This window comes from Capra hircus, chromosome 2 (genome assembly GCF_001704415.2).
Source record: "Capra hircus breed San Clemente chromosome 2, ASM170441v1, whole genome shotgun sequence".
Lineage (NCBI taxonomy): Eukaryota > Metazoa > Chordata > Mammalia > Artiodactyla > Bovidae > Capra > Capra hircus.
This window is the reverse complement of record NC_030809.1, coordinates 85,286,348-85,358,436: the sequence shown is the minus strand read 5'-3', so window position 1 is coordinate 85,358,436 and position 72,089 is coordinate 85,286,348.

Below are 72,089 nucleotides of genomic sequence, written 5' to 3'. Positions count from 1 at the left end.
AAGCTTGAAGGTAAAAAAAAAAAAAAAATTTGTATTCAAGGGGCTAATTTTTCTCAGTACTTGCTAACCTTGGGCTGTCTGCTTAAAACTACAAGTTGTCCTTAGCTTGAAAAGAGCCTTTTAATATTTAAAATTATTGGTCTATAGTATCCATGTAATTTCTTCAGCTATGGGGCTTCATTTCCTTTGATGTGTATCAAGGTTCCAACTGATATTACTACTATTCCTGCTGTCTCTTAGCCCTGAGAAATGTTTCTATCTCTCTAAAACTGATAGCAATGTTTGGTCTCCACTCTGAGAGGGAATTTTATCCATTTGTATACTACTGAGGCTCAGATGGACATGGTACTCTTCTGAATAAGTTTGATCATTATTTTATCACTTTTAGCTTGTTTTTTGTGTTTTGTTTTTTTTTTTTTTTCCTCCAGGATTAAAGGTATCCACAACAACTGTCTCTAAAAATAAAATCACATTAAGTCTGGAGATACTAGTCTAGGCAGATTTAGGATCTCCTTTATAGTTAGATAGATCTTATATACACACAGAAGATAAAGTGGCAGAATACATTTTATTCTCTGTTGATCTAAGATTACTCAAATATGTTGCCAAGAAAACAAACAAAAATTAAGAAAACCTCCAGCTTAACTTGAAAAAGAGCACTATATGCAAAAATGTAGTAATTTGGTAATGTCACAAGTACTCACCTTCAACTGAGTTTTAAATGTGATAATAAAAAATCAATTGAATTTTAATAGATCCAAAATGATACTGATATATGACTAAAGCAGCTGCTCTGTTACCTTTATTTTTTCAAACATGAACTATTTTCAAATTTCCACTTCTTGAAGCTGCATTATGATGAAAACATTTATTTTTCTCCACCACTGATACCTAAAATTATCTTTTAAAATCATCTGTTCCTGACTGGTAGCTGAATGGTGTTAGAGTACAACGAAAACTTTTGTTTTACAGAGCTCTTGTACGTAGACATTTTCCAATATCTTTAACATTCATCTTGATGAAAGTGAAATACACCAAACACCTAAAAAGTCAATATACTATAAACCGAGATTAAAATGAATTTAAAACAGATTTTGAATAAAATATTAAAAAACAGAAACAGATTGATAAATAGATTTCTGAGGTTAGAGCCATAAAGTAAAGGCACTTTTATTCCACATGATCATCAGGTGAATTTTGGCAACTCTAATAATACCGTGTCCCAAGAATGAAGAATTGGTGGTAATTACTTTCATCAAATACAAAGAAACAAAGCCTTCAATCTCATAATCCAAATAAGACCCTGAAGAACTCAAAGATGCCTTGAAGTCAATCCTTTAGCTGACGAGAAATCAATGGATGAATAAGATTTCTGTGATAACTCTGGTGCCACTTCGTTTTGAATTGGAAAAGGACTGGAACATTTTGCACCATGTAATGAATGAAATGACTGTTGGCAGGGTCAGCAGTCAAGATTTAAATAATCAGTGTTTGGGGGACAAAATGAATTAGTCATTCTTCATAGCAAGTCAAGTAATAATAACATAATATGACTAACATTAAAGTTTATATACTACAACTTCTTTAATACTGGAGATAGAGGATAAAGAGGAAGGTATAAATAACAGATGCAATCAATTGTTTTATTTATACCTGTTATTTTTTGAAAATATATATATTGAAAAATATTAATACTTCATGTGTGTGTGTGCTAAGTTGTGTCAGTCATGTCTGGCTTTTTGCAACTCCATGGACTGTAGCCAGCCAGACTCCTCTGGCTGTCATATATATATATATGTGTGTATATATATATATATATATATATATATATATATATGACGAGTGGGTCATGGTGGAGAGGTCTGACAGAATGTGCAGAATGTGGTCCACTGGAGAAGGGAGTGGCAAACCACTTCGGTATTCTTGCCTTGACAACCACATGAACAGTATGAAAAGGCAAAATGATAGGATACTGAAAGAGGAACTCCCCAGGTCAGTAGGTGCCCAATATGCTACTGGAGATCAGTGGAGAAATAACTCCAGAAGGAAAGAAGGGATGGAGCCAAAGCAAAAACAATACCCAGCTGTGGATGTGACTGGTCATAGAAGCAAGGTCCGATGCTGTAAAAAGCAATATGCATAGGAACCTGGAATGTCAGGTCCATGAATCAAGGCAAATTGGAAGTGGTCAAACAGGAGATGGCAAGAGTGAACATCAACATTCTAGAAATCAGCAAACTAAAATGGACTGGAATGGGTGAATTTAACTCAGATGACCATTATATCTATTACTGCGGGCAGAAATCCCTCAGAAGAAATGGAGTAGCCATCATGGTCAACAAAAGAGTCCGAAATGCAGTACTTGGATGCAATATCAAAAACGACAGAATGATCTTTGTTTGTCTCCAAGGCAAACCATTCAATATCACGATAATCCAAATCTATGCCCCAACCAGTAATGCTGAAGAAGCTGAAGTTGAAGTCTCTATAAGATCTTTTAGAACTAACACCCAAAAAAGATGTCCTTTTCATTATAGGGGACTGGAACACAAAAGTAGGAAGTCAAGAAACACCTGGAGTAACAGGCAAATTTGGCCTTGGAATGCGGAATGAAGCAGGGCAAAGACTAATAGAGTTTTGCCAAGAAAATGCACTGGTCATAGCAAACACCCTCTTCCAACAACATAAGAGAAATACACATGGACATCACCAGATGGTCAACACCGAAATCAGATTGATTATATTCTTTGCAGCCAAAGATGGAGAAGCTCTATACAGTCAACAAAAACAAGACCAGGAGCTGTCTGTGGCTCAGATCATGAACTCCTTATTACCAAATTCAGACTGAAATTGAAGAAAGTAGGGAAAACCGCTAGACCATTCAGGTATCACCTAAATCAAATCCCTTATGATTATAGTGGAAGTGAGAAATATATTTAAGGGCCTAGATCTGATAGATAGAGTGTCTAATGAACTATGGAATGAGATTCGTGACATTGTACAGGAGACAGGGATAAAGACCAGCCCCATGGAAAAGAAATGCAAAAAAGCAAAATGGCTGTCTGGAGAGGACTTACAAATAGCTGTGAAGAGAAGAGGGGCGAAAAGCAAAGGAGAAAAGGAAAGATATAAGCATCTGAATGCAGAGTTCCAAAGAACAGAAAGAAGAGATAAGAAAGCCTTCTTTAGCTATCAATGAAAAGAAATAGAGGAAAACAACAGAATGGGAAAGACTAGAGATCTCTTCAAGAAAATTAGAGATACCAAGGGAACATTTCATGCAAAGGTGGGCTCGATAAAGGACAGAAAAGATCTGGACCTAACAGAAGCAGAAGATATTCAGAAGAGGTAGCAAGAATACACAGAAGAACTGTACCAAAAAAGATCTTCACAACCTGAATACTCATGATGGTGTGATCACTCACCTAGAGCCAGACATCCTGGAATGTGAAGTCAACTGGGCCTTAGGAAGCATCACTATGAACAAAGCTAGTGGAGGTGATGGAATTCCAGTAGAGCTATTTCAAACCCTGAAAGATGATGCTGTGAAAGTGCTGCACTCTATATGCCAGCAAATTTGGAAAACTCAGCAGTGGCCACAGGACTGGAAAAAGTCAGTTTTCATTACAATCCCAAAGAAAGGCAATGCCAAAGAATGCTCAAACTACCACACAATTGCACTCATCTCACATGCTTGTAAAGCAATGCTCAAAATTCTCCAAGCCAGGCTTCAGCAATACGTGAACCGTGAACTTCCTAATGTTCAAGCTGGTTTTAGAAAAGGCAGAGGAACCAGAGATCAAATTGCCAACATCCGCTGGATCATGGAAAAAGCAAGAGAGTTCCAGAGAAACATCTATTTCTGCTTTATTGACTATGCCAAAGCCTTTGACTGTGTGGATTACAATATATTAACTGTGGAAAATTCTAAAAGAGATGGGAATACCAGACCACCTGATCTGCCTCTTGAGAAACTTGTATGCAGGTCAGGAAGCAACAGTTAGAACTGGACATGGAACAACAGACTGGTTCCAAATAGGAAAAGGAGTACGTCAAGGCTGTATATTGTCAGCCTGCTTATTTAACTTATATGCAGAGTACATCATGAGAAACGCTGGACTGGAAGAAACTCAAGCTGGAATCAAGATTGCCGGGGGAAATATCAATAACCTCAGATATGCAGATGACACCACCCTTATGGCAGAAAGCGAAGAGGAACTAAAGAGCCTCTTGATGAAAGTGAAAGAGGAGAGTGAAAAAGTTGGCTTAAAGCTCCACATTCAGAAAACTGAGATCATGGCATCCGGTCCCATCACTTCATGGCAAATAGATGGGGAAACAGTGGAAACAGTTTCAAACTTTATTTTTTCGGGCTCCAAAATCACTGCAGATGGTGACTGCAGCCATGAAATTAAAAGACACTTACTCCTTGGAAGAAAAGTTATGACCAACCTAGATAGTCAAAAGTAGACATTACTTTGCCTACTAAGGTCCATCTAGTCAAGGCTATGGTTTTTCCAGTAGTCATGTATGGATGTGAGAGTTGGGCTGTGAAGAAGTCTGAGCGCCAAAGAATTGATGCTTTTGCACTGTGGTGTTGGAGAAGACTCTTGAGAGTCCCTTGGACTGCAAGGAGATCCAACCAGCCCATTCTGAAGATCAGCCCTGAGATTTCTTTGGAAGGAATGATGCTAAAGCTGAAACTCCAGTACTTTGGCCACCTCATGTGAAGAGTTGACTCATTGGAAAAGACTCTGATGCTGGGAGGGATTGCAGGCAGGAGGAGAAAGGGACGACAGAGGATGAGATGGCTGGATGGCGTCACTGTCTCGATGGACATGAGTATATATATATGGAGAATCCTGTGGACAGAGGACTCTGGCGGGCTGCCATCTATGGGGTCACACAGAGTCGGACACAACTGAAGCAACTTAGCATGCATGCATGCTTGCATACATACATAAAATTAAAATACTCTACAATCAAAAGCTTGTTTTAAGTTCTGTTTATCATTTGGCCTCAATCTTGTTATCAGTCTTAACCTATAGATTGGCCATTAAATTTTCACTTGTCAGCCACTCTTTGAAGAAAACAATATTCTTGAATATTGTTTATTACTCATTCTGAAAGTGAATATCTGCAGCGTGCTAATAAATATTTATCAACAAGATTTGGAAGAAAAGAAACAGCATTTGCCAATATTCATGGTGTAAATACTACCAACATTACTAAATTCAAACTACCAATAGTTTAACATATGTCTTGAAAACTACTTCAAAATGTAACAATCAGTCCTTGAGATAGCACAAGCTGTGCACCACTAGCTGGTCTTTCATATACACACACACCCAAATATATATGACTTTCCTGGTGGCTCAGACGGTAAAGCGTCTGCCTACAATGCAGGAGATCCAGGTTTAATTCCTGGGTCGGGAAGATCTCCTGGAGAAGGAGATGGCAATCCACTCCAGTATTCTTGCCTGGAGAATCCCACGGATGGAGAAGCCTGGCGGGCTACAGTCCATGGGGTCGCAAAGAGTCAGACATGACTGAGTGACTTACTTTGGGCTTCCCTGGTAGTTCAGATGGTAAAGCGTCTGCCTACAATGCAGGACACCCGGGTTCGATCCCTGCGTTGGGAAGATCCCCTGGAGAAGGAAATGGCAACCCACTCCAGTGTTCTTGCCTGGGGATTCTCATGGTTGGAGGAGCTTGGTGGGCTACAGTCCGTGGGTTTGCAAAGAGTTGGACACGACCGAGCAACTTCACTTTATATGTATATATATAAAACATCTTTAGTTATATAATGAAAAGTGAAAATGAAAGTCACTCAGTCATGCCTGATTCTTTGCAACCCAATGGACTGTAGCCTGCCATTCTCCTCTATTTGTGGAATTCTCCAGGCAAGAATACTGGAGTGGGTAGCCATTCCCTTCTCCAGGGGACCTTCCCAAACCAGGGACCGAACCCAGATTTCCCACATTGCAGGTAGATCCTTTAGTGTCTGAGCCACCAGGGAAGCTGGTTGATAAATATTTATTAGCACACTACAGACATTCACTTTCAGAATGAGGAGTAATGAAACAATATTTAAGATCTGTTTTCTTCAAAGTGTGGCTGACAAAGTGAAAAATTTTTTATTTTTTATATAAATTTATTTATTTTAATTGGAGGTTAATCACTTTACAATATTGTATTGGTTTTGCCATACATCAACGTGAATCTGTCACAGGTATACTTGTGTTCCCCATCCTGAACCCCCCTCCCTCCTCCCTCCCCGTACCATCCCTCTGGGTTGTCCCAGTGCACCAGCCCCAAGCATCCAGTATCATGCATCAAACCTGGACTGGCGATTCATTTCATATATGATATTATACATGCTTCAATGCCATTCTCCCAAATCATCCCACCCTCTCCCTCTCCCACAGAGTCCAAAAGACAGTTCTATACAACTGTGTCTCTTTTGCTGTCTCACATACAGGGTTATCGTTACCATCTTTCTAAATTCCATATATATGCATTAGTATACTGTATTGGTGTTTTTCTTTCTGGCTTACTTCACTCTGTATAATAGGATCCAGTTTCATTCACCTCATTAGAACTGATTCAAATGTATTCTTTTTAATGGGTGAGTAATGGTTCATTGTATATATGTACCACAGCTTTCTTATCCATTCATCTGCTGGTGGACATCTAGGTCGCTTCTATGTCCTGGCTATTATAAGCAGTGCTGCGATGAACATGGGGGTACACGTATCTCTTAAAATTTTTAAGAGTATCTTGCTAAGTCACTTCAGTCATGTCTGACTCTGTGCGACCCCATAGACGGCAGCCTACCAGGCTCCCTCGACCCTGGGATTCTCCAGGCAAGAACACTGGGGTGTGTTGCCATTTCCTTCTCCAATGCAGGAAAGTGAAAACTGAAAGTGGAGTTGCTCAGTTGTGTCCGACTCTTCGCAACCCCATGGACTGCAGCCCACCAGGCTCCTCTGCCCATGGGATTTTCCAGGCAAGAGTACTGGAGTGGGGTGCCATTGCCTTCTCCAAAGAGTATCTTAAAAATATATATATTTACTTTGATCTCTCCATCTGTAATACACACATTTGTATTCCTGACAGCCTTGGATTTTATCTTTTTTCCATCTATTTTTTTCCAAACCCCCACACCCACAATTGATGAGCTATGTCTTCTCCACTGTGAGGGCAAACCTCATCTGTGATTACATGACAATTCCAAAAACCACTGCAGATGACTATTCCATTATTGCGATTTGCATCTTTCTTTGACCCACAATTTTTTTTCTTAATTTAATTTACATTACCCAAGTAACATCACTATGATAATCCTTGCCCTAGTTTCTGCTTTCCAGAAATCCTAAACTAGACACACCATTGGTAAGTGTTGTGATGGAAAGATAATCATTCACTATAAAAATAATGTTAATAATTCTAAATCTCTGATGTCCTGTTATATTTTTAAAATTAAAGAAGTTTGAGATAAATAAGATGGATGTATTTTTAAACCATTTTTTAACATATCAACATTTTTACTTTCAATAAATGTTTTTCTTGAAGCTTTATTATTAATAATATGTGATTTATGTATCATAATATTAACCCTTTTAAAGTATACAATTCTATGGCATTTAGTTTATTCACAGAGTTGTGTAACTATCACTGCTCTCTAATTTTAGAGCATTTTCATCACCCCCAAAGGAAATCCCATACTTGTTAGCAATCACTCTCAGTTCCCTCCTCTTTCTAGGCCTGGAGAATGGCTAACCTTCTTTCTCAGCCTATGGGATTGCTTATTCTAGACTTTTCATATTGATGCCATCATATAGTACATCGCTTTTTGGACTGACTTATATGACTTAACATACTGTTTCTAAGGTTCATCCATGTTGTAGCATGGATGAAAGAATTTCATTCTTTTCATTGTCAAATAATGTTTCATATGAATATAGAAAATTTTTATCTGTTCATTAGTTGATAAACATTATGCTTTGCCTACTTGTTGGTTATTATGAATGCTTCAGCAAGTAATATTTGTATACAATTTTCTCTTGCAGTGATGTATAGTTAATTTCTCGTGTGTGTAACTAGGATTATAATTGTGTCAAATGGCTTACATTTAACATTTTGAGGTGTTACCATTCTGTTTTCTAAGTGCTGTACCATTTTACAATATGAACGACAAATGAGGATTCCAATTTCTCATCATCCTCATCAATATGTGTTGTTGTTTTCTATTTTACTCATTCTAGCAGGTATAAATCAGCCTTTAGTGAATTTCTTTCACAATTTCCAAATAATTTGTGATTCTGATTGTATTTTCTTGTGTTTGTTGGTCATATACATATCTTTTTGAGGGAAAGATCTAAAAAAATATACCCAGTTTTAGATTATTTGATTTTTTATCTTAGAGTTTTAGGAATATTTTGTATATTCTGTATGACATTTCTTTAAATGATTTATAAATATTTTTCCTCTATTTTGGATTCCCTTTATATTTTTTATTTGAAGCAAAGGTTTAAATTTTGATTTAATCAATGTATTTATGTTCTTAATATTTTATTTCATACGGGACTATAGTTGATTAACAATGTTATATTGGTTGTACATATTCAACAAAGTGATTCAGTTATACATTTATATGTATATATTCTTATTTTTTTACTAGAGTATATTTGCTTTATAATTTTGTGTTGGTTACTACTATACAATTAAATGAATTATATATATATATATATATATATGCAGCACACAGACACACACACACACATATATATATCCTCTCTTTTTAGACCTCCTTCTCACACCACCCCCATCCCACCCATCAAGGTCACTAAAAGGCACTAAGTTGAGTTCCTTGTCCTGTATAGCAGGTTCTCACTAGCTATCTATTTTACACATTAGTGTATATATGTCAACCACAATTTCCCAGTTAATCTCATTCCTTATTCCCCCCAATCTGTGTCTGCATGTCTGGTCTGTACATCTGTGTCTCTATACCTGCCTTACAAGAAAGTCATCTGTACCATTTTTCTAGACTCCACATATATACCTTAATATACAATATTTGTTTTTCTCTTTCTGACTTGCTTTATTCTTTATGACAGTCTCTAGGCCTATCTACTCTACAAATTACCCAATTTCATTCATTTTAAGTGGCTAATACACCATTGTGGATATGTACCATATCTTCTTTATCTGTTCATTTGTCAATGGACATTTAAGTTGCTTCCGTGTCCTGGCTATTGTAAATAAACCTAGAGTGAACATTGGGGTGCATATGTCTTTTTGAATTATGGTTTTCCAAGGATATATGCCCAGTAGTGGGATTTCTGGCAATTTTATTTTTAATTTTTTGAGGAACTTCCATACTGTTCTCCACAGTGACTGTATCAGTTTACATTCCCGTCAACAGTTCAAGAGGTTCTCTTTTCTTGACACACTCTCCAGCATTTACTGTTTGTAGAGTTTTTGATGATGGCCATTCTGACTAGTGTGAGGTGATACCTCTTTGTAGTTTTCACTTCCATTTCTCTAATAATTAGTGATATTGAACATCTTTTCATGAACCTCTTGGCCATCTGTATGTCTTCCTTGGAGAAATGGCTTTTTAGGTCTTCCAAACATTTGTTGATTGCCTTGTTTGTTTTTTGGATATTGAGCTACATGTACTATTTTATATTTTGGAGATTAATCCTTTGTCACTTGCTTCAATGATAAATATTTTCTCACATTTCAGAGCTGCTTTTTTGTGTTATTTATGGTTACCTTTTCTGTGCAAAAGCTTTTAATTTAAATTATGTCCCATTTGTTTATTTTTGGTTTTGTTTATGTTAGTCTGGGAGTTGGATTAAAAAAATTTTTGCAGTGATTTATGGCAAAGACTGTTCTCCCTATGTTTTGATCTAATAGTTTTAGAATGTCCAGTCTTACATTTAAGTCTAGGAACATATATATCAATAATTACCTTAAATGTAAATGGATTAAATGCTTCAAACAAAAGACACAGACTAGCTGAATAAATACAAAACAAAACCCAGAAGCAGAAGGCAAGAGAGAATTGGAAAGATATACTCAAATGAGTGCAGAGTTCCAGAGAATAGCAAGGAGAAATAAGAAGGCCTTCTTCAATAAATAGTGGAATGAAATAGAGGAAAACAACAAAATGGAAAAGACTAAAGATCTCTTCGGAAAATTGGAGATACCAAGGGAATATTTCATGCAAAGATGGGCACAATAGAGGACAGAAACAAGACCTAACAGAGGCTGAAGATATTCAGAAGAGGTGGAAGAATACACACAAGAACTATGCTAAAAAGTCTTAATGACCTGGATAATCATGATGGTGTGGTCACTCCCCTAGAGATGGACATTTTGGAGTGTGAGGTTAAACGGGCCTTAGGAAGCATTACTACCATCAAAGCTAGTGGAGGGGATGGAATTCCAGCTATTTAAAAACCTAAAAGATGGTATTGTTAAAGTATTGCACTTAATGTGCCAGCAAAGTTGGAAAACTGAACAGTAGCCACAAGACTGGAAAACATCAGTCTTCATTCAATCCCCAAAAATGATAATGCCAAAGAATGTTCAAACTATGGAACAATTGCTTTCATTTCATACACTAGCAAGGTAATGCTCAGAATCCTTCAAGCTAGGTTTCAGTGGTACATGAACCGAGAACTTCCTGATGTACAAGATTTGTTTAGAAAATACAGAGGAACCAGAGGTCAAATTGCCAACATCTGTTGGATCATAGAAAAAGCAAGGAAATTCCAGAAAAAACTTCTACTTCTGTTTCATTGGCTATGGTAAGGCCTTTGACTGTGTGGATCACAACACACTGTGGAAAAGTATTCAAGAGATGGGAATAACAGAAAACATTACCTGCCTCCTGAGAATTCTGTATACAGGTCAAGAAGCAACAGTTAGAACAGTTAAACATGGAATGACTGACTGGTTCAAAATTGGGAGGGGAGTATGACAAGATGATATATTGTCACTCTGCTTATTTAACTTATATGCAGAGTACATCATGCAAAATGCCATAATGTATGAATTACAAGCTGGAATCAAGATTGCCAGGAGAAATAATAACAACTTCAGATATGCAGATGATACCACTCTAATGGCAGAAAGTGAGGAGGAACTAAAGAGCCTCTTCATGAAGATGAAGGATGAGAATGAAAAAGCTGGCTTAAAACTCAACATTCAAAAAACTAAGATATGGCATTTAGTCTCATCATTTCATTGCAAATAGAAGGGGGGAAAGTGGAAGCAGTGACAGATTTTACTTTCATGGTCTCCAAAATAATTGCAGAGAGTGACTGCAGCCATGAAATTTAAAGATTTGTGCTCCTTGGAAGAAAAGCTATGACAAACTTAGACAGCATAATAAAAAGCAGATACATCACTTTGCTGACAAGTCCATATATCCAGAGCTATGGTTTTCCCTTGGAAGAAAAGTTATGACCAACCTAGATAGCATATTGAAAAGCTACATTAAGAGACATTACTTTGCCAACAAAAGTCCGTCTAGTCAAGGCTAGGGTTTTTCCAGTAGTCATGTGTGGATGCGAGAGTTGGACTGTGAAGAAAGCTGAGCACCGAAGAATTGATGTTTTGAACTGTGGTGTTGGAGAAGACTCTTGAGAGTCCCTTGGACTGCAAGGAGATTGAACCAGTCCATCCTAAAGGAGATCAGCCCTGGGTGTTCTTTTGAGGGAATGATGCTAAAGCTGAAACTCCAGTACTTTGGCCACCTCAGGTGAAGAGTTGACTCATTGGAAAAGACTCTGATGCTGGGAGGGATTGGGGGCAGGAGGAAAAATGGACAACAGAGGATGAGATGGCTGGATGGCATCACCAACTCGATGGATGTGAGTTTGAGTGAACTCCGGGAGTTGGCGATGGACAGAGAGGTCTGACGTGCTGTGATTCATGGAGTCGCAAAGAGTTGAACATGACTGAGTGACTGAACTGAACTGAACTGATGGTTTTTCCAGTAGTCCTGTATGGATGTGAGAATTGGACATTAAGTAGCTGAGTGCCAAAGAATCAGTGCTTTCAAACTGTGGTTCTGGAGAAGACTCCTGAGAGTCCCTTGGACTGCAAAGAGATCAAAGCAGTCAGTGATAAAGGAAATTAACCCTGAATATTCACTGGATGAACTAATGCTGAAGTTCCAATAATTAGTCCACCTGATGGGAAGAGCTGATTCATTGGAAAAGACTCTGATCTTACAGAGACTGAAGGCAAAAGGAGGAGGGTGTGGCAGAGAATGAGGTGGTTAGACAGCATGACTGACACAATGGACATGAATTTGAGCAAAGTGTGTGAGATAGTGAAGGACAGGGGAGGCTGACATGCTGTGGTCCTTGAGGTTGCAGAGTCAAACATGTTTAGCAACTGAACAACAGCAAATATATATGCTGTCTATAATAAAAGAGATCCATTTCAGACCTAGGGTCACATACATACTGAATACAAAGTGATGGAAAATATATTTCATGCAAATGGAAATCAAAAGAAAACTGGAGTAGCAATACTCACATCAGATATAGTAGACTTTAAAATAAAGACTGTTACAGGAGACAGGAAGTACACTAAATAATGATCGAAAGATCAATCCAAGAAGGCATAACAATTTTAAATATTTATGCACCTGACATAGGAGCACCTCAATACATAATACAAGACCTAATAGCTATTAAAGTGGTAATTGACAGTAATATAATAATAATGGACTTTAACACCCCACTTACACCAATGGACAGAACACCCACACAGAAAATTAATAAGAAAATTCAAGCTTTAAATGACTCAATAGACCAGATAGATTTAATGGATATTTATAGGACATTGCATACAAAAACAGCAGAATAAATTTTCTTCAAAAAAGCACATGAAACATTCTCCAGGATAAGATCACATCTTGATTCACAAATAAACTCCCAGTAAATTTAAGAAAATTGAAATTATATCAGGTATCTCTTCTGACCACAATACTTTGAGATCAGAAATTTAAAAATTCTAAAAAAGCACAAACACATGGAAACTAAACATTATGCTACTAAATAACCAAGAGATCACAGAAGAAATCAAAAAAGAAATGAAAACTACATAGAAACTAATGACAGCAAGATCACAAAGACTCAAATCCTATGGGATGCAGCAAAAGCAGTTTGATGAAGGAGATTTATAACAACACAATCCTACCTCAAGAAACAAGAAAAATCTCAAATAAACAACTTAATCTTGCACCTAAAATGACTAGAAAAAGAGGAACAAACAAAACCCAAAGTTAGGAGAAGGAAATACATCATAAAAATCAGAGCAGAAATAAATAAAATATAAATGAAGAAAACAATAGTAAAGATCAGTGAAACTAAAAGCTGGTTCTTTGAGAAGATAAACAAAATTCAGATTTATTAAGAAAAATACAGAGATGATTCAAATCAATGAAATTATAAATGAATAAGAAGAAATTACAACAGACACCACATAAATACAAAGTATTATAATAGACTAATACAAGCAATAAATGGACAATCTCGAAGAAATGGCCAAATGCTTGAAAATGTACAGCTTCCTAAGACTGAACCAGGAAGAAACAGAATATAAACAGACCAATCACAAGTAATGAAATTGAAAAACTGTGATGAAAAGTCTTCCAGCAAACCAAAGTCCAAAACCAGATAGCTTCACAAGCAAAATTTATCAAGCATTTAGAGAAGAGCTAACAACCTTCCTTGTCAAACTCTTCAAAAAAACTGCAGAGGAAGGAAAACTTCCAAGCTCATTCTATGAGGCCACCATCACCCTGATTCCAAAACCAGAAAAAGATATTACATGTATCTATTTTTTTTTCAAAGTCTTTCCCCAATTAGCTTGTTATAGCATATTGAGCAGAGTTCCCTGTGTTCTACAGTAGGTCCCTATTTTTTTCTTTGGTTACTTATGGTTTTGAAATCATCACTAAGAAACCATTAAATAATATAAAGTCATGACAATTTACTTATGATTTATTCTAAGAGTTTACAGTTTGGGCTATTACATTTATGTCAACAATGCATTTCAAATTATGTTTTTATATATTATTTGAGCTAATAGTTCAAATATTTTTCTTTTGAATGCAGATATACATTTGGGTACCATCTCTGTTTATTCAAAACACTATTCTTTAACCACTGAATAATCCATTCATCAAAATAAACTGACTAGATTTATTTCTGGTCTTATAGTTCTAGCATTGACCTATATGTATATTTTTTGACCCCATAGACTTTCTAAAATATAATTAAAATATAAAAAGTTGCACATATACAATATACAAAGTTGAATGCTTCACATATGCATACAGCCAGGAAACCTGCACAACATAGAACTGTTAATACTGGCAACATGTCATGCAGTCTTTAAATACTGACACTACCTTATAGAGCAGATCAGTTCAGTTCAGTTCAGTCACTCAGTTGGGTCTGACCCTTTGCGACCCCATGAACTGCAGCACCCCAGGCCTCCCTGTCCATCACCAACTGCCAGAGTCTACCCAAACCCGTGTCCATTTAGTCAGTGATGCCATCGAACGATCTCATCTTCTGTCATCCATTCTCCTCCCATCCTCAATCTTTCCCAGAATAAGAGTATTTTCAAATGAGTCAACTCTTTGCATGAGGTGGCCAAAGTATTGGAGTTTCAGCTTTAACATCAGTCCTGCAAATGAACACTCAGGACTGATCTCCTTTAGGATGGACTGGTTGGATCTCCTTGCAGTCCAAGGGACTCTCAAGAGTCTTCTCCAACACCACAGTTCAAAAGCATCAATTCTTTGGCGCTCAGCCTTCTTCACAGTCCAACTCTCACGTCCATACATGACTGCTGGAAAAACCATAGCCTTGACTAGATGGACCTTTGTTGACAAAGTAATGTCTTTGCTTTTTAACATGCTGCCAAGGTTGGTCATAACTTTCCTTCCAAGGAGTAAGTGTTTTTTAATTTCATGGCTGAAGTCACTATCTGCAGTAGTTTTGGAGCCCAGAAAAATAAAGTCAGCCACTGTTTCCCCATCTATTTGCCATGAAGTGATAGGACTGGATGCCATGATCTCAGTTTTCTGAATGTTGAGTTTATGCCAACTTTTTCACTCTCCTCTTTCGCTTTCATTAAGAGGTTCTTTAGTTCTTCTTCACTTTCTGCCATAAGGGTGGTGTCATCTGCATACCTGAGGTTATTGATACTTCTCCCGGCAATCTTGATTCCAGCATGTGCTTCCTCCAGCCCAGCTTTTCTCATGATGTACTCTGCATATACATTAAATAGCAAGGTGACAATATACAGCTTTGACGTACTCCTTTTCCTATTTGGAACCAGTCCAGTTCCTAGCCCAGTTCTAACTGTTGCTTCCTGATCTGCATACAGGTTTCTCAAGAAGAATGTCAGGTGGTCTGGTCTTCCTATCTCTTTCAGAATTTTCCACAGTTTATTGTGATCCACACAGTCAAAGGCTTTGGCATAGTCAAGAAAGCAAAAATAGATGTTTTTCTGGAACTCTTGCTTTTTCGATGATTCAGCAGATGTTGGCAATTTGATCTCTGGTTCCCCTGCCTTTTCTAAAACCAGCTTGAATATCTGGAAGTTCACGGTTCACATATTGCCACTGCCTGGCTTGGAGTATTTTGAGCATTACTTTACTAGCATGGGAGATGAGAGCAATTGTGTGGTAGTTTGAGCACTCTTTGGCTTTGCCTTTCTTTGGGATTGGAATGAAAACTGACCTTTTCTAGTCCTGTGGCCACTGCTGAATTTTCCAAATTTGCTGGCATATTGAGTGTAGCACTTTCACAGCATCATCTTTTAGGATTTGAAATAGCTCAACTGGAATTTTATCACTTCCACTAGCTTTGTTTGTATTGATGCTTCCTAAGGCCCACTTCACTTCACATTCCAGGATGTTTGACACTAGGTGAGTGATCACATCACCATGATTATCTGGGACATGAAGATCTTTTTGTATTCTTGCCACCTCTTCTTAATATCTTTTGCTTCTGTTAGGTCCATACCATTTCTGTCCTTTTTTGAGCCCATCTTTGCATGAAATGTTCCCTTGGTATCTCTAATTTTCTTAAAGATATCTCTTTCCCATTCTATGGTTTTCCTCTATTTTTTTGCATTGATCACTGAGGAAGGCTTTCTTATCTCTCCTTGCTATTCTTTGGAACTCTGCATTCAAATGGGTATATCTTTCTTTTTCTCCTTTGCTTTTTGCTTCTCTTCTTAAAAAAAATAAAAATAAAAATGGTATTCACACTCAGAAGTAAAGAATAGAGTGGTAGTTTCCAAGGGCTGCTAGGAGGGAGAAATAAGGAGTTGTTCAATGGATCTAAAGTTGACAGGAATCAAGACCATCTCCAAGAAAAAGAAATGCAAGAAAAAAAAGAAAAGCAGATCAGTAGAACTTATTTATCTTGCTTAACTGAAACTTTATATCCATTGAACAACTCCTTATTTCTCCCTCCTAGAAGCCCCTAGAAACTACCACCTACTTCCTACTTCTGAGTTTGAATACCATTTTTATTTTTTTTTAATTTTTTTCTGTAAGATCAGCATATTAACCTTACAAAATCTCTAAACTTTACTTTTAAATTTCCAAATTTTATTTTATATTGTTTATTTTTCTCTGCTTATTGTCACTGTTTGCTTTATTTGTTTGAGATATCTTCCTATCATCTTAGTACTTTAATCATTTTATCATTGTAAATTGTTCTTAAGATTACTTTTTTTTTAGGCCATGCTATGTGGCATTCAAGATATTACTTCCTTGACCATATCAAATCCAGGATCCCTGCATCAGGACCATGGAGTCTCAATCACTGAACTGCCAGTGACTAATAACCTTAATAATCTTATTATATATAATAATTATTCCTTTATAGCTCACTGAGGTCATCAGAGGTTTATTTATTTATTTATTTTTACATTATTTCATATTTAAGTTTATACTGTTGTTGTGCTGTGCTCAGTTGTGTTCAGCTGTTTTTGACCCCATGAACTGTAGCCATCCAGGCTTCTCTGTCCATGGGATTTCCCAAGCTAAAATACTAAAGTGTGGTGCCATTTTCCCTTCCAAGTGATCTTCCTGACCCAGAGATCAAACCTGTGTCTCCCATGTTGCCTGAACTGGCAGGCAGATTCTTTACCACTGAGCCAGCTGGAAAGGTTAACTCTGCAGCATTCACATCTCCAGAGGGTGCTTTACAAGTTGTATTCTGTGGAGAGGCTGCTCCTTGGAATCTATGCAATATTCTATCTACATGTCCTCATATGTTAGTCCTGCCAGCTATCTATATCCTTGATGAAGTAGCATACTTTCTTTGACCATTAGCTTTCTAGTAAATAATATCAGTTGTTTAGACTGGATTATCTCAAAAGCCTTAGGACTCTGCCATTTCTGATTTCTAGAAAGCTCTTTTAATGCTGTTTAGAAGTGGAAAACCTGTGGAGGACAGTTCCATATAGACACACCTCACTACCATGTCCTGAAATAGCATCAGTTTCAAAAAACTACCTAAAAATCAATGAGGTTAAACTGTACATTTTAAATAAAAATTTTTCAAGATCTATTTACATCACAGAGGGCATTAAGATACTTTTCAATTTCCCTGGACACCCTAAACTGCTTATTAATGGCCACAACTCAGATTTATGGATGACGTCTAATGTCCCTGTGTGATCAAAGACTATAAGTATTTCAGTGGCTATTCTGGTTGTCTGTTACATGGCAGAGGCCACACCCACAGTTTTGTATCACACGTTCAGGTGACACCACCAATTTTTAGTGCCTGCTGGATTACATTTCTTAATAACTTACATGGAAATCCTGTATGCCAGTTCTAGCTGTTTCATATTAATAAATGTTTTGGGGGCCATTTGCTTATATTATGCTAAGAAAGAAAGTTGGCTCCTTGTGATAATTCATGAGTTTTTCACATGTTAAAAATGACTTATCCAGATGTTTAAGCATCTTTCCTTTTTCTATTGAAAATTGGCAGGATACACACACACACCATTCTGTAAAATTCACAATTCCTCATCTTCTAGCTTGAAGATAGAAACTCTTGTTATTTGATTTATTGTCACTTTTTCTCTGTACAACTTATTAGCAGAGATTCATGCACACTTAATTGCTAAATAAATGCCCAATGCAATTTTTTTTTTTAATTTAAAGAATGGACCAGCCATTATATTATGGCAAAATGTCTCCTCATTGTTGGGATTACTAGCAGAAGTTGAATATAAAATGGCAAAACAGTATTGGGCATGTCTTCTGTTAATGGCATTCTCTAGTCTTCAAAGTAGTCTTATCAAGGATTGTGAAATATATTTTTAAATCTCAAAAAAATATTCACTCCAATGAAAAATAGTCTTATTAAACAGACCCAATATGTCTACCTAATTCTTAACCTCTTTATTTTCTATATATTTAAAAGAGGTGTTTAGTCATTTCTCCACTATCCAGATTTTGCTTACTTTTCAAAATGGATTCTGTATGTAACAAATACTCCTGACAGTTTAAATAGTGTACAAATGTTCATTTCATGTTTGCAAGCTTTGCCATTGGGAATTTTATACTGAATAAACCATGTGTGTGTGTATATATATATATATATATATATACACATACATAATCTATAGATGAAGATATATGTAATTGATACATATTCACACAGCTACAGAGGTCTTTTGCCTTTATATGGCCAATCCTAGCACCTTACAATGGTGGGCATGCAGTTAACACACATGGTTCCATGTTGTTTCAAATAGTCTAAAGGCAACAAAAACCAACTGATGGAGGCAGAAATAGGAGAATCCCACCCTGTTAAAAGATGAACGAGCTGAACTTGCCAGACGCGAACCCTGGCTGACACAAGCAAGGTGAAATCAAAGACTGGGCAATTTTTGACAACCCATGCTTCACAGCCCTGACCACTGTGGATGACCATGATTATCTCCAGACAAAATGACTGTGAGTAAAAGGCTTACATACACTTAAATTAAACACAGCAGGGTTTTAGCAATCTCTGTTTGCATTTTACTTTCCGTTAAGAAGGAAATTGCTTGGACTTGGAACATTTCATTTAATGGCATTTTTAGTTACCTTTTGTATTTCTAATGCCATGGTCTAAATTCACTCCAAATTACCCAGTAAGACATGGGAAACTTTTGTCTTTTTTTGTTTATTTATTTTTTTAATTGCAGTAGCTTCCTTACCAATTTTACTAAATTAAATGTGTTTCAAAGCATCTCAGTTCTTGAAACTTAATTATTCCAATCTCTGGGTGAAGTATAGTAAACAATGCAAACCCCATTTATGTAATTTATTTTGCAAAAGACAATAATGGAATGCAGTTGTGCTAATGATATATGTATTTCTGTATTTTTTCCTTTTCAACAACAACTTATCAAAACCATGTCATTTTGAAACAAAAGCTTTAAGGGCTTTTGGGGGTTTTGGTTTGTCCATACATTGCTTTTTGGAGAAGGAGAAAACTGCAAAATATTTGCCATTGGAATATTATGAAAGATTGTGTTCTGTTTCCTTCATTTTATTTTTCCATTAATGAGTATTATTGACAGTCACTCGTAATAAACTATGAATAAAGATCATGGCTTGTAATTGCAATGTGTAAATCAGAAGAAAAATATGTAGGTACTTCAGTAGCTGAAGCACCATTTTTTATGTCCCAGCAGAGAAAAAACTAAATTGTTAGGCCACATATGGTCTTGGAAACTTTGGTTTAAACTCAAGCATAATAAGAAAAGTTATCATTCTCCTTCTTGTTTAATATGAGTGTTTTGAAATCCCTGAGTCCATGATTATGTATTGTTTAATTCTGATATTCTTAATGCAATCAGTTAATTGTTCTAATTTGCTGAATTCCACCTGCTGCATTACTGAAAACCTAATTAATCAGTTTATGTTGTACTCTTAGGGGGTGAGTAACTAGACTATCCTCCCAAGATTGTATTGCTGGATGAGCCAGTGAGGGGTTGAAGGATACAGCCATTTGGATACTTGAGGTGCTGAGTCCCATTTAGCTCAAGCCCAAACAGAGCAAATATAAAAACTGCTTTTTCTGTGAAACAAATCCACAAACAAACAAACAAAAAAGTAAAAATAAAAATAAAGAGGTAATAAAAAACCTCAAGCAAGCCAAATAAGTACAGGTAAACATGCAGATGTATATGCTTTATATAAACATAGCAATGGCACCCCGCTCCAGTACTCTTCTTGCCTGGAAAATCCCATGGACGGAGGAGCCTGGTAGGCTGCAGTCCATGGGGTCGCTAAGAGTCAGACATGACTGAGCGACTTCACTTTCACTTTTCACTTTCATGCATTGAGGAAGGAAATGGCAACCCAGTCCAGTGTTCTTGCCTGGAGAATCCCAGGGACGGGGGAGCCTGGTGGGCTGCCGTCTATGGGGTTGCACAGAGTCGGACACAACTGAAGCGACTTAGCAGCAGCAGTAGCAGCATACATATGTTTCAGCCTGCATATAAACATATTTACATAAGAATAAATATTATACATACAGAAATATACGTAGCTAGACAGATAAGTAAGTCAAATGAGAGAATTTTGATTTGTTAAAAAAGAAGAGATCTTACTGCCTTATAGATTGAGTCTAAGTTGTGGTAGAAGCAAACCAAGAGTCCCCTTTCTGCAAGACAGTGCAGGGACCTGTTAGGTCACCATAGGGCAGAGTTGTGGTCCCAGGTTTCAAACCACCTAATGAGTTGATGAAAATGTGAGTGGGAGCTCTCTTCCTCCTGTCTCCATGCCCCTTACTGCTAACTTCCATCTGTCCTTAGTGACCCAGTCTCGTGGCTTGACTGCTTAGATTCCATGCTGAGGGAGCTGCAATCATGATCTGATTGTTAACTGCCTATTGGATAGCCTCATCCTAGAAGTATGAGATATCTCAAGTTCCTTACTGCTTCCTAACTACAGTTAACTTACTTTGACAATGGAAGATTGATAGTAGAATTATTTTAATATTGATTTGAATATACCCTTTATTTCCTGACATGCCCTAATTTTTAAACCTAATTTGTTGAGAGTTAATTATATATGCTATCCCCCTATCAATATTTTAATTGTTACCAAGGAAATGTAGATGCCCTCATACTACACTTAGCAAGCAGATTTTTTTTATTATTGATTTCACAAGGATGAAACACTTTGGTAAGAGAAGGCAGTGCCCCTTGTATCCCAAGCCTTTTGTTTCCTTAGAGATAAATGTGTCTACAATATCAATAGGGAAAAAAGAAATAATTTGTCTACTTCACAATTTCTTTACAATTTTCTTCTGTGATTATAAACAAGGTGACATTCACCATACTAGATACATATATTTTTTTCAAATGCTGATCTCTCCTGAAGTAGTCAAAGAAGGAGATCTAGGTGACAAGGACTTAAGACCTCTTCAGTGTATCATGCTGAGCAGTGGACACGGTGCCTCCAGGCTATTTACACCTTAGTGATATCTTCCTGATAATGATACTTAACTTGACACATTTACATACAGTGTCATCTTGTGAGATTTCACTTAAAATTTCACTCTTACCTAGTTTCATAAGTGAAATCACAATTGAACCATGGGATTGAAAAAAAAAAATTTATGTATTGGCTAAACAAAATACAAATTGTCAAATGTGAAGATTTACATATGATTGTGCACCCAAAAACATATGAAAAAAGCAGTATATTATATATGTGTGTATATATATATATATACACACCTACATACATGTATATTATACATATTTTTTCCCCAGGTGGCTCAGTGATAACGAATCTGCCTGCCAAGCAGGAGATGTAAGGTCAATCCCTGGGATGGGAAGATGCCCTGGAGAAGGAAATGGCAACCCACTCCAGTATTCTTGCCTTAGAAATCCCATAGACAGAGGAGCCTGGTGGGCTACAGTCCAGGGGGTCGCAAAGAGTTTGACACAATTGGCCAACTAACACTTTATATGCAGCATGTCTATGTACACACATATATAAAACACAAATGAAATTATACGTAGCATACTAAATTAAAGTTAGTTTCCCCATTACCTAGCACATGCTTATTTATGCAGAACTCAGAAGATCTGAATTTCAACTTATTCTCTCAGGTTTAAAGACATTTAAGCACATTAATAGGAACTGTGATTATTCAGCACACCAACACTCAGGTATCACCCAACTTCATTATTACCTGATTAATTAACCTGTTTAAAGTGTGAAAGTTGACACCTTGTCATTAGAATCCATGGGAATAACTAATGAGAAACTATGAAATAATTTGTTCCTCAATTAAAACACCTGAAAGAAAAGGTTTTAATCTCATTATTCTTGTTTCCCGTTATCACCTATACAAAGCCAAGAAGATTTTGCAAAACTTACTATTTAAAGAGAACAGGCTATGTAACATCTCAGTGAACATTTCACAGACATTTAATAAAATGTGGTGTTATTCAGCAGCAAAAGGTAAGCCAAGAAGGTTCTTGGGATAATGTATTCATTATAGAGCATCATTGTGAAAATGAGGTACATTTATCTCATACCTGGTGTTCAGGTTTAAATGAGGTTTCTAGATAAGAAGAGAGAGAAGTAAAGATAATCTAGTTCAACTTAGGCCTGTCTAAAGAGACTTCAGAAAAAATATCAAGAGAGGTAATTAGTATTAGAGAATTATTAAATTACAACTTTTCCATATATTAAAAAATACTTCCTTAAGCCCCAATTTCCTTCAGTGTGACTGAATTCATTCAGTTGCCACATTACACTACCATTCAGATAGGGGGAAAAGGTAGTGAAGATATTCATTTCAATTGCTTGCCCTTATCTACTTTCATAAAATCATGCGCATCATAAAATAATACTGAAGTATTAAAGGAACTTTCCTAGCTTAAATCTTTTTTTTAATATTTATAGATTTTTCCTCCTCCACACAAGTTGTTCATAAAGTTCACAAATGCCAATCAAAGAAATGTCTATTGTTTAACTTTAAAGTAGAGAAGCCAAAGTTTTTCTTGGAGGTGAAGTGAGCAATCTTTCTTGCACTGATTATTTTACATACATCTTTCCAGTTAGAAAGAGTTTCGTGCTCTGAACCATGGCAGAATATAGACTATAGAATCTATCCAATGTAAAGCTAGGCATAAATGAATACAGATGTTGATTAATTGGATATCCTTATTTAAATTCCTTTAAATATATTCTGGATCATATCTCCTGCTTCCTCGTATTAATCTTTAAGCTGAGGCCACCCACATTTAGTGAAGGAAATAGTAAAATTTTTTAAAGCCACATGCATGATTTTCCAAAATCAAGATTTTGTGAAGATAATGGCAAAGATTGAAATAACAAAATTTAATTAATCAACTTCAGAAAAAAGATTCATATCTGTTTAAGCTTTATAATTTTATTACATTGCAAAATGTCCTGGAAGAAAAAAAAATGCTGTGGATTGGTAACACACTCTAAATATCTCTCCTTTTTTTCTGAAAGCATTTCCATTACCATAAAATGAAAAATTTAGTCAAGTCTGGCATATATTTAAAGATAATAGCTGCTATTTTTTTGAACATCAATGGCATAATCTGCATGTTTGGCATTTCACATGCAAACTGTATTTCTATTTTAGCATTATCAAAATGTATTAGTCACTCAGTCATGTCCAACCCTTTGTGACCCATTTACTGTAGCCCACCAGGCTCCTCTGTCCATGGAATTCTCCAGGCAATACCGGAATGGGTTGCCATTTCCTTCTTCAGAGGATCTTCCTGACCCAGAGATCGAAGCCGGATGTCCCGCATTGCAGGCAAACTCTTTACCGACTGAGCCACCTGGGAATCCCCAGCATTACCAGACGTTTATATAATTACACGCATTTATAGACCTGCCTCTTGAGAAACCTGTACGTAGGTCAGGAAGCAACAGTTAGAACTGGACATGGAACAAAAGACTGGTTTCAAATAGGAAAAGGAGTGCATCAAGGCTGTATATTGTCAGCCTGCTTATTTAACTTATATGCAGAGTACATCATGAGAAACGCTGGGCTGGAGGAAGCACAAGCTGGAATCAAGATTGCTGGGAGAAATATCAATAACCTCAGATATGCAGATGACACTACCCTTATGGCAGAAAGTGAAGAGGAGCTAAAAGGCCTCTTGATGAAAATGAAAGAGGAGAGTGAAAAAGTTGGCTTAAATCTCAACATTCAGAAAATTAAGATCACGTCATCCGGTCCCATCTCTTCATGGCAAATAGATGGGTTTTTCTATTGGAAACAGTGCCAGACTTTATTTTGGAGGGCTCCAAAACTACTGCAGATGGTGATTTCAGCCATGAAATGAAAAGACACTTGCTCCTTGGAGTGTCCATCTAGTCAAGGCTATGGTTTTTCCAGTAGTCTTGTATGGATGTGAGAGTCGGACTATAAACAAAGGTGAGTGCTGAACAATTGATGCTTTTGAACTGTGGTGTTGGAGAAGACTCGAGTCCCTTGGGCTGCAAGGAGATCCAACCAGTCCATCCTAAAGGAAACCAGTCCTGGGTGTTCATTGGAAGGACTGATATTGAAGCTGAGACTCCAATACTTTGGCCACCTGATGTGAAGAGCTGACTCATTTGAAACACCCTGATGCTGGGAAAGATTGAGGGCAGGAGGAGAAGGGGATGACAGAGGATGAGACAGTTGGATGGCATCACCAACTCGATGAACATAAGTTTGGGTGAATTCCGGGAGTTGGCAATGGACGGGAGGCCTGGCGTACTGCAGTTCATGGGGTTGCAAAGAGTTGGACATGACTGAGCGACTGAACTCAATTGAACTATATATATTTTTTAAATTAATTAATTTATTTATTTTTAACTGAACTATATTATTTAAGAATCAGTCACTTCAGTTCAGTTGCTCAGTCGCATCCAACTCTTTGTGACCCCATGGACTACAGCAGGCCAGGCAAACTCATGTCCATCGAATCAGTGATGCCATCCAGCCATCTCATCATCTGTTGTCCCCTTTTCCCCCTGCCTTCAATCTTTACCAGCACCAGGGTCTTTTCAAATGAGTCAGGCCTGTGCATCAGGTGTCCAAAATATTGGAGTTTCAGCTCAGCCTCAGTCCTTCCAATGAATACTCAGGACTGATTTCCTTTAGGATGGGCTGTTGGATCTCCTTTCTGTCCAAGGAACTGTCAAGAGTCTTCTCCAACAGCACAGTCCAAAAGCAACAATTCTTCGGCGCTCAGGTTTCTTTATAGTCCAACTCTCACATCCGTACATGACTACTGGAAAAACCATAGCTTTGACTAGATGGATCTTTGTTGGCAAAGTAATGTCTCTGCTTTTTAATATGCTGTCTAGGTTGGTCATAGCTTTTCTTGCAAGTAGCTAGCTTCTTTTAATTTCATGGCTGCAGTCACCATCTGCAGTAATTATGGAGCCCAAAAAAATAAAGTCTGTCACTGTATCCATTGTTTCCCCATATATTTGCCATGAAGTGATAGGCCTGGATGCCATGATCTTAGTTTTCTGAATGTTGAGTTTTAAGCCAACTTTTTCACTCTCCTCTTTCATTTTCATCAAGAGGCTCTTTAGTTCTTCTTCCCTTTCTGCCATAGGGTGGTGTCATCTGCATATCTGAAGTTATTGATATTTCTCCCAGCAATCTTGATTCCTGCTTGTGCTTCATCCAGCCTGGTATTTCGCATGATGTACTCTACATATAAGTTAAATAAGCAGGGTGACAATATACAGCTTTGACTTCCTGCTTTCCCCATTTGGAACTAGTCTTTTGTTCCATGTCCAGTTCTAACTGTTGCTTCTTGACCTGTGTACAAATTTCTCAGGAGGCAAGTCAGGTGGTCAAGTGTTCTCATTTCTTTAAGAATTTTCCACAGTTTGTTTTGATCCACACAGTCAAAGGCTTTGGTGTAGTCAATAAAGCAGAAGTAGATGTTTTTCCAAACTCTTTTGCTTTTTTGATGATCCAACGGATGTTGGCCTTTTGATCTCTCTTTCCTCTGCCTTTTCTAAATCTAGCTTGAAAGTCTGGAAGTTCACGGTTCACGTACTATTGATGCCTAGGTTGGATAATTTTAAGCATTACTTTGGCTATCAATAAATTCTTTTTTTGTGTTGTTTTGTGAATTCTTGCCACCTCGTCTTAATATCTTCTGCTTCTGTTAGGTCCATACCATTTCTGTCCTTTATTGTGCCCATCATTGCATGAAATGTTCCCTTGGTATTTCTAATTTTATTGAACTGATCTCTAGTCTTTCCCATTCTATTGTTTTCCTCTATTTCTTTTCTTTGTTCACTTAAGAAGGCTTTCTTATCTCTCCATGTAATTCTTTGGAACTCTGCATTCGTATAGGTATGTCTTTCCTTTTTTCCTTTGCCTTTTACTTCTCTTCTTTTCTCAGCTATTTGTAAGGCCTCCTCAGACAACCATTTTGCATTTCTTTTTCTTGGGGATGGTTTTGATCACCACCTGCTGTACAATGTTATGAACCTCAGTTCATAGTTCTTCAGGCACTCTGTCTATCAGATCTAATCCCATGAATATTTATCACTTCCATTGTGTAATTATAAGAGATTTGGCTTAAGTCATAGTTGAATATTGGCCTAGTAGTTTTCCTTACTTTCTTCAATTTAAGTCTGAATTTTGCAATAAGGAGTTGATGATCTGAGCCACAGTCAATTTCAGGTCTTGATTTTCCTGATTGTACAGAGCTTTTCCATCTTCAGCTGCTGAGAATACAATTAATCTGAATTCAGTATTGACCATCTGTTTATGTCCATATGTAGATTTGTCTCTTGTGGAAGAGGTTGCTTGCTATGACCAATGTGTTCTTTTGGCAAAACTCTGTTAGACTTTGCCCTGCTTCATTTTGTACCCTAAGACCAAACTTACCTGTTACTCCAGCCATTTCTTAACTTCCTACCTTTGCATTCAAATCCCCTATGATTAAAAGGACTTTTTTATTTTTCTGGTGTTAGTTTAGAAGGTCTTGTAGGTCTTCATAGAAGCATCAACTTCAGTAGTTATGTATGGATGTGATAATTGGACCATAAGGAAGGTTGAGCATGGAAGAATTGAAGCTTTCATACTGTGGTGCTTTGGAAAAGTCTGAAGAGTCCCTTGGACAGCAAAGAAATCAAATCAGTCAATCCTAAAGAAAATCATCCCTGAATATTCACTGGAAGGACTGAAGCTGAATCTGAAGCTCCAATACTTTGACCACCTGATGGGAAAAGCTGACTCACTGGAAGATTCCCTATTGCTGGGAAAGATTGAGGGCAGGAGGAGAAGGGGGTGATAGAGGATGAGATGATTGGATGGCATCATCAACTCAATGGACATGAGTTTGAGCAAACTCAGGGAGACAGTGAAGGACAGGGAAGCCTGGCATGCTGCAGTCCATAGGGTCTCAAAGAGTCAGACATGACTGAGCAACGGAACAACAATTAATAAATACCTAACTACACTAAATATTGGATTATTTACCTGTTTTTAAAGACATGAAACAAAATCTAGGGGTAAAAACACTTCAATATAATCAATTATGAAACAAAAACAAAGTTATATTCAAAATTAATCAGACACATTCTTCAGGAATAATTTATCATATACATTATATTTAGTTTTATAAATAATATACATTGTATCTGTAATAGTTTAGCATTATTGGCAGATAATGTCATGAGTATTAAATTGCATAATTAAAAGTTGCCAAAAGGAGAGAACCAAGAAAATAATTTGTTAAACATAAAGGTATCAGGGAAAACTGCATAATATTTTTAATAATGTATATTCTGCTAAGTAAAAAAACAAAAAGAAAAAAGGAGGAAATGCAATAAAGGAGGTTTCTGTCAGGCAGCTTTTTTATCTTATTTGTATAAGATTAGCTATTTAAACATTTATGCCAGTCCAAAATGAAAGAAAATGACCTAAAACTTTAAAAGCATCATATCATTTCAAGATAAACAACAGCTGCATTTAAAATGATGAGAAGATTATTTGCACTTTCATTTTTAGGTCAATATTTGAACTTTAAAAATAAAGTGATACTTAAAAGATTATGTTTTGAGAACAAATATTTAGAGTAATAGAAGATGAAAAAAGTAGGCTTGAAATTATATGATGACCAATAATGTGTCAAGGGAAAATAATTAAATAACAAATATAAATAAAACTAAATAGACTGAAAAATGAACCACAGATAAAGACACTATCTGAAGGAGAGTATTTAACTCAATGATAAAAGTAAGCCGTGTGCCAAAATAGCAAGGTGTTCCCAACCCTTATAGATATTTTATACTAATACTTATATATTTTATTCACTAATGTGCAATGTATTTTGAGTACAATCCTCTAAGACATATGTCCTTCCTCTTGTTGTGTTCAGTGATGTATTGGTATTCAAATAGATGAGTTTTTAAGAGTATATATGTTGAGTGGCAACATCTAGTGCTTCATCTCCATTATTAACTAATGTAAAACTTAAAAAAGTTCATAGCTTCAAATTGCCTGCTGTCATTAGCAGTTTTCACATGTAAATTGATGTTTTGTGGGCTTTTACTCTACCTACAACTCTTTCTATAGGGGTAATAGTTACATCACTGCATTTTAATCTTTTTATTCGTAAGTCTCCAGAGTACCAGGAAATGGGTGTCTCCACTAGGAGTGTGATTGGGAAGCTCTGAATTAGTGGCATTCCTGGTAATGTTTTCCCATTTATTTTTATGTCACTAGTGAGAAGCATTGCTATTGTTTAATCTTATCTCCACTCCAGAACTTAAAGGGAGTGTATTGTGTGACTTCCTTCCTTTGTTGTCCCCAATAGCAAGGGTCAGGTTCTACCTTATTCGACATAGACTGGAAAGGAACACAAATGAGTAAATCAAGCTAAAAATAGTCATTGCCTCCTCACATCAATGTTTTGAGTCCAATCAGACTTCTCTCATGTCCCCTCACTCAAGTACTAAGACTGAGGTCTGAGCACCTCTAAGAGGCCCCATCTCCATCCTAGAATTCTTGACATGATCACTTTCATCAGCAGCAAATGCTAGTGCTTTAGTTTATATCTGAAAATGAACAATGGAACAACATAGGAAACTTTCTCAAAGATGCCACTCAGTCTCCACTATCAAGTTATGTAGGAAACATGAATTTATTCAGTTTCTAAAGACAACTCCTGAGATTTCCTGGCAGTCCAGTGGTTAAGACTTTGCTTTCCAATGCAGGTGGTACAGGGTTTGATCCCTGGTCAAGAAAGTAAGATCCCACAATGCCACAGGGTGTGCCTCTAAATTAAAATAAACAAACAAGTATATGAGTAAATAAAATTTGTTTAAAAAAGAATTGTTAAAGAAAAAAAAGCATCTTCCTTCCTTTAAGATATTATTCAAGAAACACATTGAACACTACCAAGACACAACCTGGGAAATTGGATCATGATTTTGGACTTTTAAATCAACCACACAGGAAATCCTTACAAAAGGAATCCTTTAAAAGAGGATTGTACTCTGTTTAACAAGCTATAATCATATTTAAATGAAGCAGGGAATATACTTTAGAAGTACTTCAAAATTTATATTTTTGTTTTTAATTATGATAGATGTACATCTATAAAACCCTTCTTTTCAGAAGGCAAGCCCAGGTAAATTTCTACTTTAAAAAAAAAAAAAAAAAAAAGGGATGCCATCTATTCACCCACTGAAAGGATTATTCCTCTTAAGAAAAAAGGTATGATGCTTAAGAGTTGGTAGCTTCCTAGTTTGTATAAATGATGGCAGGTAAAATATGACACATGTCTAAATCATTATCAGTACTTAATCATTGTGTCTAGTCACAAAGGGTAGGAGCAAAACTGGACCATATTCAAATGACCTAATGAGTGTTAGGTATTTTATGTACGAAAGTAAGTATCTGATTCAGGAACACAGATAATAGTTGTTTCACTAGTTTTTGGACTTTACAGTGTTGTTGATTCTAGATATCATGTTTGTTTATTTAGTTGGTTGTGTTTTTCTCTCTAAGCCATGCAGTTTCCTATCAATGACATGTAAATGGCAGGTTACCTTAAGGAGAGAAAGTCTCCATCATGACTACTGGAAATGGACGGGCATGACATGATATAGTCAGTGTGCTTTGTGACCATCAGCTCTCTTCCAGGTTCAGCACAGGAATACAAGGGACTGAAAATGCGATTAACTACTCCAAAAGTGTCCTGCCCATTGCTACTCTATTCAAGGTTTTTGACAACTGCTACATTTCTCGTCTCCCTCCAAATGCTTTTAACCAAAAGAACATAATCCTTGTGTTTAACTCATATTCTACTTATTAAGCAATCATGGACTTCTCATTAGGATATTACTGTGAGTTTAGAAAAAAATTAAATTATTTAACTTGAATATGTCAGTGGTATCTTCACTCATGAACAGATAACTCAACTTGTTTATTGATATGAAATTGTTTTTGAAGCCTTAAAATTATTTCCACCTTTTTGAAAAAAAAAAGTACAATTTACTTTCCAACAATATTTATATTGTGTTTGTATCAAATCATGGAGATTATCATGATATTTACAAAACCCCATTTGCATATTTCCTTTTGTATAATGGTATTCCTTTCATTGTAAGTAGTGGAATCTCAAAATGAAAACAAATCAATCTCCAATAGATAAATGAAAAATGTGCAATGAAGCTAAAAATATCCTCCGCCAAGGTGTTAGTTGGCTGTGTTGCTTAGCTACCCATGACCAAATAGGTTGACAGCACCACGAACTCTCTGGCTGAGCTGGGTGTAATTAACAACCAGGTTTCCATTTCATTAAGTTCCACTTACAAATCTTAAGAATTTTGAAATGTGCGTATTTAGAAGATTTCACCATCATAAATGCAGGCAAAACTTATTTCTCAAAAACATGATATTCCCCTATGTACCTCTACGTAACTTAATTAGAACTTTCAAAGGTTTAAATAATGACATTTTTGAAGGCAAAATTCTATTTTTAAAGAAAATAACTGTAGTAAAGACTGAGGGAGAAGGGAATATTCTTTTCCTTTTAAAAATCATAAAAATTGCCTTTTAAATATAAATATAATTATGAGTGGGAAACTTAAGATTGCTTTGTCTCCCTGAAAAGCTAGAAAACATTGATTTTTCTTTTCCATCAGAGGTAATCTTTTCATGCTTTTGTCCCCAGTTCTAATGTATAAAGGAGGTTAATTTCTGAAATATCTTAGATGATTTAGCAGAGTCCTGTGCAGGGAATGCAGTAATTCAGTTCAACAGACAACAAAGCCCATTAGCAGATATTACCAAGCCACTACTAAAAGGCAAGAATAAAGGAAATGGAAAGATTCATATCCCTTCATAATTAGCACACAAAGCTTTGAGTGCAGATTACAGTAGGATTATGGTGAATTAAAGAAGTACATTTGATGCTCCTTTTGAAGATTTCTTATTGCTTATCATCCTATTCTGAAATATATATGCATTCCTTTAATTTCATAAGTGTATAATTGAAACAAATAGCTGAAATCCATTTATACCATCTGAAAGTTAAAAAAAAATAAGTTTCAAGCACATTTGCATCCATTTATAATCTAATAAACTGTACAACATTTTACTGTTCCATTTTCTCTGCTCTCTGTAGAGAGACAGGGATTTTGTCTGATACTGGCTGAATTTGTGTTATTTAAAAATAATTTTAAAGTATATTTATCAAAATAATATATGCTTAAGGAAATAAAGCCTATAGTATATACAAGTTTATGATGAAAGTAAACAGGCTCTGGTTTCTTTCCTTTCTATCTCAGTCCTGTGGTTTTAGGTTTGCTTTTTTAAAGAAGCTGACAACTTTATTGAGATGAAATTTACACAACATAAAATTTTTCCATTTAAAGTAAGCAATTCACTGGCATTTAGCTCTTTTACAATGTTGTGCCTCCACTATCTTTATTTAGTTTCATAAAATTTTCATCACTCTAAGAGGAAAGCTCATACCCTCTAAATGGTCACTCCTCACTGGCCCTTCCCTCCAACGCTGGCAAGAGCCAGTCAATGCTTTGTCTCTATAGCTTTATCTATTCTGGTTATTTCATTACATGGAAACACACAACATTTGACAATTTGTGTCTGGTTTCTTTCATTTACCATAGTGTAATAATTTTGATTTTAATTATTCAGTAAAGTATCTTCATAATATTTGAAAGTACATTCATAGCTGTCTGTCAGGCAATATCTATTGACTTCTTGATATGAAATAAGAGCCTTCACCCTACATTCACTATTCTCCCTTCTTATTCCAGTGTTTGAATTACTTTGCTGTTTTAAATTTTTCTATTGAAAGTGACATCACTCAGTCGTGTCCAAGTCTTTGCAACCCCATGGACTGTAGCCTACCAGGTTCCTCTGTCCATGGGATTTTCCAGGCAAGAGTACTGGAGTGGGATGCCATTTCCTTCTCCAGGGGATCTTCCCGACCCAGGGATTGAACCCGGGTCTCTTACATTGCAGACAGATGCTTTATTTAAGTGATATATTTAAACTCAATTTTTTTTCCTTTTTCAATAATATTTTGCAACTCTACATTTTGCAAATTAGGATATTCACATTGCTACATTCCTTCTTTTTTTTCTTTCCTTTTGTTATGTTTTGTCTTCTCTTGGATTTGCTGTACTTTTACATTGTCAAAATACACGCATTTATTAAGTTTTCAAATATTTATTGAGGACTCACATTTATTATGGACATAATTTTAATTTGCTTTTAATTTAGATCATAATTTACTTATATGTTGTCTTTCGATGTTTATTTTTCAATGCATTTGTAATTTTATTTTTGTCTAACATCTGACTCTATCAGATCTCCATTTTTTATAAACTTTCAATCAGAATTTTTCATGCTTTAAGAAACTTTTTTAAAAATAAACTTTTTTTCCCTGAAAACTATAATCCTCCTTCTTCCATCTGGAAGATTTACTTTTTAACTTGTCACATAACTTTCAACTTTCACTGTGATGCTTCCCTTCATAGATGTGCAGAATTAAAGTTATTGTTTCCTGGAATATATAAGCGCTTCTTTGGAAGTTATTCCTTTATTTTACCATTTATCTTCAAATCTATCCCTATGAAAAAAATGAGGTAAGTTTTCTGCAGATTGCATGTTTGAAAATCTTACTATTTTATTTAACTTGATTGACAGTTTGTCTGGGTATAAAATTTGAAATCATCGTACCTTTTCGTTCTGGTATTCAGTGGCACTGATGACAATTACAATTCCAGTATGAATTATTTCTTTTTAATGAATAACATTTTTCTTGTCTATAAGTTTTGAAGATCTCCTGGAGAAGGAAATGGCAGCCCACTTCTGTATTCTTACCTGCAGAATCCCCATGGACAGAGGGGACTGGTGGCTACAGTCCATGGGGTCGCAAAGAGTCAGACATGACTAACCCACTAAGCAGCAGTAGCAACATACGTTTTGAAGATCTGGTTATATCTTGTGTTCTGAACTTTTGCAGTAAAGTCTATGATCATTAATTCTTTCATTTTCATTGAGTGGAGTAAATGGGCATTTGTTGGCAATGTAATGTCTCTCCTTTTAAATGTGCAGTCTAGGTTTGTCATAGCTTTTCTTCCAAGGAGCAAGTATCTTTTAATTTCATGGCTGCAGTCACTATCTGCAATGATTTTGGAGCTGAAGCAAATACAGTCTGTCACTGTTTCCATTGTTTCCACATCTATTTGCCATGAAGTGATGGGACTAGATGCCATGATCTTTGTTTCCCAAATGTTGAGTTTTAAGTCAGCTTTTTCACTCTCCTCTTTCACCTTTCACCTTCACCAAGAGGCTCTTTAGTTCCTCTTCACTTTTTTGCCATAAGGGTGATGTAATTTGCATATCTGAAGTTGTTGCTATTTCTCCTCATAATCTTGATTCCAGCTTGTGTTTTGCCAGGTAGGAATTTTTCATGATGTGCTCTGCATATAAGTTAAATAAGCAGGGTGACAGTATACATCCTTGATGTATTCCCTTCCAAATTTTGAACCAGTCCATTTTTCCATGTCTGGTTCTAACTGCTGCTTCTTGACCTGCATACAGGTTTTGCAGGAGGCAGATAAGGTGGTCTGGTATTCTCATCTCTTTAAGAATTTTCCACAGTTTGTTATGATCCACACAGTCAAAGGCTTCGGTATAGTTCAGTTCAGTTCAGTTCAGTTCAGTTCAGTCGCTCAGTTGTGGCCAACTCTTTGCAACCCCATGAACTGCAGCACGCTAGGCCTCCCTATCCCTCACCAACTCCTGGAGTTCATCCAAATTCACGTCCATCAAGTCGGTGATGCCATCCAGCCATGTCATCCTCTGTCATCCCCTTCTCCTGCCCCCAATCCCTCCCAGCATCAGAGTTTTTTCCAATCAGTCAACTCTTTGCATGAGGTGGCAAAAGTACTGGAGTTTCAGCTTTGGCATCAGTCCTTCCAAAGAACACCCAGGAGTAATCTCCTTTAGGATGGACTGGTTGGATCTCCTTGCAGTTCAAGGGATTCTCAAGTGTCTTCTCCAACACTACAGTTCAAAAGCATGAATTCTTCGGTGCTCAGCTGTCTTATTAAAGCAGAATTAGATGTTGTTTTCTGGAATTCTCTTACTTTTTCTATGATCTAACAGATATTGGCAATTTGACCTCTGGTTCCTTTGCCTCTTCTAAATCCAGCTTAAACATCTGGAAGTTCTCAGTTCATGTACCATTGAAGCCTAGCTTGGAGAATTTTGAGCATTACTTTGCTAGCATGTGAAATGAGTGCAATCGTGTTTTGTAATGTAGAAGAAGTTACTATAAATGGGTGCATTTTGATGATTTTTAATCAAGATCATTTGTTTCTGTGGGTGAATGTTAGAAAGTATTTACATCTATGAAAAGGTTTGTTATGAGGGATTAGATATCTCAATACTTTGTGTGTGTGAGTGTCTATGTGTGTACCAAGGCTTTCAGGAAAGGTCAATAATTTTTGGTTGAAAAACAGCCTTATTAACTTAGGAAAATGTATACTTTCTCCTACATATATTTTCCTACTTTATTAAGCAAAATTTCATCAACAAAAGCATCCAAATGCTTCATTGCTCTTCCTTTCATTTCTAATTATAAAAAATTCTAGTTCTGCTCTTCTTTTTTGTCTTTAGAAACAAGAACCATTATGGTAGTCTCCTGACAGACAGACATAGAAATAGATAACCTCCTTTCCTTACCAGTTGACATAATTAAGTAAGCATCCAATAAATGAAGAACATTGCACTTGCTCCTTGAATATTTTTCAAAAATTTGAGGGCTTAAACCAATAAGCATTTTTAAGCAAGTGACTTTAGTTATTAAGTTGTATATTATTTTTTTTAAATAAAACAATGAAAGAATATTATATTCTTAGAATGGGTTAAGTCCTGTCATCTTCCCCTGGTTCCTATTACTCCATTTTTCCCACCTACCTTGAGCACCTGTTCAAGGTAACATGAGAGTGAATGAATTTTTGACCTGAATGAATTGAATGCACCTTCAGGAAACAACAGTGGATGTTGCTGCTACCACACCCCTCCTATGGTTACTCTTTAGTGTTTCCCCTCCTATAGGATTGCAGAATGAAAGAGAGGTCATTGAAAAGGGCTGGTTGCAGAAAACTCTTGTCATGGATACTTCAAGTTATCAAATCTAAAGTGAATGAAGATTGCCAAACTGGTAAGGTCTTTTCATGGTAGAAAATAAAGTGGAGTACTCATAATAAATAACAAATCTAGCAATAAGAGTATAGATAAGAAACAATGAAGAAACATTCTTCAAAATTCAAGGTAGGTCAGACTTCTGATGAGAAAAATATTAATTGGACAGGGCAAGGTTTCAATTAACAAAGTGATTTAAAATGTAAAAGTGTTTCATTTTTTCATTTCAATAAGTTTATTTTTGAGATGTCTTTGCTATGTATAGCCAGTACAAGTTGATTGCTGTTATTGTTCAGTGGCTCAGTGGTGTCCAACTCATTGAGACTCCATGGACTGCAGTGTGCCAGGTTTCCCTGTCCTACACTGTCTCCCAGAGCTTGCTCAAACTCATGTCCTCTCAGTTGGTGATGCCATCCAACCATCTTATTCTCTGTCATCCTCTTCTCCAGACTTCAGTTTTTGCCACATCAGGATCTTTTTCTATGAGTCACTTCTTCACATCAGGTGACCAAAGTATTGGAATTTCAGTTTCAGCATCAGTCCTTCAAGTGAATATTCAGGACAGATTTCCCTCAGGATGGACTATTTAATCTCTTTGCAGTCCAAGGTCTCTCAAGAATCTTCTCCAACACCAGAGTTCAAGATCATCAGTCCTTTGGCACTCACCCTTCTTTATGGTCCAACTCTCTCATTCCATACATGACTACTGGAAAAACCATAGCTTTGACTATAGAGATCTTTGTTGGCAAAATAATGTCTCTGCTTTACAATACACTGTCTAGGTTTGTCATAGCTTTTCTTCTAAGGAACAAGTGTTTGTTTGTTTCCTGTTGTTTTTAATTTCATGGCTTCAGTCAACATCTGCAGTGATTTTGGAGCCCAAGAAAATAATCATTGTTTCCATTGTGCCCACATCTATTTGCCATGAAGTGATAGGACTGGATGCCATGGTCTTTGTTTTTTGAATGTTGAGTTGTAAGCCAGCTTTTTCACTGTCCTCTTTCACTTTCTTCAAGATTCTCTTTACTTCCTCTTTGCTTTCTACTATAAGGGTGGTGTCATCTGCATATCTGAGATTATTGATATTTCTCCCTGTAATCTTGATTCCAGCTTGTGCTTCATCCAGCTCAGCATTCCATTTGATGTATTCTGCATGTAAGTTAGATAAGCAGGGTGACAATATACAGCCTTGACATACTCCTAACTCTTTAAATGATCTAAAAACAAAACTCTGAACAGTAAATTTGTAATTTGTTTCAATGACTATTTATCAACTAATTTGTAAGGACATGTGACTGAAGTCATTCCCTTATCATTTGTTTCTTTCATGTAAAAAAACTTGTTATATATATAATGTGAGTTTTAAACAGCATGACAAATTTAGTAATTATTTTATTAGATTTGCTTTAAATGTATACATGCACACTAGAGTAAGAGAAGGAAGAAGAAAAGAGCTTCAGAGAGGAAGAATGCTACAATAAAATAAAATTATTCTAGGATGCTTTACAAATGAGAAATTAAGTGAAGGAATAATAATAATGATAATGATTAAAGAAATATGTGTAAAATTTTAATTAAATTCAACAAAAACTCTTAGGAAAATAATAGGATATTATCGAGAACGGTTGTAATGAATATGAGAATGTGTGAAGCAATTCTCTTAGAATTTCCATATCTGAAACATGTGATCGTCAAATTATGCCAAAATCTAGACTTCTAAATCTTGAAAAAACACTTATGTGGAAAAATACAAGCTGTAGTCTTCAGTTTACTTTTTCTTCAACCGTATAAGTGTCAGGGAGCTAAAAATAATAGTGCATAAGTTGATGATAACAATATTCTATATCTTGAAAGAAATTTGGTTTAAACAGTTGTATACACTTGACAGAACTCATTGTTTTGCATATCTGTGTTCACTCCAAGACCCAGATATATCATGTGAAATGCCAGGCTGGATGAAGCACAAGCTGGAATCAAGATTATGAGGAGAAATATCAATAACCTCAGATACACAGATGACACCACCCTTATCACAGAAAGTGAAGAATTAAAGAGCCTCTTGATGAAAGTGAAAGGGGAGAGTGAAAAACTTGGCTTAAAACTCAATATTCAGAAAGCTAAGATCATAGCATCTGAGCCTATCAGTTCACTTCAGTTCGGTTCATTCACTGAGTCATGTCCGATTCTTTGCGACCCCAAGAACTGCAGCATGCCAGACCTCCCTGTCCATCACCAGCTCCCAGAGTCTACCAAAACCCATGTCCGTTGAGTCGGTGATGCCATCCAACCATCTCATCCTCTGTTGTCCCCTTCTCCTCCTGTCCTCAATCTTTCCCAGAATCAGGGTCTTTTCAAATGAGTCAGCTCTTCACATCAGGCAACCAAAGTATTAGAGTTTCAGCTTCAACATCAGTCTTTCCAATGAACACCCAGGACTGATCTCCTTTAGGATGGACTGGTTGGATCTCCTTGCAGTCCAAGGGACTCTAAAGAGTCTTCTCCAACACCACAGTTCAAAAACATCAATTCTTCAGTGCTTAACTTTCTTTATAGTCCAAATCTCACATCCATACATGACTACTGGAAAAACCGTAGCCTTGACTAGACAAACTTTTGTTGGTAAAGTAATGTCTCTGCTTTTGAATATGCTATCATCTAGGTTGGTCATAACTTTCCTTCCAAGGAGCAAGAGTCTTTTAATTTCATGGCTGCAGTCACCATCTGCAGTGATTTTGGAGCCCAAACAATAAAGTCAGCCACTGTTTCCTCTGTTTCCCCATCTATTTACCATGAAGTGATGGGACCGGCCTAATACTTCATGGCAAATAGATGGGGCAACAATGGAAACAATGAGAGACTTTATTTTGGGGGCTCCAAATTCACTGCAGATGGTGACTAGAGTCATGAAATTAAAGACTCTGGCTCCTTGGAAGAAAAACTATGACCAACCTAGACAGCATATTAAAAAGCAGAGCCATTACTTTGCCAACAAAGGTCCATCTAGTCAAAGCTACGGTTTTTCCGATAGTCATGTATGGATGTGAGAGTTGGACTATAAAGAAAGCTGCGTGCCAAAGAACTGAAGCTTTCGAACTGTGGTGTTGGAGAAGACTCTTGAGAGTCCCTTGGACAGCAAGGAGATCCAACCTCTCTATCCTGTTGGAAATCAGTCCTGAATATTCATTGGAAGGACTGATGCTGAAGTTGAAATTCCAATACTTTGGCCACCTGATGTGAAGATCTGACTCATCAGAAAAGACCATGATACTAGGAAAGATTGAAGTCAGGAGGAGAAGGGGATGACAGAGGATGAGATTGTTGGGTGGCATCACCAAGTCAATGGACATAAGTTTTAACAAGCTCTGGGAAATGGTGTAGGACAGGGAAGACTGGAGTGCTACAGTTGATGGGGTCACAAAGAGTTGGACACAACTGATCAACTGAACAACAGCAAAAGGTTCATGCTGAAGCTGGAACTCCAATACTTTGGTGACCTGATGCAAAAAACTGACTCCTTGGAAAAGACCTTGATGCTGGGAAAGATAGAAGGTGGAATGAGAAGGGGATGACGGAGGTTGTGATGGTTGGATGGCATCACCAACTTGATAGACATGAGTTTGAGCACACTCCAGGAGTTTGTGATGGACCAAGAAGCCTGGCATGCTGCAGTCCATGGGGTCTCAAAGAGTCAGACACGACTGAGCTACTGCACTGAACTGAACTGATTCAATATTTCATTGTACATGAATTTTACATGAAAGAAATGTAAACTAATATTGAAATGTAGCTAATGATATGACAGCCAAAGTATTTAGGAGGAAATATAGTAATATCTGGGCTTCCCAAGTGGTATAGTGGTAAAGAATCTGCCTACTAATTCAGGAGACACAAGAGACTTGGGTTTGATCCCTGGGTCATGAAGATCCCTTGGAGTAGGAAATGGCAACCCACTCCCATATCCTTGCCTAGAGAATTTCATGGACAGGGAGGCTGGCTGGCCAAAATCCATAGGGTCTCAGAGTCAGACGCAACTGAGCACATACACATACATGTAGCAATATCTACAACTTACTTTGAAATATAAAAATATAGTGATATAAATCAGGAAGAGCAAAATATATATCATATATTAACACATGTAAGTAGAATCTAGAAAAATGGTACTGATGAACCTATTTTCAGGGCAGGAAGAGATATGCACATGTAGAGAACAGACATAATGACATGAGAAGGGAAGGCCTGATGGAATGCACTGGGAGATTGGGAATGACTTATATACACTACCATGTATGAAATAGATAGCCAGTGGGAAGCTGCCATAAAGCACATGGAGATCAGCTCACTGCTCTATAGTGACCTAGTAGGACAGGGGTAAAGGTGGGAGGGAGGTCCAAGAGGTTGGGGATATATGTATACATATAGATGATTCATTTTGTTGTACAGCAGAAACTAACACAATATTGTAAAGCAACTATACCCCTATTTAAATAAATACATATATATATGTGTATGTATTAAAATGGATTGAAATGTTAACAGAAAAAGGATGATTAGACATGTGACAAAGCAAGTATAGTAACAATCTATGTGCTGAATACATAAAATATACTGAAATATGCAGAAAATTATTCCCACTTATCAGTATGTTTGATATTTTTTGCAATGAAATTAGGACTTGGGGAGAAAGTGATACTAAACATCCTTTAGCAAACAAAAAATATTTCACGTTCACCTATATTCCTGTGTAACAAAACCTTTCCAGTTTTTAAAGTACAAAATCTTTAGATACAGAAATACAAGTCCCAGTGTCATAACTTAAGTTTGATTCAAGGAGGTAGGCTTAAAATATAAATGTTTTACAAAACATAATGTAACATTCTTTATAACCTATTCTATACATTTACAAGTTATTATGGGCTGGGCATGGTATTGGAAGATATAAAAGGGGCAGCAGGGTTTAAGTGAAGTGCAAAAGACAAAATATGGAGCACTCTCTGGGGTGAAGTCTCCAAGATCTGAACCTGGAACTCTCAAGGCAAAGCAGTCACATAGTGGCATCCTCACATACAAGTCATAATTTCACAAAGGAATTGAGCTGGTTTCTATCTAAAATCATTGAAAAATAATAATTTGAAAATAAATGCAATTTTTATAAAATTAAAACTTGCTTTTGAAACATGAGCAACCCTGCTCTTCTGATCTAATATGCCTCTGCATGTTCATTCACTTGTTTGTTCTGTAGGGATCCTGAAGTCAGAATTGGCATTCACATATCAAAATAAATCTGTCTGTAATAAATACCACATCCTAAAGTAGACTTCAAATTACACATAACACTTTAAGAAAAATACTTGCTCATGTGTCTTTAAAAAAGGTGTCTAGCTATTGTTTACTAAAACTTCATATTTGCCTAAATGTATAAATGCACTAATATCCCAGGGGTATTCCTTTATGTTACATAAAAGTCAGTTATAATCCTGATTCAACTGGAGGAATTTGTGAATTTGATCAATGAACTCAATTATGGCCCCATTCCAAGGATTTCTACCCTTCTTTTACAATGATACATAGCTGCCTACGCAACTGACACTGCTCCCCAAATCTCTTTAATAAATAAGAAGAATACGTCAGAGCATGTGTGTATATTCACGCTGCCCTTTTGTCTCTCTCTCTTTTCTCTCTCTCTTTCATTTTACAGCTCTTCTGGGTCCCCAGCTGATTTTCTTCGCAAGGTTAGTTGCTAATACATTCCTAGCACCCATGCATTATTAATGCTCACCGCTCTCCAAGGTGGCAGTGACAAATAGGAAGCTAAATCTACTGACTAGGGGGGAACGTACTTTTTAGTCATGCTTGAATTTTTCAGTCCATTCTGCTTGTTGAGGATTTTTTAGTAAAGGGTCTGTGACAGAATGTGCTTTATACCTCTCTTTTCCTTCACTCTCTCCAAACCCTTTTGTTTTTCAAACCTAAGAGGTATTTAAGTAGCAAGAGAGAGGATTATGCATCAGGGTTTTGGGGGAGAGTAGAGCAAAAAGTACTTTAGATGATTGCCAAAGCAGGAAGGTCATTGTTCCTCTTTACATGGTGAAAGTGGCAGTTTTGACTCCAAAAAGACTATGTATGTAGTCAAGTAAATTATACTATTTTAACTGGGTTACACCAGCTGTAGTATTCCCTGATATAATACTAAGTGTGTATCATGAGGAACATTGATTTTTTAATGTGCAGATTTGTTTCTTCAGATATAAAATCCTATTCATTTTGCAATATAAAGAAGCAATCTGTGAAGTATATTCTGAGATGGTTATTGGGTACTATAAATCTCACTAGCAGTTCTATTACGTTTGTTTAATTCAGAATTTATGCATTTAAAGTATTATACCTTTGTGCATGTAATGATGAGCTTTTAGAAAATATATTTTCAGTGAATAAAAACTTAATTCACAGAGAACACAAGAACTGGGATTCCCCTAGTGACCGGAGTTGGGAGTAAATCCTTTCTTTACCACATTTCCCTGGCTTAAAGATGAAAATAGCCACAATATCCATGTTCTTGGATTCTTAATAAATATGTCACTTAGATCACAGCAATCCCTAATTCTTGGGTAAGAGAAAGTAACACTTTGGGTAAATTAAAACCTAGTTAGAACCAGAAAAGCAATGGCGGCACCCTGTCCCTTTATGTGGAATTTTAATTTCTCCCAAGGGAAGAAGGTGCAAACACATTTTTGAGTGAATATTTTCTACCTAATATTGTGTTTTTAATACATTATCTCATTTATATGACAAATCTTTATGAAGTAAGTATTATTACATCTGTTTTACAATAAAAATTAAACTGAGACAGTAAAATTTAAAGCCTCAAAAGTGCCAAAATTAATCTGAAAAAATCAGTTTGACACCAAACTGGACACTACACAATTGTTGTCTTCTTTGACTTTGGGAGACTTTGACTCCCTGCATTACAATATCATTACATTTGATTCATTTAATTGCTTGATAATGATGATGGCACATAAAACTATGTAGTTATTTATAGGTAGGTATCATTGACTTAACCCATTTAGAAGCGTTTTCAAACATGGATAATTGGTTCAAAAGCCTGAGTTTTACAGAGCCCATTACATTCTGGGAACTAACACATACATTGAGTCATGAAAGAATTAGTTGAATTGATTAGTGGTCTTTTGAAGGTGTCGTCACTCAGTCGTGTCCAACTCTTTTGAAGGTGAATGCTAAATTAATACTTATGTATAATCATAGAATCAGATATTTTACAAGTGATGAGAGCAATAAAGGAAATCTCCTGTGTTTCTAAGCATGTGAAATAGGTAAGTTTGGAATCCTGAAGTGAATATAAAATAAAGGGGAAAATAGTTGTATGACTCTAGAAGTTATTCTACTGCTGGTCTGCATAACTGATGTAATCCAGGTATCTCAATGTATATCTGTAAAATTTCCACTAACCATATAGTTTTAGAAGGCGAGTAAGTAAAGTCACCCATAGCCCATACATACAGTATAAGCAGAGAAAATAATGCAAATACTTATATTTATATGCAAGCGCAAGAATATGCACTGGAAACCAACAATAATTTCTGACAACCTGGCAGTGTTCAGTCAGGTTTACATCATACAAAACAGATTTCTAGTGATAGTGGTCACACAACTCAGATAAGTTTAACCTCAAGAATTAGTTGGTCCTATTCTTAGTGAGGGGGCTTTCCAGGTTGCTCAGAGGTAAAGAATCTGCCTGCCAATAAAGGAGAAGTTTCTACCCCTGGATTGGGCAGATCCCCTGGAATAGGAAATGGCAGCTTACTCCAGTATTCTTGCCTGGCAAAATTCCATGGTCAGAGGAGCCTCATGGGCTGCAGTCCATGGGGTCTCAAAGAGTCAGACACAACTGAGCAACTGAGCACTCACGCATCCTTAGTGAGAAATACTAAAAGTAGGAACAGGTCTGATCCCTTATGGATTAAGATTCTGCTTCAAAAGAGAGGAGCTTGAAAGTACATGGGCCCAGAGCTGGTAACTTTCAGAAGGTCAGTTTCTAGATCAGATGGAAGCAATTTGGAAGAGGATGGCATATATCAGAGATTTGGTGGGGGAAAAAAAAGAAAAAAGCAAATAATAGTTATTGATTGTCCAATATAAACAAAAACTAGATTATAGAATCAGAAACTGAATCAACCTACTCCAAATAGATGGGGTCTAACAAAGAAATCAAATTTTTCTATATTGATAAAAGAATTCAGCTAAAATAAGGAACCTAACAAACTACTCCTTACCATTTTTCCGTATTTCACCAATTATTGCTGATCCAGGAAACTTTCTGAAACTTAAACAATAACAACAAAATGGCAGAAAACACTCATAAAAATTGATGAAAAAAAATTACCATCAAAATTATTCTAATCAAAATATTAATGAAAACCCCCATTATGATATAGAATAAAGCTGCAACTCAATATATTAACATAAATTAAACAAACATGGTTTGGCTGATATGAAGTACACACCAAATTAAAAATTTTAAACTAGAAATAGAATAGAAATGATTATAAAACTAAAGATATAAGACTCAGTTCAGTTCAGTTCAGTCGCTCAGTCATGTCCGACTCTTTGTGACCCCATGAATCACAGCACACCAGGCCTCCCTGTCCATCACCAACTCCAAGAGTTCACTCAAACTCATGTCCATCGAGTTGGTGATGCCATCCAGCCATCTCATCCTCTGTTGTCCCCTTCGCCTCCTGCCCCAAATCTCTCCCAGCATCAGAGTCTTTTCCAATGAGTCAACTCTTCACATGAGGTGGCCAAAGTACTGGAGTTTCAGCTTCAGCATCAGTCCTTCCAAAGAACACCCAGGACTGATCTCCTTTAGAATGGACTGGTTGGATCTCGTTGCAGTCCAAGGACTCTCAAGAGTCTTCTCCAATACCACAGTTCAAAAGCATCAATTCTTTGGTGCTCAGCTTTCTTCACAGTCCAACTCTCACATCCATACATGACCACTGGGGAAAAACCATAGCCTTGACTAAACAGACCTTTTTTGGCAAAGTAATGTCTCCGCTTTTAAATATGCTATCTAGGTTGGTCATAACTTTCCTTCCAAGGAGTAAGCATCTTTTAATTTCATGGCTGCAATCACCATCTACAGTGACTAGGGTTGACTAAAATCACAAAATAAACTTCAAGAAAAAGACAGCATTATAAATGAAGGTTAAATTGCAAAGTGCTTATGGAAAAGAAGATTTAACTAAAAATATAGTAAGAGACGTTGGAGAAAGAAAGCAACCAACATAATGAAAATGTCTTAAAGGCTGCGATCCAAAAGTCTACAAGCAATAAATGCTGGAGAAGGTATGGAGAAAAGGGAACCCTCTTACACTGTTGGTGGGAATTCAAACTAATACAGCCACTATGGAAAATAGTGTGGAGATTCCTTAAAAAAATGAAAATAGAACTGCCTTATGACCCAGCAATCCCACTGCTGGGCATATACATGGAGGAAATCAGAATTGAAAGAGACACGTGTACCCCAATGTTCATCGCAGCACTGTTTTTAATAGCCAGGACATGGAAACAACCTAGATGTCCATCAGCAGATGAATGGATAAGAAAGCTGTGGTACATATACACAATGGAATATTACTCAGCCATTAAAAAGAATACATTTGAATCAGTTCTAATGAGGTGGATGAAACTGGAGCCAATTATGCAGAGTGAAGTAAGCCAGAAAGAAAAACACCAATACAGTATACTAACACATATATATGGAATTTAGAAAGATGGTAATGATAACCCTGTATGCGAGACAGCAAAAGAGACACAAATGTATAGAACGGACTTTTGGACTCTGTGGGAGAGGGCGAGGGTGGGATGATTTGGGAGAATGGCATTGAAACATGTATACTATCATGTAAGAAACAAATCACCAGTCTATGTTCGATGCAGGATACAAGAGGCTTGGGGCTGGTGCACAGGGATGATCCAGAGAGATGATATGGGGTGGGAGGAGGGAGGGGGTTTCAGGATTGGGAACTCATGTACACCCATGGCAGATTCATGTCAATGTATGGCAAAAACAATACAGTATTGTAAAGCAAAATAAAAAATAAATAAAATTCAATTAAAAAAAGAAAGTAATAGATATAGAGGGAAGGCAAATAAATGATTTGTTACATTTCTTGTCTTGTCCTATCAACTTGCACATTCCAGTAGAGACTTTTTTTCTAGTCCCACTGGCTGGTAAGCAGAAATTCTAGTGTCACCAGATACAACTTTCCTGAATCACAAGGCTAGGTCAAGCTATGGTTGAAAATGACACCGTTATTAAGATTAACTGGAGTGGGGTTTAGGACAGGTAGTTATTTATCCAAGCACCAATTGCACTGAACCAAGTGACATAAGAAGAAAAAGATGGGAATACCAGACCACCTGACCTGCCTCTTGAGAAATCTGTATGTAGGTCAGGAAGCAACAGTTAGAACTGACATGGAACAACAGACTGGTCCAAATAGGAAAAGGAGTATGTCAAGGTTGTATATTGTCACCCTGCTTATTTAACATATGCAGAGTACATCATGAGAAACACTAACCTGGAGCTGGAATCAAGATTGCCAGGAGAAATATCAATAACTTTAGATATGCAGATGACAGCACCCTTATGGCAGAAAGTGAAGAACTAAAGAGCCTCTTGATGAAAGTGAAAGAGGAGGGTGGAAAAAGTTGGCTTAAAGCTCAACATTCAGAAAACGAAGATCATGGCATCTGATCCCATATCTTCATGACAAATAGATGGGGAAACGATGGAAACAGTGACAGACTTTATTTTACTGGGCTCCAAAATCACTGCAGATGCTGACTTCAGCCATGAAATTAAAAGATGCTTGCTCCTTGGAAGGAAAGTTATGACCAACCTAGATAGCATATTAAAAAGCAGAGGTATTACTTTGCCAACAAAGGTCCATCTAGTCAAAGCTATGATTTTTCCAGTAGCTATGTATGGATGTGAGAGTTGGACTATAAAGAAAGCCGAGTACTTAAGAATTGATACTTTTGAATTGTGGTGTTGGAGAAGACTCTCAAGAGTCCCTTGGACTTCAAGAAAATCCAACCAGTCCATCCTAAAGGAAATCAGTCCTGAATATTCACTGGAAGGACTGATGCTGAAGCTGAAACTACAGAATACTTTGGCCATCTGATGCAAAGAACTGACTCACTGGAAACCACCTTGATGCTGGGAAAGATTGAAGGTGGGAGGAGAAGGGGATGACAGAGGATGAAATTGTTGAATGGTATCATTGACTAAATGGGCATGAGTTTGGGTAAACTCCTGGAGCTGGTGAGGGACAGGGAGGCCTGGCCTGCCACAGTCCACGGGGTTGCAAAGAGTCGGACATGACTGACCAACTGAACTCAACTGAACTGAAGTGACATAAGCTGTTAAAAAAAAAAGCAAGATTTTACCCTCAACAGTTTCTAGTCTCATCAGGAAAGTGAAATAGTGATACAACTAAGACACCACTCCAAGTAGGACTCTGCTCTGGTTCTTTACCTGTGGATGATAGAGATTAAATTCTACTGTGAGTTCAGAGGTGGGAGAAACAATCACCATCTGGTGATAGAAGACATCACCTATTCCAAACATAGTGTAATCGCTTAAAACAAGTTTGTAATTCAGACTTTGAAAACATTTTTACATTAAAGCAAAATAATTTAATAATGATCTTACCAAAGTATATAGTTCTTTCATTTTCCTTTTTTTTTTTTTTGGCTAGATGAGACTCCAAATGCCTTTATTCTGTCCATAAAAGTCAAATTCACTAATCACAGTAATTAAGGAGGCTATCATTTAAGGTATTAAAAAGTACAGTACAGGCTCAGTTTCTTCCAAAAAACTTTCCAAATATGTTATTTCAAATAATGACATTATTGGAGTTGACATAGTGTCTTGTGGTTGTGATTCAGAGCACCTCACCTCTTTGGATATATAGATTTCACAAGTATTTTAAAATTTATTTGACTGTAGTCACACACATCATATGTACTAACAAAATCATCAACAGTGGATCCTTCCTTCAAGTTACCCATGTCTCTTCAACCAGCAGCTGGAGGTGGTCCTCGACAACATACATGATTTCAAGCTGTGGTCCTGATTAAAACTCTGAAGATTTTAAGGGAAGAGTCACAGCTTCAAGGCACTACTTGAGGCCCTGTCTGGTGCTAGTCATCATCCCCTCGAGGACTCATTTCCAGCCACACAGCCTCCTTCCTGTTCTTTATCAAACATTACCTAAACTCACCTCCACAAAGAGCCCTTTCTTAGTCACTTTAGCTAAAGTAATGCAAAGTCCATCCACCTCTGCCATCCTGATTCACAGAATCCTGTAACTTTTTACCCAATTTTGTTGTTTTCATAACACCTACCAGGAGTATATTTGATAGTGTTTAGTGTCTGTCTACACCTCTATATTGTAAGCTCCATGTCTATCTTGTTCATTGCTCTATCTGCAGTGCCCAGAACACATTTATCAAACCAATGTGAGAATCAATGAATTAGTTCATGACAGAATAAGCAAATAAATGAAGGAAGGTAGTGTAATTTGGTTCATCTCACTCAGCTTTCCTCTTTCCTTATGATTACCAGGGAACACTGAGCTTCCCTACTATCTCAGCTGGTAAAGAATCTGCCTGCAATGCGGGAGACCTGGGTTCAATTCCTGGGTTGGGAAGATCCCCTGGAGAAGGGAAAGGCTACCCACTCCAGTATGCTGGCCTAGAGAATTCCATGGACTGTGTAGTCCATGGAGTCTCAAAGAGTCAGACATGACTGAGAGATTTTCACTTTCTCTCACCAGGGAACAGTAGCTTCCATATTCTTCCCTTCTTCTTCTCTTGGTTTTATTAGCATTGAGAGGATGGCTAAGCAAAATTAGTTTAAAAACTGGGATGAACTTAATCTCCTAGTGTTCAGTATTATGCTACCTAACTGACATGATTTTCAATCTTCATTTTCCAACTAAACATTCTCATAAGGTTAGTTAGCTGATTAAAAATGAGCCAGAGGAATAAAAACCATGGACCCCATGTCCGTGCAGTTTCACACTTATGGATACCTGCTGCTTTGCTACAGGCAAACACACAAAAGAAGCCAGGGAATGTCAAAGATGTTTCAGAGTGAAACAATAACTGGTGGGTATTTCCCTAACTGGATTTTTCAGCTGTTCTCAAAGTTATGTTACATTTTTCCTTCTAATTTTCGAAGGCTTTAATTTTTTTGACTCAAAGCAGTATTTGGGGAAAAGTGACAGTTACCAAATATAAGGGAGGCAAAAGCTTCATGTTTATAGAATGGCAAATAGAAAGACATATTTTTATATTTCCTTGTGTGAGTGAATTTTACCATTTCTTGGGGTGATATAGACATTAAGTGAGAAAGGGAAGCTGGCACTTGCCAGGTATAGATAGAAATGTGCAGCTAAGGATCAAGAGGGCTTCCCAGGTGGTGCAGTAGTAAAGAATCTACCTGCCAGCACAGGAGACACAAAAGATGTGGGTTCCATCCCTGAGTCAGAAAGATCCCCTGGAATAGGAACTAGCAAACTGCTCCAGTATTCTTGCCTGGAAAATTCCTTGGACAGAGGAGCCTAGAGGGCTGCAGTCCATGGGGTTTCAAAGAGCTGGACACAACTGAGTAGCTGAACACACACACACACACACACACACACACACACACACAAGGCTCAGGAACAGAATCAAATATTCTTTTCAGTTTTCAAATATTTCCTATGTTTGAAATACCCAAACATTAATTATGACTGCTACTTTTGAAAGCATTGTGGTAAAGAGTACCAGCTCAAATAAAGAAACAAAGAAAAAATATTTAAGGGTAAAAATAATAGATACATTATTATTATTGCTTTACTGAACAAAAAGCAATTTGATATTTTTCTTTGACATTTTAAGTTCTTATTTTTTCTTAGCTGTAGGTACAAATGATATCCAGTCCAGAAACATGAGACCACAAGGCACCTTCATGGTGCCTCTCCTGGGAAAATCAGTAATAAAGAGAGAGGGCTTGGAATGAAAATAGCAGAGATGAAATCAGTAGTCAAAATATTATAGAAGCTAAAATATTGATTATGTATAGTGATGAAGTTATCTAACCTATAAGTTATGAATATCTGTATATATTTCTGAATGTTAAAGCCATACTTATTATAACTACAATTGTGATGGTTTTGTAATAAAGTGTGTAATTTGTTTCAGTGCCTTATTTCATTGTCATAAGATATTATTCTTCACACAGAATCTGTACCTGTACCTTACTCGGGCTCTGTTGTTTTGCTTCCTGGATAGATTTACTTAAAATATACAAAAGGGAGGAAATAAAGAGAGAAAAAGAAAGGAAGGAAGGGATGGAAGATGGGACGGAGGAAGGAAGGAAGATTAAAAAGTTAGCAATTGAAAAAAATTTGGTTTATGAGGGAAACTAGTTAAACACATTTTTGGCAAGCTTTTCTAGTCAGTTTGATGAAGTAGCTTGATGCATATTTATCCATGGAGTTTCATTCTATATAGAAATTTGCTATATAAATCTTTGAAAAATCTCATAAAACTTTGACCTGGTAGCTCTTTCAAAGCCCTGTATGTGCAAGATTTACATTATTCTGGAAAGCAGAACATCATGACACATGTATCAGCTCAATATTGTATACTCTGGTTGTTTTTTCTTATTGTAAAGAAATTTTATTTTCTTTTTAATTTTATAAAATTTATCCTAGAACCTATACTCACTTAGGTAAGCAATCTTTATATTATTTAGGACATAAGCTATCTACGAAAACATATATTCAAATACAAAATCAACACCACTATGTGACTGTGCTTAGTATTTTGCCATTAGTATGCACCACTGGGACTCACCATCGCTATCACATGCCAGGATTAAGTACCATATTCCCAGATCCCAACTCCATTAGGAACACATAGACTCTTGTCACTCTAGGTCAGCTGTGAAAGTGAAGAAGGCACAGTGCAGAAAGGCCAAGGAGGGCCCTCTCCCTAGGTAAAAGGGTTAATGCCATTTTTATCATACATTTTAACCCAGTGATTTTGTCATAATCTCTGGGGAAGTTTCCCATTTACTTAATCAATTCTTTATCAGTTATGGTATCTACAATATGAAAGAATTTATTTATACAGAAGCCATTTGCTGATGACCTTTAAGCAAGGAGCTTCACGTACTTTCTAGTTCTTTCCAAAGTCAGTAATACAACATTCTTGACTAGCCCTAAAATAATGGCAAAGGGAGTCAGTGTCTCTTTCCATCTGAAACAGCTATGTGTGATCACGATACAGTAGGGACTCTTTTCAACCTCAGGCTTCTATTGGCATCATAGTCAAAGCATATGTAATCATAGAATTTATGTACAGGTCACAACAGTTTGGAGAGGAAAAGAAGGCATTGATAATATACCAAGAAAACAGGCGACTGGATATATAGTTACTTATCTCATGATACCACCAAAGAATATTCTATTTTAACTAAAAACAGGTTTAGTTACTTTAAAAATGCACAGTTCAGGGGAAAGTCTGGTTGGGTACACATAAGTTCACTAGGCCTAACAGGAGAAGCTGAGATGAGAAGAGGCTGTGTTAAATTTATGATTTTTCTCTTCAAAAATTTTTTCTTTGCATTAAATGTAACAAAATCTTATAATTCCTAGAAATATTTCTGTTTCATTTTTTCTTTGCTCAAAATAAATCTTAATTCCCCATTGAGAAACATTTGTTAAGTTCTAGAATGTTCATTCATGCAGTCCTTACAATTATTGAGAATTATTCATACTTTCTTATGTCCAGGCACAGTGACAAGAGCAAGAACTAAAAATACAAGTAAAATAAAGTGTTGTCCTTAAGATAAGAGCAGGAAAGACAATTACAAACAGTGTATTAAGTATATAATGGTTAAAAACTGACACAGAATATTACGGAAGTTTCCTGAAGGAGGCAGCGGCTGGCTGGCACATTTGCATTCTGTAATGTGTGATACTGAGAGACCCACATAGACATGGTCTTTCCCCACAGAACTGATGACCAGAATCTGACTTATATGAGGAGTGGAGAGAGAGGACAGAAACAGCTATAAATTGGGTACTGAACACATGAAAATTTTAAGGAGTTACCAGCAGAGAAGATTTTCTCTTTAAAGTATATAAAACAGGTTTTTTTTTTTGTTTTTTTTTAATGAATTCTTTGCTTTCCAATGTATCTCACAACTCCTTGAATTTGAGCTAGCTTATTGACTTCCCAGACAAATAGTGACGGGAGAAGCAAGGTTGTTCCAATTTTAAATCTGGGATTGAGGAGACCGTACATACTTCTTGCTCTAAATAGCCCTCTCAGAGGATGAGAGCCTGCATGGAAGGAATGTGTGCGCCCTAGCCAACAACGAGCTCTCTCTCTGCTGCCCAGCACTGACTGCAGAATTAGGAGCGAGTCCAGCAGAGACAAGAAGATGCCCACCTGCACCCAGCACAAATTGCCGAACTGCAGTCATAAATTATATAAATAGGTAGTTGTTTTAAGCCACTTAGTTTTCTGAGTAGTTTGTCACTCAGTAAAAACTAACTTATTTTATGTATAAATACACACACACTGTCATGTGTGCATGTGTGTATAATGTATGCATATACCTATAGGTATATATGTTTATATAAATAATACAGTAGGGGGATTTCCCTGGTGGTCCAGTGGTTAAGAATTTGCTTAGCTAGGCAGGGGGTGTGAGTTCAGTCCCTGGTCAGGGAACTAAGATCCCACATAACATGGATCAACTAAACCTAAGCACACCAACTACTCCAGAGCCTGTATTCCCTGGAGCATTTGTGCCACAACTAGAGAGTATGTGTGCCGCACAAAAGATCCTGCAAGATGCAACTAAGACTTGATGCTGCTAAATGAATATATTTTTAAAAATAATACATGATTATGATTATGGTCATGTGTATATATTGTAGGTTTATATGTGCATATATATTACGTATACATATATTTAAGTAGACAGGTATGTGTATACAAATGCAGATAGATATATGGCTTTGTATATGTATACAGACATATGTACATATACCATATGTATATAGAAAATGGGCTTCCCCGGTGGCTCAGTGGTAAAAACTCCTAATACAGGAGACACAGGAGATATGAGTTTGATCCCTGGGTCAGGAAGATCCCCTGCAGAAGAAAATGGCAACTCACTCCAGTATTCTTGCCTGAAAAATTCCATGGACAGAGAAGCCTGGTGGACTACAGTCCACAGGGTCTCAAAGAGTCAGACATAACTGAGCCTCCAGAGGATCTTCTCAACCCGGGAACTGAACCTGGGTCTTTAAATCTCCTGCGTTGGTAGGCAGGTTCTTTACCACTAGCGCCACCGGGGAAGCTCCCAGTGTTAGTCTCGCAGTCGTGTCTCACTCTTTGCCACCCCGTGGACTGTAGTCAGCCACGCTCCTCTCTCCACGGAATTCTCCAGGCAAGAAGACCTGAGTGGGTATTCATTCCCTTCTTCAGGAGATCTTCCCAACCCAGGAATCAAACCCTGATCTCCTGCATTCATGCAGGCAGATTCTTTACTGTCTGAGCCAGCAGGGAAGCTTCACATAACACACACACATATAGAAATACACACATATACAAACTACTATAGTATTTTTTTAAAATCTTTACTCAAAATTACACTTATAAGATGACAAATTATAAGATTTTTGGTAATTCTTTTATAATTTTGTATAATCCTTTTGTAATTATAAATTATGTAACAAATGGTTAATTTGCTGTTTGACCATGTGATTCCCAAGCTCTTTCAGACTTCTTTTTCCAAGGATCTGATTGGTTCTGATAAAACCAACTGAATCTCAAGGAAAGTGAGTTTTAACATGACTCCCAAGGCTTACATTGACTTTCTTATTGCAACTCACTGAGAAGAGCTTTCATCAAACATTTGCATCTTGCAAAACAGACCAGAGAGGTGACAGAGTATTTCTTATGTTGGCTATGTGTTCCTGCTGTTGGATTGTTGGTACATGAGGAATAACTGGGCACTGTTGTCCCAGCTGATGCAAAATAGTGCTACACTTGCTATTAAAGGACAAGAAAGGGAAAAGTGGGGACAAAAAGGGAATATTGGCAGAAGGGTCCTTTGGATAGCTTCGTTTGTTTATTTTCTCTTCTGGAAATTTAATGGGAAGAATTTGCTTTTATAAATTTAAATAACCTAAGATATATTTAGGTTAACATGTATTTCTTTAAAAATTGTGTTACTTGTCTGTAAATTTCTTTGATTAGCATATTTAAACTATATCATTTGAAGGGATTTGAAATTTGACTGGAAGTCTAAGGAGAAGAGAGGAGAGAAAAATATATAGAAATATCACACATATGTGAATTTACCCTAGATTAGGCACTTCATATATGTTCTAACTTGAGAGTAAATGAATCAGAGTAAATCAATATCATAAAATTGGGTATTTCTGAGACTGACCTAGAGACAAAAAAGAAACACTAAAACATAAATCAATAAATAAAAAGTGAAATATTGGAATTATGAATAACAGTCTCAAACCCACTTGCCTTCTTAGTCTGTCCTCTCACTCCACAAATTTACTTTTTTACCCATAAATTTGTTAGCTGGTGTGTCAATGATCCTTGAGTGTTTATTTTTTAACCAGAAATCTCTTCTGACTTCCATGCTTGTATATCCATTTGAATGTGTCACCTTTAAATGTTACGACATTGCAAACTCACTAAGTCATTAATTGAAATTGTCATCTTCACATCTAGATTGGAATTCTTGCTTTTACTGGTGAGTGACCCTGGCATCTATCCATTCCTGTGAGTCAGAGATGCAGGCACTATTTGTGATACTTGGCTTTTCCTTACTCCAGATCCAACATTTTATTAGGTCTTATCAGATTCACTCCCTAAAACTTCTGAAAAACATTCACTTCTCTCCATTTCCACTGCCATCTGCCAAGTCCAGCTTCTATTATGTCACATCTGAGTTACTTCAATGGGCTCCAGTTTTTCTTTCCAAATTCACTCTTACTCCTTACTCTGCTTCTCCACTGCAGCTAGAGTGATCTTGTACAAACACAAATATAATAATCTTCCACCAAGACAAAAATATTTATTATGTTCTAGAAGGTTTCACATGAAGTGAACCTTGCTGACTTCTCTCACCTGTTTATCACCACTGAATTCAGATGTTGAAGTGACAGAGGCAAGGTGGAGAGTGAAATAAGCCTGCAGTCTGTTCATTGATGTCTTTGATTCTAGGTATGACACACTCCTCTTTTCTCTTGTTGCTCTGCATATCTTGCTCACCTTGCTCTACCCATCTCTCATTATCCTCCCCCTGTTAACTCCTAGGCATTTTTAAGACTTTATGGAAATGTGATTTCCTCTGGAACCCCTTTCTTGACCACATTCCAGGTTAGTAAGGTCATCCTGTTTAACTGTATTATTCCTATTACTTTTCCTTTAAAATGTTGTCATAATTTTCAATTATATAATTTTTAAATTTTTTAGATCAATCTCTCTAGATTAAAGCTGACCAATATGCTAGTCACCACTCACACATGACTATATAAATGTAATCTAACTGAAATTAAAAAAAAATCATTTCTTCAATCATGTTAGCCGGGTTTCAAGAGCTTCATACTGTTAAATAAAAATCATTCAGTTCAATTCAGCTCAGTCATGTCTGATTCTTTGTGACCCCATGGACTGCAGGATGCCTGGCTTCTGCGTCCTTCATCAGTTCCCAGAGCTTGGTCAAACTCATGTCTGTCGAGTTGGGATGCCATCCAACCATCTTATCCTCTGTTGTCTACCTCTCTCCTGCCTTCAATCTTTCCCAGCATTAGGGTCTTTTCCAATGAGTCCATTCTTTGCATCAGGTGGCAAAATTATTGGAGCTTCAGCTTCAGCATCAGTCCTTCCAATGGGTATTTAAGACAGATATCCTTTATGAATGACTGATTTGATCTCCTTGCAGTCCAAGGGACTCACTAGACTCTTCTCCAGCATCACAGTTCAAAAGCATCAATTCTTTTGATGCTTAAAGAAACCATCAGATTTCTTTATGGTCCAACTCTCACATCCATACAAGATTACTGTAAAAACCATAGCTTTGACTAGATGGACCTTTGTTAAAAATAAATATCTCTGCTTTTTAATATACTGTTGAGGTTGTTCTAAGCTTTACTTCCACAGAGAAGCTTCTTTTAATTTCATGGCTGCAGTCACCCTTTGCAGTGATTTTGGAGCATACAAAATAAAGTCTGTCACTGTTTCCATTGTTTCCCAATCTATTTGCCATAAAGTGATGGGACAAGATGCCATGATCTTCAATTTTTTTATTGTTGAGCTTTAACCCAGCTTTTTCACTGTCCTCTTTCACTTTAATCAAGAGGTTCTTTACTTCCTCTCCACTTTCTTACATAACGATGGTGTCATCTGCTTATCTGAGGTTATTGATATTTCTCCCTGTAATCTTGATTCCAGTATGTGCTTCATCCAGTGTGGCATTTTGCATGACGTACTGTTCATATAAGTTGAATAAACAGGGTGACAATATACAGACTTGATGGACTCCTTTCCCAATTTGGAACCAGTCTGTTGTTTCATGTCCAGTCCTAACTGTTGTTTCCTGACCTGCATACAGATTTCTCCAGAGGCAGGCAAGATGGTCTGGTATTCCCAACTTTTTAAGAATTTTCCAGTTTGTTATGATCCACACAGTCAAAGGCTTTGGCATAGTCAATAAAGTAGAAGTAGATGTTTTTCTGAAACTCGCTTGCTTTTTTGATAATCCAACGGATGTTGGCAATTTGATCTCTGGTTCCTCTGCCTTTTCTAAATCCAGCTTGAACATCTGGAAGTTCTCTGTGTACTGTTAAAGCCATGCTTTGGGAATTTTGAGCATTAATTTACTAGTGTGTGAGATGAGTGCAAATGTGCAGCTGTTTGAATATTCTTTGGCATTTGCCTTTCTTTGGGATTGGAATGAAAACTGACAATTTGCAGTCCTATGGCCACTGCTGTGTGTTCCAATTTTTTTGGCATATTGAGTGCAGCACATTAACAGCATCACCTTTTAGGATTTTAAATAACTGGAATTCCACCACCTGCACTAGTTTTATTTGTAGTGATGCTTCCTAAGTATTCTTGCCTTGAGAACCCAATGAATAGTATGAAAAGGCAAAGAGATAGGACACTGAAAGATGACCTCCTTAGGTCGGTAGGTGCCCAATACGCTACTGGAGATCCGTGGAGAAATAATTCCAGAAAGAATGAAGAGACAGAGCCAAAGCAAAAACAACACCCAGTTGTGGATGTGACTGGTGAAGGAAGCAAGATCTGGTGCTGCAAAGAGCAATATTGCATAGAAACCTGGAATGATAGGTCCATGAATCAAGGCAAATTGGAAGTGGTCAAACAGGAGATGGCAAGAGTGAACATCGACATTTTAGGAATCAGTGAACTAAAATGGACTGGAATGGGTGAATTTAACTCATATGACTATTATATCTACTACTGTGGGCAAGAATACCTTAGAAGAAACGGAGTAGCCATCATAGTCAACAAAAGAGTCTGAAATGCAGTACTTGGATGCAATCTCAAAAATGACAGAATGATTTCTGTTCAAATTCAAGGCAAAACATTCAATATCATGATAATCTAAGTCTATGCCCTGATCAGTAATGTTGAAGAAGCTGAAGTTGAGCAGTTCTATGAGACCTACAAGACCTCTTAGAACTAACATCCAATAAAGATATCCTTTTCTTATAGGGGATGGGATGCAAAAGTAGGAAGTCAAGAAATACCTGGAGTAAGAGGCAAATTTGGCCTTGGAGTACAGAATGAAGCAAGGCAAATGTTCATAGAGTTTTGCCAAGAGAATGCACTGATAATAGCAAACACCATCTTCAAACAACGCAAGAGAGGACTCTACACATGGACATCATCAGATGGTCAATATTGAAATCAGATTGATTGTATTCTTTGCAGCCAAAATGGAGAAGCTCTATAGAGTCAGCAAAAACAAGACTGGGAGCTAACTGTGGCTCAGATCATGAACTCCTTATTAACAAATTCAGACTTAAATTGAAGAAAGTATGGAAAACCACTAGACCATTCAGGTATGACCTAAAATAAACCCCTTATGATTGACTATACAGTGGAAATGACGAATAGATTTAAGCGACTAGATCTGATAAGCAGATTGCCTTATGAACTACGGACGAAGGTTTGTGACATTGTACAAGGAGATCAAAACCATCCCCAATAAAAAGAAATGCAAAAAAGCAAAATGGCTGTCTGAGGAGGCCTTACAAATAGCTGTGAAAGAAAGAGAAGTGAAACACAAAGGTGAAAAGGAAAGATATACCCCTTTGAATGCAGAGTTCCAAAGAGTAGCAAAGAGAGATAAGAAAGCCTTCCTCAGTGATCAGTGCAAAAAAATAGAGAAAAACAATAGAATGGGAAAGACTAGAGATTTCTTCAAGAAAATTAGAGATATCAAGGGAACATTTTATGCAAAGATGGGCTCAATAAAGGACAGAAATGGTATATCTACCTAACAGAAGCAAAAGATATTAAGAAGAGGTGGCAAGAATACCAAAACAAACAAACAAACAAAACTGTACAAAAAAGATCTTCATGACCCAGATAATTGACTTGGTGTGATCACTCACCTAGAGCCAGACATCCTGGAATGTGAAGTCGAATGGGCCTTAGGAAGCATCAATATGAACAAAGCTAGTGGAGGTGATGGAATTCCAGTTGAGCTATTTCAAATCCTAAAAGATGATGCTATGAAAGTGCTGCACTCAATATGCCAGCAAATTTGGAAAACTCAGCAATGGCCATGGGACTGGAAAAGGTCAGTTTTCATTCCAATCCCAAAGAAAGGCTGTGAAAAGAATGTTCAAACTACTGCACAACTGCACTCATCTCACATGCTACAAAAGAATGCTCAAAATTCTCAAAGCCAGGCTTCAGTAATATGTGAACTGTGAACTTCCAGATGTTCAAGCTGGATTTAGGAAAGGCAGAGGAACCAGAGATCAAATTGCCAACATCCACTGGATCATCAAAAAAGCAAGAGAGCTCCAGAAAAATATCTATGTGCCTTATTGACTATGTCAAAGCCTTTGACTGTGTGGATCACAATAAACTGTGGAACATTCTGAAAACGATGGGAATACCTGATCTGCATTGAGAAATCTGTATGCAAGTCAGGAAGCAATAGTTAGAACTGGATGTGGAACCACAGACTGGGTCCAAATAGGAAAGGATGTATGTCAAGGCTGTATATTGTCACCCTGCTTTTTTAACTTATATGCAGAGTACATCATAGGAAATGTTGGGCTAGAAGAAGCACAAGCTGGAATCAAGATTGCTAGGGAAAATATCAATAAACTCAGATATGCAGATGACATCACCTTTATGGCAGAAAGTGAAGAACTAAAAAATTTTCCACAGTTTATTGTGATCCACACAGTCAAAGGCTATAGCATAGTCAATAAAGCAGAAATAGATGTTTCTCTGGAACTCTCTTGCGTTTTCCATGATCCAGCACATGTTGGCAATTTGATCTCTGGTTTCCCTGCATTTTCTAAAACTAGCTTGAACATCAGGAAGTTCACAGTTCACATATTGCTGAAGCCTGGCTTGGAGAATTTTGAGCATTACTTTACTAGCGTGTGAGATGAGTGCAATTGTGCGGTAGTTTGAGCATTCTTTGTCATTGCCTTTCTTTGGGATTGGAATGAAAACTGACTTTTTCCAGTCCTGTGGCCACTGCTGAGTTTTCCAAATTTGCTGGCATATTGAGTGTAGCACTTTCAGAGCATCATCTTTCAGAATTTCAAATAGCTCAACTGGAATTCCATCACTTCCACTAGCTTTGTTCATAGTGATGCTTTCTAAGGCTCACTTGACTTCACATTCCAGGATGTCTGGGTCTAGATTAGTGATCACACCATCATGATTATCTGGGTCGTGAAGATCTTTTTTGTACAGTTCTTCTGTGTATTCTTGCCACCTCTTCTTAATATCTTCTGCTTCTCTTAGGTCCAGACCATTTCTGTCCTTTATCAAGCCCATCTTTGCATGAGATGTTCCCTTGGTATCCCAAATTTACTTGAAGAGATCTCTAGTATTTCCCATTCTGTTCTTTTCCTCTATTTCTTTGCACTGATCACTGAAGAAGGCTTTCTTATCTCTTCTTTCTATTCTTTGGAACTCTGCATTCAGATGTTTATATCTTTCCTTTTCTCCTTTGTTTTCCACCTCTCTTCTTTTCACAGCTATTTGTAAGGCCTCTCCAGACAGCCATTTTGCTTTTTTGCATTTCTTTTCCATGGGGATGGTCTTTATCCCTGTCTCCTGTACAATGTCACGAACCTCATTCCATAGTTCATCAGGCACTCTATCTCTCAGATGTAGGCCCTTAAATCTATTTCTCACTTCCACTGTATAATCTAAAGGGATTTGATTTAGGTCATACCTGAATGGTCTAGTGGTTTTTCCCTACTTTCTTCCATTTGAGTCTGAATTTGGTAATAAGCAGTTCATGATCTGAGCCACAGTCAGCTCCTGGTCTTGTTTTTGTTGACTGTATAGAGCTTCTCCATCTTTGGCTGCAAAGAATATAATTAATCTGATTTTGGTGTTGACCATCTGGTGATGTCCATGTGTAAAGTCTTCTCTTGTGTTGTTGGAAGAGGGTGTTTGCTATGACCAGTGCATTTTCTTGGCAAAACTCTATTAGTCCTTGCCTTGCTTCATTCCGCATTCCAAGGCCAAATTTGCCTGTTACTCCAGGTGTATTTTGACTTCCTACTTTTGCATTCCAGTCCCTATAATGAAAAGGACATCTTTAGAAATCTGTATGCAGGTCAGGAAGCAGCAGTTAGAACTGGATATGGAACAACAGACTGGTTCCAAATAGGAAAAGGAGTATGTCAAGGCTGTATATTGTCACCCTGCTTGCTTAACATATATGCAGAGTACATCATGAGAAATGCTGGACTGGAAGAAACACAAGCTGGAATCAAGATTGTCGGGAGAAATATCAATAACCTCAGATATACAGATGACACCACCCTTATGGCAGAAAGTGAAGAGAAACTAAAAAGCCTCTTGATGAGAGTGAAAGAGGAGAGTGAAAAAGTTGGCCTAAAGCTCAACATTCAGAAAATGAAGATCATGGCATCCGGTCCCATCACTTCATGGCAAATAGATGGGGAAACAGTGGAAACAGTGCCAGACTTTATTTTGGGGGGCTCCAAAATCACTGCAGATAGTGACTGCAGCCATGAAATTAAAAGACACTTACTCCTTGGAAGAAAAGTTATGACCAACCTAGACAGCATGTTAAAAAGCAGAGATATTACTTTACCAACAAATGTCTGTCTAGTCAAGGTTATGGTTTTTCCAGTAGTCATGTATGGATGTGAGAGTTGGACTACAAAGCTGAGTGCTGAAGAATTGATGCTTTTGAACTGTGGTGTTGTAGAAGACTCTCGAGAGTCCCTTGGACTGCAAGGATATCCAACCAGTCCTGAATGTTCATTAGAAGGACTGATGTTGAAGCTGAAACTCACCTGATGCAAAGAACTGAGTCATTTGAAAAGACCCTGATGTTAGGAAAGATTGGAGGTGGGAGGAGAAGGGGAAAACAGAGGATGAGATGGTTGGATAGCATCAGCAACTTAATGGACATGAGTTTGGGTAAACTCCGGGAGTTAGTGATGGACAGTGAGGCTTGGTGTACTGCAGTCCATGGGATTGCAAAGAGTCAGACACGACTTCTTAACTGAACTGAACTGAAGGCCCGCTTGACTTCATATTTCAGGATGTCTGGGTCTACGTGAGTGATTATACCATTTTAGTTATCTGGGTCATTAAGCTCTTTTTTGAATAGTTCTGTGTATTTTTGCCACCTCTTCTTAATATCTTCTGCTTCTGTTAGGTCCATACTGTTTCTCTCCTTTATTGTGCCCATCTTTGCATGAAATGTTCTCTTGGTATCTCTAATTTTCTTAAGAGATCTCTGATGATGCTAATTCGCTTCAGTCATGTCCGACTCTGTGAGACCCCATAGACAGCAGCCCACCAGGCTCCCCGTTCGCTAGGATTCTCCAGGTAAGAACAAAGGAGTGGGTTGCCATTTCCTTCTCCAAGACAGGAAAGTGAAAAGTGAAAATGAAGTCACTCTATTCTTCCCCAATACATTCTTTTCCTCTTTTTCTTTGCAAAGGTCACTTAGGAAGGCTTTCTTATCTCTCCTTAATATTCTTGTTACCCTTATTCAGATCTTTCCTTTTCTTCTTTGCCTTTCACTTCTCTTCTTTTCTCAGCTTTTTGTAAGGCCTCTTCCGACAACTATTTCACGATGGCAACTCAAGGTGATCAAATGTAACCCAAAGGATTAGAAACCCAATTAGATATTGAGGGTGATATAGAAAGTGGGGAACAATAGCTTACCAATTTTTAGGGTTTTGCCAAAATGCAACAATGTTGAGGGCTCCCTAAGTGTTGCAATGGTAAATAATCCTCCTGCCAATGTAGGAGATGCAAGAAATGCAGGTTCAATCTCTGTGTTGGGAAGATGCTCTGGAGTAAGAAATGGTAACTCATTCCAGTTTTCTTGTCTGGAAAACTCCATCGACAGAGGAGCCTCACAAGCTACAGTCCATGGGTCTCAAAGAGTCAGACATGACTGAGCAAATAAACACATACACAGACAATTCACATATGAACACGGAGGTTTATAAGCTGAGGACTTTGGAAAGTTTAGGGGAAGATGGGTACAGTTTGGTCAAGAAGAAAAGTTTTGTCAGTAAGCACATATGACTCATTGCTACTGTATTGGACAGTGTAGTTAATAAACATTTCCATTACTGCAGCAATTTCTATTTGGTAGCAGAGATTTAGACCATAAGCTCTCTGAGAATGCAGTCAATACCTATTTGCTCAACATTAAAACCTGGTTCCTAGTAGATGCCCAATAAATATTGGTCGCTTATTATTAAAGAGAAAAAAGTCTTCTCCAGGCTTCATTTCAAGTTTCTTATTCTCTCTTTCAAAATGACTTAATTAGCATTCTTCTTGTTAGATTCGTTCAGTTCCTAAAAGATTAATGAATTGGCTCCTATGGTTATGTCATCATGATTTAATGATTTAATATAACTGTCATTGATGGTCCTATCTTCAATTCAGTGTTGTCCAACAGCACACAGTTAAAATTTTCTTAAATCTGACTCTAGGCAATAATGATTTAGTAACATCTCAGGATTAAGAACCTCTGTCATTTAAGGGCAAACAATTCTCCTCAGAGCTTCCTAAATCACAACTGCCTCTCTCTAAACTGCAGTATCACCTTTTTCTTGTGTAGATTGACTGTGGGCCAATTGGCTTTCATCCATATCTGTAAATCAACTGTGCCCTGGTAAAGCTGGCAGGTTGCAGGAGTCATTAGAAACAAGGCCAGTGGAGCTCTGCTCAAGTCTCCCTGTTTATAACCTTGACTTAGGATTCCTTTCAGTCTGTGGCCTCTTCAGCAGAGACTTGAGGGTGGTTCCACCTGGAACTCTCATTTCTCTTTGATTTTTACCTCTACTTTCATCACCATATCTAGAACTTTCCACAAAAACATTAAAGACTTTTAAAAAGCTGGAAAGAAAGACTTTTTTTTTTTTTTTTTGTATGATTGTGGGATCCAGATCTCTGACCGCTTTGAAATAAACTGAACTGTCAAGAAGGTTCTGAAGGGTTTATATCTGATCTGCCACCTAAGGCTAAACACAGTCTGGCACGTTCAATGGATTGATGTTAGAGCCATGGTAAACATTCTGAATGAACCTCAGAAATTCCCTGGGATGCCACAAAAATCTAAACAATTAGAGTGTATAAGATGCCAATTAAAGAAAAGACTAAATTTAGTGAATAAACTCTACATATGAGTACCATCAGAGAGTGTAAAGTTTCAGAAAGGAATTTTGGATGCATTTGCTACTTTTACATAATATGGAAGCTATTTTTGGATCAGGTGTAAGTAAGAGGTATTTATTTCCAGCAGGTCTTAAATTATCCTAAAATTAGCCTTCCATGATCTCCATAGGCAAAGCAATAGATGAACCAGAGAGACTTAGGGAACCACAGGGCCACTCAAATAGAGAAAAGACAGTCATATTGAATTAACAGCACTTGATGGCTATTTTTGCATAGTCTATTGGGAGAGGAAAAAAAAAACACTCATAAGAAAATGAACTTTGGACAATCAGAATTCAAGAAATATATAATTCTTTTGGATTAACACTGACTCTTAAAATTATCATCATAGTATAGATAAGATCAGAGTGTTTACAAAGTGTAAGATGAGCAGTATACAAATCATAAAACTTCTGAATTCATAGTCTAAACAAAAATGGTTTGGGTTTGGGTTTTCATGTCTTTTTTTGATATGTCCTTGGTTACAAAGATTGAAAGTTAATATCAAAAGCAAGCTATCTGACACTTGTGGATCATTGTTTATAATTATCCATAGAATAAATGTATAATTTTCCTATATAATGTTATTCTATAGTGTTATAACATTCACCTCAATGAGGTTTGTAAAGTCCAAATGAACCAACACTGATAACAAAGCAAAATTAGAAGACTCTTAAATATTAAATATACTAAATATTGACTAGATCAAGCAGAGATCAGAGAAAGAAAGAGAAGGGTGAATCAGCAAGTAAAACTTTACTATCATTCAGCTAATTACCATGTAACAATATGGTACCATAAGAAGTTTGTTTCTTTGCTAATGTTTTACATGAACTTCTAAGGCAGTTTACGGCTTCCCAGGTGGTGCAATGGTAAACAATTTGCCCACCAAAGCAGGAGACACAAGAGACATGGGTAAGTCAGTATAGTTAAGAATATGAACTTCTAAATCATCCAACATCAGCTTTAAACTTTCATTCTGCAGCTAACTCCATAAATGACACAAACATTCTCACTGTTCCTGTTTATAAAATAAGGCTACTCATTTTTCAGGGTAATTGTTAAGACTTAAGTAAGGTGTTTCACATAAAAGCACCTATCACATTGTTGGTTCATAATTGGCACCCACTAAATGAAAGTTTTATGTCTAAGAGAGAGAAGTGTTTTTTTGTTGGAAAATTAATAGATAAAATGAGCATAGTTTATAATCATATGACTCCTGAATAAAGTTAGCTAACATATTTTAAAAATACTTTAGGATCAGAGGAAATGTACCATATGCATCAACCCTCTCACATTCAACAAATTTTGTCAATATCTGGATATTTCTAAAGAAACAGATCAAATATATGCTTCTTTAAAGTTGATTTTATTCTAGTTGTCATCTGGGTGTTTGAAATTATGAAGAAATGATTTAGTAGCAAAGATATATCAAAGGACAATAAGGACAATTGTAAGACTGAGGAATATTTTCCAATTTTAATGAAAACATTTCTGGACTCAGTTTACTTTTTCAAAGCATGAAATCATGGCTTATAAGTATTTGGGAAAGGCTAGAGACAAAGCAAAAATTTTGTTCTATGATATCTTCATTACAGTGTGTGAAAGTGAAAATGAAGTTGCTCAGTCATGTCTGACATTTTGTGATCTCATGAACTGTAAGTCTACCAGGCTCCTCCATCCATGAGATTTTCCAGGCAAGAACACTGCAGTGGGTTGCCATTTCCTTCTCCAGGGGATCTTCCCAAGCTAGGGATTGAACCCGGGTCTCCCACATGGTAGGAAGATGCTTTACCGTCTTAGCCACCAGGGAAATCCAGTGTGTGCATGCATGCTAAGTCACCCACTCACGTCCAACTCTTTACAGCCCCATGGACTGTAGCTGCCAGGCTCCTCTGCCCATGGGATTCTCCAGGCAAGAATACTGGAGTGGGTTGCCATGCCTTTCTCCAGGGGATCTTCCCAAAACAGGGATCAAACCCAGGTCTCCTGTGTCTCCTGCATTGGCAGGCGGGTTCTTTGCCACTAGCATCACCTGGGAAGCCTGATATCTTCATTAGCTGTATAAGATGACTGAAGCATAGGTGTCATATTTTTTTTTGCACTGCCCATTTTTAAAGTATGTACTGAGAGCAAAGATGATGAATATTTAGCAACAGTTTGAGCATAGCTTTAAAACAGATGAATTTTTGTGTATATATAGTTAAATACTTAAAATGTTATATATTCTAAATGCAGTTAGTCTTTGCCACTGTTCTGGTATACTTAATAAATCTGTATTTCATATATTTCTTGATAGAGGCATATTACATTTCCAAAAGTTTAGAACCCAGCTCTCAGACATTGCATAAAAAGTGAATTATAGCAGACATTATCTGTGTTGAAAAACCAATGTACCACATCATCTAATTTCATAAAAATATAGTATGTGCCAGATTGCTGAGAAAATAGTTTTGCAAAAGCACACAAACTAATATTGTTACCAAAAAAGAAAATGGTTCTTTTTGACTTTCCTTCTTATCAAAAGACCCCAACTCGAACAGGACAAGTTTTTGGCAGAAGATTCATTTGCGTTTTCTAAATGAAGCCACTCTGTGCCAACTATTCTCTATTCTTCTTTACTTGGTAACTAAAGAAATCCAAGTGCATTTTATGGTTTAAAAAGAAACGTTGCTACTGGCTTGGGACCTTGCCCACCAAATATTGGCTTGGAGTTCATTTCGTCAGTCATTGGTATACCCAGAAAGCAAAGGAATGATGGGCAACAGGAATGCCAACAGACAGTTATTGGGACACAATTCTCATTTAAAACTAGTCTTGACTAGTTTCCCTCTCTCTCTCTCTCTCTTCTTTTTTGTCTGTTAGACTTAGAATGATCTAAATCTGTTTACTTCTGGCTGTCAGTCTCCGCATATCCACCTTTCCTGCCAATGCAGTGTCATCCATCTAGAACTCTGGGTTTTTTGGTTTCTTGCTTTCAATCTCTAATTTATTAAGCCAATTTTCCACTTTTCCAAGACTCCCCCACACCTATCACTCTGCCATTTACTGCTGATGTGGAACTCTGTCAAAAATGTTTTCAAAATGCAAGCGCTTTATGAGAATTTGTGCAGTTGTTTACAAAAAGTTTTTCTTTTTAATTTTATCAACAAAATAATTACTTTTTTATGGCTTCCCCTAGAGCCATAGATTTTAAAGGTGAATAGAGTAAGTATTTACTCTGTTTTAAAGATGAACAGAGCAAATATGAGGTCTAGGGGTTAGATTCTAAAATCAGAAGAATAATAATCGTATGTTTTTATAATTGAGGTGAATAAATAGCTAACATTATCAGAAAACATATTTTATATATTATAAGATTTGATCAATTCATAAAATACTGGAAAAGGTTGGCATTTATTCAGTTTTCCTATGCAGAGGGAAAATACCATATTGCTTTTTTTTTTAATTAAAAAAAACAGGTAAACGTTTTCCACATGTTAAAGGCTCAACAAACTACAGAAAAAATTAGCATATGTTCTCTAGAATAGGGAATTGCTGAATATTACTAAATGTAGAATAGAGAATGACTGAAAATTAGTAAACACAGATTAAAAATATAAAAATAAGCCAGGGGAGATGGCTCCCACCTATGGGTCACCTATGGAAGGCAGGAGGAGGCATTGAACCCACAAGTTCTAGGCTGTATCTGCACTAAATTAAGTATTAATATGGTGACCTCTCAGCAATGAGAACATTAAAATAATTTTGATTTGAAGTGATTTATTATTAAATGCAATAATATGTTTGATGTGGCAAAGCAGGGTCCTGACAATAGAATGAAGACCATCATTTTGGGGCTTACATAATTAATAAATCATATTTAATCTCCTTTCCCCCTTGAAACATTAACTTGAACCAAAGGCCTTGAAAAGTTACTAAGGTAAACAATGCCATTAGACAAAAAAAAACATTTAATTCAATTATACTATTGAAAAGGTATTAAAAAATAAAGCAAATTACGATCTTACATTTTAACTCCTTCATTATCTATTATTACATTAAAAAAAATGTTCCCCAGATTTTGTTCCAAGTACATGCAAGAGTGTTTTACAGTAGAAAAAAACTACCACGTTTAAGTCAGTTTGGGAAATGCTGCATGTAATGTCTCTGTCTTGACATGCAGATTAGCATATTAATATGAACATATTTAGTTGTGTTGGGAGTGAAATTCCCTTCACATATTTTAGCACAGAATGCTTTTGGTAGCATTTTACCAGACTGTCTCCTGAAGAATACATATTGGGAAATGTTGGCTAGGCCTAAAGGTCCATCTTTCAGTTAGTAATTTGTCACTAATTTTAATTTCAAGAAAACTTTTGTTTCTGTCTCTTGTGTGTGCCATATAACAATAGTTATCTAGGATGTGTTTGTTTGAACAGGTGAAAACAGGGATAGAAATTTCATAGCCTTAATTCATAGTTTATTTTTTCCCTAGAAATTAAATAGGCTTTTTCTTTCATAGAAATTTCTTTTCACAGAAATTTTCCAAACCAATGTTTTTTATAATTTTTCATAATATATGAATAGATTATATTATAGAAAGAAAAAGCAAGAATATTGAGCCTATACCAGTGATATACTATTTAAGTAAAGTAAAACAACAAAGCAAATCTTAAAATTAAGTAATGCATAATTGCTATTGGCCTAGAGTTCAGCATAAGTTATAAGTAGTCAAAGTGAATCACTGGAATTAAAAGGACTGTTTTGTTACATAATCAACTTTTGAAGTTTCTTTTTTTTTTTGAAGTCTTTAATATTACTTGAGCCACTCACACACACACACACACAACATATTACTGAGGGAATACTTTCTTACCCATTATTGAAAGTTAATTATTTGTACTTACAAAGTCTCTCATATTTGAGGTAAAAAAGTAAAACTATCTAATCAGCAATCAGACTTTAGTAATCATTCATTTCTGGTTTCCCTAGGAATCCCTGTTCTTAGTGAGTATTCTAGACCTACCTTACCATACTTTCCTTCACATGAAAGATTTAAGACTGAGGAACAAAGCTACTGTTTGGAAGCCAGTGGGATGAAGTTTATTATTCAGCCCTGAAATGACAAGAGCTAGATACTCTTTTTTTTTTTCTTTTAGTAAGGAGATATTTATTTAATAAAGAAATGGTTTAATAGATCTATTATCTAATAGATAGTAAAGCCCTCTAACAATTTAGCTCACAACCCATACAGAGTGCCTGATTTGTGCAGTCGTTCTATGCTAAAAATTTACAACTCTGGTCAAAGTGCTCCAAGAAATGTTCTTCATTCTTATTTCCAGATTTCACCCATGTTTTACTGATATCTTGTTTTGTTGATACCTTGGCAGGGATATATTTCATAGCAGATTATTTTTCTGTCGTGAGTGTCCTTAAGATCTATGTGTGGAACTTCTAAATGTTCACATTCTGTGCATGACATGAACCAACTTTGCTTCCTTTAATGAAGTGAGAAGGAAAACATCACAGTACATGGAATCATATGACTAATGGAACAGTAAAGAGATCCAGCCTCCCTTCTCCTCTGTTACAAAAGTTGTTCCCCATCAGGAAGAGAACAAAAGTTGAAAGCAATTTTGAAAGGAGATCTCATGAGTCAAGGAAACCTCCTATAAACACCAATAGTTTCATAAAGTGATGACAAGACAGAGAAAGAGAAAGATCAATAAGGAATGATGATGTCAAACCAATCTATAAAATATTACCTACTCCAAAACAGTGAATGAAGTAAGTTGTTTCACTTATTTTTATTACTCCTTGGCTAATTTTAAATCTAGTGAATCTCTTAAAAACATCTAAATTTAACATTTTATTGCTTCTTCATTATTTGAATAAAGATTGCAAGTCTTTAATCTTGCTGGCTTGAAAACTAAATTATTTTCTAGAAGCTTTTTGAACAGAAGCGGTGTAACTCTGTTTCATGAAAAACATGATGCAGCAGAAAAGATAAAAGATTTATAGGGAATTTCTTTTTCCTCTTTTTGAAAGCTGATGCCTATGGCTTTCACTAATTGAAAATTTTCTTTATAAAAACAGACCTGTAGGCAGTCTATTTGCAGCCGCCAGCATTAACTGCACATTGTAACTTCCTGCATTTAGAAAAAAATTTACTAAGAGATCAATGGGACTGGATGGTGACAATTTGAGGAAGGCTTCACTAATTTGTAATGACATGGTGTATAGAAAAACAAGTAATTACCTAGTCATTATCTCTCATAGTTTCAAGTGATATCCCTGAAACTATCATTATCCATGAATAAGAATAAGAGAAAAATTTAATGGTCATTAACATTGAAAACACTTATGGTTCATTTTTACTGAAGTTTTTCAATGTAGTAACTTTCATGAATTAAGAGTGTTGTGTGTGTGTGTGTGTGTGTGTGTGTGTGTGTATGTGTATAAAATTATGTCTATTGACATTCCAATGCTAAACCCTAGAAAGTGTTATTTAACATTTGATTAGATGTTTAATGATATTGCCTCCAAATATTTTGTCTGTCTATAAGTCTGCCTAAGATACCAGCCAGAAAAGGCAATGGCAACCCACTCCAGTACTCTTGCCTGGAAAATCCCATAGACAGAGAAGCCTGGTGGGCTGCAGTCCATGGGGTGGCGAAGAGTCGGACACTGCTTCATTTTCACTTTCACTTTTCACTTTCATGCATTGGAGAAGGAAATGGCAACCCACTCCAGTGTTCTTGACTGGAGAATCCCAGGGATGGGGAAGCCTGGTGGGCTGCTGTCTATGGAGTCACACAGAGTCGGACACGACTGAAGCGACTTAGCAGCAGCAGCAACAGCAAGATACCAGAAATAATTGAGTAAAGGGGTTGTACTATTTCACTTAAGGATTCCCAGGTGGCACAGTGGTGGTAAAACATTCACCTGCCAATGCAGGAGATGCGAAAGACTCTAATTAGATCCCTGCATCCGGAAGATCTCCTTGAGTGGGAAATGGCAACCCACTCCAGTATGCTTGCCTGGAAAATTCCATGGACACAGGAGCCTTGGTGGGCTAAAGCCAATGGGTTTGCAGAGTCAGACTCTACTGAGTATATGTACATGCACTATCATGCTTATGCTTAGGGAAAAGATTCTGTGTTATTTTTACTTTTATTATTTGTATTAAAGCTTTGTGAATTCCAAGAAAGTGAAGAGTTGAATTTGTTATCTGTCCAGGTCAATATCAATTTAAGCTCTGCATTACTAATAACATTTCAAAATCTTCAAAGTAAAACTGTACAGCAACCATTTCCTTGCTGATATAGGCAAATTGATTATTTTTGTTGTTCTTAAGTCCAAATTGTCCTTTTTCATTATGTTCAGGTGAATAGACTCTGAATTCCAGGTCAAAAACTGGAGTTTGGCTTCTACGGGAAAGAAGAGTATATAAAGAAGGATGTTTACTTTTTTCAGTTGGAGTAAGTGAATGATAAACTTTGACTAAAAAGTCACAGTGTATTAATTCTATTTAATTAAATGGAATGCATTTTTTCATCATATTTTTCTTTCTTTGGATCATATTACAAAGCTTATTTTTTAAATAAAAATAATCATTTTGTTAAAGTGGTAATGAATATTAGTACATTTAACTGAAAAAGTAATATTAAAAAACAAAACAAACACCTCTTACCACTCAAAAATAGCCACAGAAATGTTTTGGTGCAGTTCCTCCCAATCTGTTGTCTAGGAAAAACGAGGCATCTCTATTCCCTCTGTGACAGCTGGAAAAATTCTTTATACCATATGGAAGCATATGAGTCACCCCCACCCCCTCCAGTCAGAAAAACCCCACTGGGGCCATTCACACTTGAAACAAACTCCAGCGTTCTTTGCTCATCCCTCAGGGCCCTGCATGATTTAACTGAGTACTCACCCTCTGACGCCAGCTCTCTTAAAGGGAGTTGTGTGGGTATCTATTGATAGTCCCAGAAACTAGACCATCAGTTCTTTATATCATGACCTCCAATATTCTAGTTTGGCATCATTTAAGATGATCAAATTATTTCTATTTTCCTTGGATTGCCCTCATTTTAAATCTGACAAGCTCACATTCCAGGAACTTACTCAGTTTTTGGCAAATAAGATATCCCTAGAATAAGGGTATTAATTATAATATTAGTATGTTGGTCATTTTAGATACATCAACCATTGAATAATATTTGTTCTTAAGTCCAC